At 42.8% G+C, this 72,089-nt stretch overlaps 1 pseudogene; it reads right to left on the bottom strand.

The window, feature by feature from the left end:
• Positions 1-12,880: 12,880 nt before the first annotated feature.
• LOC147724114 (uncharacterized) lies at positions 12,881-36,261 on the bottom strand (annotated as a pseudogene).
• Positions 36,262-72,089: the final 35,828 nt, after the last annotated feature.

Here is a 72,089-nt window from a genome sequence, read left to right as displayed (position 1 = left end):
GGAAGGTGAAGAAGAGGGAGGTATTTCTAGCCCTGTCCCTAGTAGTGTAGTGGTACAGGTGGAATGGTGTGGCTCACAGGTTAGAGGCGGCAGACCCGGAAGCAGAGGACGGCCCGGGACCAGGGTTCAGTTCCCGATGCGGCAGGGTCATGGACCAGGGTCAGCGGACTCGATAATTCTCGTATCGATGCCTACTCTAACCAGGGATCACACTCGGAAACTCTGGGCATTAGCTTGCCTCATCTCCACAACGGCCCCCCACATATGCCGGGGATGCCTGGTTTCACCTTGCAGATACCCAATAGGGACCATCTCACAGGGAAAGCCAGGACGGGTTCCCCAGTGGTCTACAGCGCGGAGATACCCCATGTAGGGTGATTCATGCGCTTTACAAGACACCATTACATTACATTACATTACATCCTCCTCAGCAATATCTGAGTGGCACCGCAGTAAGAGCCATACTCACAGTCAGGCTGAGACACCAAGGCGACCGAGTACTGTAATGAGACAAACTGCATCGTTGAGCCTAAGTGGGTTAATGAAAACAACAGCACCACAAAGGAAAGTAATCCATCCTACCATTGAGAGCATGCTTCGGTTGGAGGGGCAGTTCCAACGCAACCACCCAATGGCACGGTTGTACAATGCAAAGCTGGCTAAAATGTTAGCACTGGACCTTCTCCCTTTTTCATTTGTGGAAGGGGTGGGTTTCCTTGAATTTGTGTCAGCCATCTACCCTAAATGGAAGGTTCCCAGCCGTTCCTATTTCGCAAGAATTGCTGTTCCGGCACTACATCATGATGTGCTGGAATTGGTTGGACAAGCTTTGCAGCAAAGTGCTGTTCACAATATCCACCTGACAACAGACATGTGCACCAGTTGCCAAGACACAGATTACATGTGCATCACTGCACACTGGGTCTCTTTTGTGGGAGTTAGAGATAAGCTATCAGAAAGAGGCGCTGTTGATACAGCTGAGATTTTAAAACTACTCGGAAATATGCAACTGTAGCCATGTTCGCCAAATCTCATACTGCTATAAACATTTTGGAAGAGTTTCGCAGCAAGATTTTTGAATGGCTGCGCCAAAGAAGTCTTAGTATTGTTTTTTTGCCACATATAATGGCAGTAATGTACTTAAGGCCATGGAGCTTGGATCCTATTTCTGGGTTCCGTAGTTGGCGCACTGCATAAACATTATATTTCCATACTTTCTGAAAAAAGAACCCATAGTCAGCAACTTACTGACCACCTTCCGAAGAATATGAATTCATTTCAGCCATTCTTTTAAAGCTCGGAAGCAGCTGAGGATCATTCAACGTGACTATAACATTCCAGTCAAAGCACTCATCCAGGAGGTGGCAACACATTGGAACTCAATGTATTACCTGCTTGATTGTCTGTTTGAGCAGTACAGGCCACTCAATGAATATGTCATGCAAAGACTGGATGCTACTGTGAAAGGCATGACCCTTCAGATGGACCAATGGTGCCTAGTTAAATGCCTGACTGACATGCTTCGACCTTTTGAGGTCTTCACGCGGGAAGTCAGCAAGGAGGACTGTACAATGGGCCAAGCTATCCCATTATTGCAAATGCTAGAGCATCATCTGAAGAAGGTGTCTGAATCATACAAAGGTGTAGAGGAAAAAAAAGAAGCCTATGACTTGGTGGAGAGCTTAGCCCGTCGCTTAGCTGAAAATACAAGGGTGCAAAATAAGATTTTGTCACAAGAACATTACATTTCTGCCACAATTCTGGATTCATGGGAAAAATTGGCACTGAAGACATTAATTCCTTTTTCAGAGATGGATGTTGCCTACTACAAAATTTGGATCGCTGAGGCAGCGAGGAAGTTGGAAAATGAGCAGCTGTTAATTAAAAGACAGCTAGATCTACCCACAAGAAGTTCTGCAGCAGGGCATCTGGCATCAAGTGCAACTTCGGAGGCTGAAGGCAGTGCTTTTAGCTCACAACACTCACCATCACTATCGACAACAGCAACAATAACTGGATCATTAGGCCCAGTAGAATTGTTACACGATTGGTATTTAAAGTTAGGCATTGGTATTAAACACAGTGCTGATGTACAGAGTAAAGAGGCCAAAAAAAGGTTAACAGCAGCACCCCTGAACATTGAGCGGATGGTCCAGGCCTACCTGGACGACCCAACAGAGGTGTACATTGATCAAAACCCATTGCAGTATTGGTATAAGAAAAGAGCCGAATGGCCACAGCTCAGCAGGCTTGCGATAAGCTACCTGGCTTGCCCTGTCACAAGTGTCTCTTCCGAACGTGTTTTCAGTGCTGCTGGTTCCATTGTAACAGTGACAAGGACCAGTTTCTCACCCAAAACTGTGGAGAGGTTAACAATGATCAAAATGAATCAGCACTTCATTTTTTTTGTTTGAATATTTTTATTAACATTTTTAACATTTTGCAGTTTTTGATACAAGGTTGCATTGATGCAGCATGCAGGATTAAACACAACAGCAATTGGTCTAGTGCATATACCACTTGTTATACATGTTATTTAGGTCTAGGTAATTGAAGAATGCAATAAGACATGCACATCTGGTAATTGTTTGTCTTGGCATCTGTACACAACAACAGGTCGGTGCTGCAGTCAGTGGCAACGCATACGTCCCATGAGCTCAATAAACTTAAGTGAAACATACCACTCTGAAACCATATAGTAAAGGCACTTGATAAGGGCTATGCTAGCCAATATGCGCATCCCCAGCCAGGTAGTGTTGATTGTACGCCCATAACATGTAATGTTTCGAGTAATTGATACACTAGGGCCTATGCAGTGCAGAACATTGCGTGCGCTCTCCAGTGTCAAGGCTTAGCTATCCTATTGGGATATCCCTGTTCATGTAATCCTGCCAGCCGTTTCTCGATCAGATAATACACTCTCGCTTCTGGGGATCCTGAAGTATCGGTGCGACACAATCCGCTCCGGCGGTCTCTACATATAGCCCAGGGAGGAGTAATTTCTGGTGCAACTGTCAACATCCCAATCTGGGAATGTTCGGACTAATCCAAACTCAAGAAGTAAGAACTGAAAAAAATGCTCATCAAAACAGGGCAAAGGGGTAACTGCGTGTGGGGTGCGTGTTTTTTCCAATTGTTACACAAACAGTTCATTGTGAGCGTGGGCCACTACCCATAGGGGGATCGGGGGTGGGGGGGAGAAGAAGGCGGGGAAGGCAATGGAGCTCTAGTGATGCAGCAACATCCAATATTGTGTGTCTGTTACCCTGTGACCGTGACGATGTGCCATCCGCCGCTGTCGGAAGGACTCGCGCGTGGGGGTGTCGTCTGGGCGGGTCTCTTGCGTCAATGCTATCCCGGAGGTCTGGGGAGTGATGGAGGATGTGTGCCTAAGTAATGCCTCTCTGTATACACACCTGATGAAAGGCGGCCAGGATATCATTCCAGGTCTGGGCTATCGGGTATTTGCGAAGGGCTGCAGTCTCCTCCCTATGTAAAGCGACGCTTTCTGCTTTCGCCCAGTTATCAAATGACGTGCACAAGTGTATGGCCTGCGGAGGTTCTTCATTTTTCCAGCGTTTGGTAATGAGTCTTTTTGCAGTTATGAGCCCAAGGTCCCAGAATCTAGCTGGGGCCTTCGACAGATTTGTCCTTCTGTATAGGCCCAATAAACAGGCTTCCCATGTGTGTGGCAATCCACCTCCCACTCCTAACGCCAGTGCAGTTGAGCCCAGAGCATATGCAGAAAGTCTGCATCTAGTAATCCGCACCTAGGACAGGATGCCGTTGTCAGCCCGAAATAGCGGTTTATTTTATCAGGGGAAAGGTATGTGTAGAGATGTCTCTGTTAGAATGTTCATATGTATCAAGGTAACATAGAATGTTATCATTGGAAAGACTGAGGCAGTACAGTGTGAAGCTGGTGGATAGAGGAGCTGGAGTTTCCTGTGCCATATCTTCAAATAAAGTCATATATCTACAATCCTTCAAACCTGCAATTTCCTTTATTTCATCTTTACAATGGCGACGAGGATGGGATGATTGTGGATATTTCTGAACAAGGGACAGATATTGGATTCTCCACCCTTGGATTATCATTGATTAATCGATAGAAAAAAGCCTCATCCACGTTGTGTGTACAATTTTGCCTCTTGAAATTAAAAAAGGAAATGTTATTGGGTTCAGAAGGACTATTCTGAATTTAATTGGATTAGGTGCATTCCGCTATTGTTGAATGCCATTTGGCCTAGCTTCGGCCTCAGCAGTTTTTCAAAGAGTCATGCAAAAAGTGTTACAAGGATTGAAAGATGTGCTCTGTTTTCAGGACGATGTAATCATTGTAGGCAGGGATTATGAACGTCATGATATAGTAATGGAAGATGTTCTATGTCACATGCGAGAAAATGGTTTGACAATCAAGAGGGAAAAATGTCAGTTAAGAAGGGATGTAGTGTGTTATTTGGGTCATGAAATCTCTAAGCACGGAATCAAACCTAAAAAAAACATTGTGTTAGCTATCAAAGATGCTGCTACTCCAACAAACAAAGAACAATTTAGACGTTTCTTGGGATTAGCAGAATACTGTTCGAAATTTGTAAAAGGATTTACGAACATTGTTGAACCTTTACGATTACTAATGAAAACGGGGGTAGAGTTTGTTTGGAGTGAGGTTTGTGAAGAAGCGTTCAAAGAAGTCAAGGAAGGGATTTTGTCTGCTCCTTGTTTAGGACATTTTGATGTAAAAGCACAAACTGATGCTAGTGCTGTGGGTATCGGGGCAGTCTTGTCACAGGTAAAAGATGGTGAAGAAAGGGTAATAGGATTTGCATCCAGAAGATTACAAAATGCTGAAACCTCGTACTCTGTGATAGAAAAAGAGGCTTTAGCATGCTGTCCGGGTATTAAACACTTCAAGTATTTTGTTTGGGGTATTCCCTTTAAACTTCAAACTGATCATAAACCCCTCGTGCACTTGTTTAAAGGTGGGAAAGGATTAGAAGGGAGTGTAACTCCGAGGATTTCAAGGTGGATTCTTTCTGTATTGGATTATAATTTTGAAATTGAGTATTTGAAAGGTTTAAAAAACGTTGTGGCTGATTGCTTATTGAGGATGCCTATTAAAATAAGTGAGGAGGAGGAAATTGTTGAAGAATTGATATGTTATACTGAAGAACAATCTTTTGATAAGGAAGAATGGGAAGCAGCGATGATGGAAGATCTTTTATTAAAAGAGGTCATTCTGGGAGTGTCTAATGTTTGGAAGGATGATTCTAGTCATGATTTGTCTTTCAAGGGTTAGAAGAATGTGGAGGAAGAGTTGAGCGTAAGAGATGGAAAGTTGTGGAGAAGAGATAAACTTGTACCTCCTCAAGGTCTTAAAGCCAAGATCCTGAATATTGCACACGAGGGTCATATGGGAAGGAGTATGACTAAAAGACGCATACGTCAGTCATTCTGGTGGCCAAAAATAGATAAGGATGTTGAAGATACTGTCAAGGATTGTTATGCTTGTGCTGCTAGTGATAAAACCAAGGTTGTTCATCAACCACCACTTTCTTGTGTTAAGTTTCCTGATCGTCCTTGGGAAAGAGTAGCAATAGATTTCCTTTTAGTGGATTACAACTCCAAATGGTTTGTTGTGGAAACAGCTGACAGTATTGTATCTGAGAAAGTCATAACATTTTTGGAGAAGGTCTGTATGAATGAAGGAATTCCCAAGATTCTTGTGTCGGATAATGGTCCACAGCTGGTTTCTAGGGCTATGCAAGATTTTCTTCATGGGAAAGCTGTGAAACATGAGAAAGTTGCTATGTTCAGACCTCAAGCAAATGGTTTAGTGGAGAGAATCAATCGGTTAATAATGGATAATATTCAGCTTTCCTTGTGTAATGGGTTGTCATGGTCAGATGAGTTAAGGAAACTAATTTGGTCTTATAGAGTGACGCCTCATTCAGTGACTGGTGTCTCACCTTTGGTACCCTCAAAGGAAGAGAGCCGGGGGTTAAGGAAATACCTGGGTGGTTAAAAGACAAGGAATGTGTGTTGGTGGACCGGGGGAGTATTGGTAGAAATGTTAGGTGTCAACAATTAGCTGCTGCTTCTCGATATAATCAAATGAGAGGTGTCAGGGTTCCTACTATTGAAGTGGGTGACTGGGTGGTTGTGAAACATAGTGGTGTTGTTGTCAAAGGCGATAGTAAATTTTCTAAACCTTTTCTAGTCAAAGAAGTGAAGAAAAGTGTGGTGGTCTTAAGTGTTGGTTCCACTTGGAGTTATGGAAACATTTTGTTCTGACCGACTTTTTCGGCCCTCCTTTGAGGGAAGATGATTGGAGGTGACTCCAGTCTATTATCATTCTGGTGCAAGGATTAGACTCATAGACAGGGCCTATTCACATGGTATAGTAATGTATTTCCGTACCCTTTTCCTTAGATCAGGGCTTATAAATTTATGTTAGGGGATAGATTCATTAGTACTAGTGATAATCCGTCCTTTTGCAAGAGTATTAGTATACCTTCTATGGAGTTATGCTTATTTCGGGCCTTGTAGGCCTCAAACGGGAGAGACTCCATCTTGCTTTCTGCCCCGGCAGCTTGAGATGCTTTTATGTCAAATGTAATGTTTTAGTTACGAGGTGTTGTTCGCTTGGAGAGAACCGGCTCAGGCTGGCCCTTATCGAAAGACTGTATTTTTCTCCACTCCGAAGACACAACATCAGGCCGGCCGGCTGGGAACGTGTCCTTGGTACGGGGAGGTACAAGAATTTGGTGGGCGGCAGGTTACTGGCCGTAACTTTCCATGAAGGAACAAGCTTTCATATTAGTGAAAGCATGAGGCAGTGAATCAGTCAGTCCTTAGGCGGCAGCTAGCCGTTAGCATCAATGCCATTAATTATTTTCAGGCAGACAGTCGCCATTTTGAAGTCCGAGAAAGACCAAGAAGCTGATACTCTCTTAAAAAGATTGAAGTTATTTTATTTGGAGCAGCTGGCGAGCTTTGACCTATAAGATCAGAGCATTCCGAATGAAGCAGTTAGTCAAGAGAACGAATACCAGAGTGGCTGAAACTGAGTTATAGATCGAAGCCGAGAAGTGAAGATGGTCCGTGATTGAGAGGAGAGAGGAGTAGCGCAGAACAGCCAGAGAGAAAGCAGCTAATGAAAGGAAGGTTCCAGTGACTTGGAGGGAAGCAGAGAAGACAGAGCATAGCGGTGCAGACGTGTACCCGTGACTGCAGAAGTGTGACTTTAAGACGAGCCAAGGCACAGACGAGAAGGGAACCTAGATGACTGCTGAATCCAGACTTCACATTACTCAGGTGACGTCAGTCTTTGTCTGATAGTGTGCACATTCTAACCTTTCACTTTCCTTTGCAGGATATATGTTATAGTATAGTATTGTGTTTTTATGATCATTGTAATAAAGTACCCCAGTTCTTAGTGAACCAGCATGTGCCTCGTATTCTTGTTCAATCAGGGTAACCTGTTCTTCTAGTCAGGCATTGTTTTCATAAAAACGGATGTAATTCCCAGTCAGGTAAGGAGTGACTGAGCAATGAGGGAGAGAGGGGCCCCTGAAGTGGAGAATAGATTGTACATCATCTAATTCGGTAAACTGTTGTGTGATCTATAATATTGTAGTATCATATCCCTAGTAGCCAATGAAAGATTCCTTCCAAGGGTATTCATAGGAAAGTGATCGTCGTTGGTAAGCGGCGTTAATGAGAACACCAGGCGGGAAACTGGTGCCGATACCCGCAGGATTGCGGCTTGGGATGTAAGTAATGAGAACACCAGGGAGGATACTGGTGTCTAGATCCGCAGGATTGCGGCTCGGGATGTAAGTGAGAGAACACCAGGGAGGAGACTGGTGTCTAGACCCGCAGGATTGCGGCTTGTCGGGCGGGCACTGACTGTGATCAGTGTGTAATGGTAGCTAATCAGAACTGCCCTAGGGTAGACTAGTCTGGGCCCAAGTTGCCGCGAGACTAACTGGTGTGAGTGTGATATTGTAGAAAACCTATGCATGTATATTGCTGATTTCCCCATCCTTAGGTACAAGGCATAGATACCTATTGTAAATACGTCCTGAGGAGGGAGGTGATTACGTTCCGGCTGGGTTGGTGGTGCTCTGAGGAGCTGATCCTATCTGGTCCGAGAATCCGGCCGTTACACATTTCTAAATGTTCATCACCTTCATTGTCGCCATGCAATTGATTACTTTAATTTGGGTGTATATATATATAAGTGTATGTATAAGCTATTCAAATATTCAAATGTTTGGTTACATTTTTGTAGGGGGAAGATGTGTAGAGATGTCTCCGTTAGAATGTTCATATGTATCTAGGTAACATAGAATTATATCATTGGAAAGACTGAGGCAGTACAGTGAGGAGCTGGAGTTTCCTGTGCCATATCTTCAAATAAAGTCATATATCTACAATCCTTCAAACCTGCAATTTCCTTTATTTCGTCTTTACAGTATGCCCGATGTATAATATAATATTGGATGATTTTAAATCGGGAATTACGTGGGATATCTATTGTTCTGGCTAGTGCCTTACCCCATTCTTTATCGGTCCAGTCCCATCCCCTGTTTCTAGCCCACTTGTCTCGCAGGCGCTGGGAGGAGTATTGTGTATGCATGTGTAAGGCTTGTGCTAGCCAGTGTACCAGGTGAGACCCATTCCCCATCACGTGTAGGTATTGTATCAGTAAATGAGGTGGTGGTTCTACTGAAAGGTCACCCCAAGCATCTGTGAGTATGCGCGTTAGTGTTGCGTGCATGAGGAACTGGCCCGCTGGAATCCCCGCGTCAGCGAATAGCGACTCAAACGAGAGCAGCGAGCCATCCTCGTACAGGGCACCCACTGTGTACAGATCCGCCTGTAGACAACTGCTCAGCGCCATTTCCGTGAGCGTCCCAGTACCCCAGGGCGTCCCCAACAATGGCAGATTAGGCGCATAGGGCTTAATACTGTTTGTGAGCTTTAAGTTGCGTGTATAACATTTTCGCGCCACCGCTAAGTGTATCTGTGTTGGGCATCGGGACTTGGAGAGCGGATGAAAAAGCTTGTGTGCCTGAGTGACAGTTAAAACTGTCACTTCCGTGGCAGTATCGGCCAAATTTTTCCCGCTTAGCCAGTAGGCCACCCACTGCAGCTGTGCTGCTAAATAATATAATTAATGGTTCGGTACAGCTAGTCCGCCTGCTTTCAATGATGCATATAGGGTGTGCAGAGCTACCCTGGGTCGCCCTTTGTTCCAAATCAGTCGTCTGCTCAGAGTCCCTAGCTCGCAGAATATGCGAACCGGGACATAGACTAGCATATTAGCGTAAAAGTACAGTAATCTTGGCAATACCACCATTTTCGTCAGGGTGATACGAGCCGGAACATTTAGCGGGAGAGGGCTCCAGAATGTCACCTGTGCAGTGAGTGAAGAGATTGCTCGTGTCAGGTTCCCCTCCAGTACATCAGCAGGGTCCCGGTAAATGTACAACCCCAGATATCGAAACGTGGTGGGATACCACACAAGCCGTTCTCCCATGGTGGCAATATCACACTCTTGTGTTGCGGCATTAAAGGGGTAAACGCCCAATTTGGTCCAATTGACCCGGAGTCCTGACATTTCACCAAATTCCCGGAAAATGTCAGTGAGTTCCTGTGGGAAGCTAGTCAAGTCACAGATGTAAAGTTATAGGTCATCCGCATATAATGACACTGCATGTATCCCGTCCGCCAGCTGTATTCCCCAATCTTCACCTGAAGCATGCAGTCGAACCGCCAATGGTTCCATCATGAGGGCGAATATAAGAGGGGAGAGGGGACACCCCTGCCTGGTGCCTCTACATACCCTAATCTGGTCAGAGATGAGCCTGCCGGTCCGGACACGTACCACTGGCCTTTGATATAGAAGCTCCACCAGTTGTAGAAAGCCCTCTCCCAAGTCACATTTTCTTAGCACCGACATGAGATAAGGCCACTCTACAGAATCAAATGCTTTTTCCAGATCAAGCACTAGGCAACCCGAGTTAGGCTATTGGTGTAGGGCCAGGCTTTACACACGAAATAGCCATCTGATGTTGTAGGATGTGCTGCGCGCAGGTACAAAACCATTTTGATCATTGTGGACATGGGTGGGCACCAACGGTGCCAGCCTCTGTGCCAATGTAGAAGCCAGGATTTTATAGTCTGTGTTGAGAAGTGCTAGGGAACGGTACAACCTGCCTGGCATCAAAAGTGATATGAGATTCGCCTCATTTAGTGTGGGAGGAAGGGCAGAGTCCTGAACTGCCGCCGCGAACAGACACAATAGTTCAGGGATCAATATGATAGAGTAGGCCTTGTAGAACTCTGCGGGAAGTCCGTCGGGTCCCGGAAATTTGCCATTCGACAGAGAAAATATGGCAGATCTAAGCTCTTCCGATGCCAGGGGAGCCCCAAGGTCTTCCCGTTGCGCATCAGTAACAGCCGGTAAGGGCAGGGTAGTTAGATATGTCGAGATCTGTTCTGCAGTAACCTGTATGCGAGAGCGGTAGAGGCCCTCATAATGTGTCGTGAAGACATTATGTATTGCTTGTTGTGTGTATACTATGCTATTCTGTGCTGTTGTTATTGACATCACCAGGGTAGTTTGGGTTTCCCGCCTGATCAGCCAAGACAGCAGCTTGCCTGGTTTATCCCCGGAAGCGTGCGTGCGCGCTGAGCCTGCAGCGTAATTTAGATGCTTCAACCTGTCTAATAACTCCGCATGTCGTTCTCTGCGTGCCAGCAAGTTTGTTTTGTCGCCCTCAATCGCCTCACGTTCCCCATCCAGCAGCGCGGCCTCGACTCGAATAAGTTCTCCTTCAATTTGCCTACGCATCCCTGCCTGCGTTCCCAGACAGTGTCCCCTGACCACCACCTTGAAAGCATCCCCTTCCAGCTGCGGAGAGTAGGCGGTGTCAGAGTTCTCCTCAAAATATTGCAGGAGGCGGGTTTCAAGCGCTCCCCTGAACGGGCAGTCCAGGAGAAGATCTGGTTGCAGGCGCCAGGTTGGCACTGGTGGATGTGGGCGCACCCAGGCAAAATCTAAAGTGTGGGGGTTATGGTCAGAGTGGGTGCGTCCTAGATAGCAGGAGTCAACCACTTGGGGAAGTAGATCACTGGTCAACATGTATCTGTCTAACCTAACGTGGAGTGTGTGTGCACCAGAGTAATATGAGTTTGTCTTAGTATGGGGGTTGCGTACTCTCCAGGTGTCATGCAGATCCCATTTTGTAGCCCAATCCCTGAGCGCCCTCATAGCCCCGCTCACCGGTTCACAGACCAAGGAGGGGAGCGATTGATCCAGAGCGACATCCAATACACAAGAACAATAAAGGCATTCCGAGCCATGGCGCCAGTACTGCCGACAGCCGCTCAACAAAATGGGGTTGATCAGTGTTAGGGGCATAAATGGAAGCCAATACTACAGACCGACCATCTAAGGATCCCTGCAGCACTACATATCAGCCATCTGTGTCTATCATGCAATGGGAAAGCGCAAAGGGAACTCCAGGTCGTACCCAAATCAGTGCTCCTCTCGCATAAGCCGAATAGCCAGTAGCGTGAATTTGCCCCCTCCATCTGCGGCGGATCGCCAATGCCTCCGCAGCGGTCAGATGGGTCTCCTGTAACAGTGCTATTTGGATGTGCTGTCTTTTAAGATAAGAATAAACCTGGTAACGGCGTGATGGCGTGTGCATTCCCCGCACGTTCCAGGTGCAGAATTTAACCATAGTCATAATTGTCCGTCAATCTCAGCGTGACCATCACCCACCCCCCTCCACCACCGCAAAGTCACCTAAACAGGCATGAAAATCTGCCGTGGATCCCCACTCGCACCCATTTCGCAATGATAGCAGGGAAACAAAACTACATAACAGTAAACAATCCTGTGAACATTAAGAGCAACAATACAATACCAAAAGGTCGACAGCAGAACATGTTATCGTCCAAACGCTCTAGAGAGCTTAATAACAAAATTAACTTGAGTTCAGGGGGAGGTCGTTAAGCACTCGGCTCCGAAGGTAAGAGCGTAGCAAGAAGAGGCAAACAGTACTGAAAAGACATTAATGAATGAAGTCTTCTGTTTGAGGCGTGACGTCAGGTAGGTCTGCTGATGCCTGCGAGTACGGCAGTCCATATATGCGTTCATCATCACTGGGGAGGTGACGGGGACTAGTCACCAGGAGCAGGTCCTCTTCCTGTGAGCCGCTGATCTCCGCCACCTTCCGCAGAGCTTCCCGTTGCTCGCTGTGCATGAGTTCGGTTGGAGGGCCTCAGTTTCCATCCGAGTTCTTCCTGAGGGTGAGAGCCTCCACTTGTGGCGACGTCGGGGACCTCTGTTGCATCGCGTAGTTGACCCGGTGGCCGCAGCGCCGGGTTCTACATCAGTTCCCGAGTCCAGCCAGGCTTCCACCGCCTCCGGGGTGTCAAAGAAATGGGTTTTGTCGTGGGCAACCACGCGCAGCCGCGCTGGGAAAAGCAAAGAGTATTTTAGTGCCAAGTCTCGGAGTCGCCGTTTCACCGCCAGGTGTCGTTGATGCTGTACCTGTATTGTGTAATCAGGAAAGAGCATTATCTTTGCGTTTTCAACCCTGACTTCAGATAGCTTCCTTGTCTCCCGCAGCACCGCATCGCGGTCTCGGTAGTTCAGTTTTCGGATGAGCATGGGCCTCGGGTTGGAGCCCTCTGGGGGGGGGGGGGGCCTCGCTGGCACTCTATGAGCTCGCTCAACTACAAAGTGGGGAGAAAGGGAACCCTCAGGAAGGAGTTCCATGAGCCACTTCTCCATTCGGATTTCCGGTTCTCTGCCCTCCCATCTTTCTGGCAGTCCTACGATACGGACGTTATTTCTTCACGCCCTTCCTTCTGCATCCTTGGTGCGGTCTTCGAGGAACTCCACACGGTTGAGGAGGTCCTGTAGGTGTTTGTCCGTTCGTGATACTTTGGGTGTGATGTTCGCCATGGTGGCCTCCAGGGCAGCTGTGCGTTCAGACAATTTCTTATGATCCGCTCTGAGATGCGTCAGGTCAATGGCTACGCTGTCAATCTTGGTCTCCAGTGATGTGCGAGTGAGTTGTAGGGATTCCTCTAAGCGCTCCATAGCCGTCAGCATAGTGTCCAGCTTGGAGGCGGTTTGATCCTGAACTGCCTGTTTCACCATCCATCCCTTTATCAGTGCGCCACCAGTACTGGCCCTCGTCCTAGGCCCTCCAGACATGGGCAATTTGATACCGGTCTATGCGCAACCGCCCTCAAAGAAAGTACTCTGTGTCGCAGGGAATGTTCAGGTGTCTGTTGCCACAGATGGGCACTGTCTGAAAAGGTGCAACAGTGCCACCACGCCCTCCAGGTGCGCCGGCGGCCTTTTTGTGCGACAGTGGAGAGATTCGCCGCTCGGTGAATGCAATGAGACATGCATTCACCTTCGTAGGTTCAGGTCCTCCAAGCGATAGATAATCCACCGCAAGGGTCGGCACAGCACAGTTGATGGGAAGCGCACTTAGTTCGCAACAGGGTAACCCACCCGGGCGTTCGGACGCTCAGTCGGGACTGGTCTTTCCCGCATCTGTTTGTTATGGGCGCTGAGCTGCCACACAGTCAGTCAAAGGCCTCAGCGACCGCTGCCATCTCCCCAGTTCGGGCAATGCTTTCAGTCGCGGGGTGGGCCGATCCAAGTCCCTATTCCAGTCAATGATAACACCCCCTTCTTTCTTAGATGTGGGGTGGGCGGCAGGTCTTCACCGGTCAGTGTTCCGTGTGTCCACAGCCAGTATGGGTAGGACCCTGGCCAACAATCGGCAGCAGTTATAGGTAGGGTCAGGAGGCGATGAAGCGCTTCGAATAAATGCCACAAGTACTGTCACTCCACATGTACGCCGCTCCTCAGCCATGCCCGCTTCTCCGCTCGGGGAGGTCCCAGCATCGCTACCCGCAGGGCGGTGCCCCCATGCACCAGCCGGTCTCGTTTGCGGGCCAGAACTCTCCGTCAGCAGGGGGGGGGAGGCCAGGCGGACCAGGCTCCCCCGGGTAGATCCGCGATGCTGTTAGTTTAGTGCCAACATCATGAGGGTCTGGGCGCTCCGCAGTCCATCAGTGTCTGTGTGGGTTGTGTTCACTCAGCGTCGCCTCCGGTAGTCGCCTCGGATACGGCATGGGATCCTGTGGGTGCGCCGCTCCGAGTATGGGGTTGAAAAGGCCCACCAAGATGGCTGCTCTGGTTGCCCGGTTTGAGAGCAGGGGCCCAGGGGGTTCAGTTCGCTTTGCAGCAACCCTTCGCCTCCACCCCAGTACAGGAGGGGGCACAGATGCGGTGTTCTGGGGGTCGCGCCCTGCCCGGTCGCCGCCGGGGCTGCCTCGCTGTGCACTCACTTGGGTCCTCCCGGGCCCGGCCTGAACCAGCCCGTTAATATGGCCACCATCGTCCGTCGCCTCCAAGACTGAGGCCCCCACCTCGATCGGGTACCGCCAGCAGGGGGTCTCCCTCCTCGTCCGGCCGATCTCCGCAGACAGCAGGAGGAAAACGGGCAGGATTTTGATGCCCACCGGGTCCTGAGACCGACTGGCTATCTCACCCGGCCTGCTTCACAGCGCCCGACCTCGTGCTTGGGTAGGTGTAGGCGTCGACTCAGAGGATCCGCAGCAGGGGCCGGTGCTTCCCGCCCCCGTAGAAGTGGCCACGGGCCGCCTCCCAGCTCCAGACTTCGTCAGTATATGGGGATCAGTCACCCACACCCTCGCTGTCGACGGGGGCCGTGTACAGGGAAAATTGCCAGAGAAAATGCCTGTGTGAGGGGAGCTCAGCACGGCGCTCTACCCAGGCACGTCTGCAGCCATTGCGTGCTTAGCCACGCCCCCCATGAATCAGCATTTCATACCACTGAATTACACAATACGTGAATCAAGGGAGGAAGATGAGGACAGCGGCGCAGGTGACGGAAGTAGTGTGTTACATGATTAGCTACTACTGGTTGAACCCCCAGAGTTTGAGGATGAGCTATACTTCCCTGACAATTAGGCTTGCACTTACTGTCTTCCTCCCTTATTTTCCTTCATTTGTGTGACTGTCTTTCGGTTTACAAACTTTGAATCACAACAAATCCATCACCACCGTCTTCTACTCTTCTTATTTCAATATACGAGTTTCAGATGTCTGCATTTCACAGTACAGACCTCCGAATCCAGCTCCTCTGCTCCATCCTCCTGAATCTCCCTAAATCCATTGCCCTCAAGACAGATGATGTTTGGATGATGCTTAATAGAAGAAAAAATAAAATCTTTCCTAGTCCCGCCAAAAGAAGTGGAACATGATGACTACTATAGCTATCCTCCTTTCTGAGCAGAGAGAGACTGTCCATTAATTGAAGAGTGAAAATGAGATGGAACAGGTAATGAACATACATTGGACGCAGACTGAGTGATTTTGTTGTGGTTTGTTGTGCATGAAGTTATTTCATTGTGCATTAATCATCATTCCACACACTAAACGTAACTCAAGGCAATTTTCCCCTTCTTGCAACTATTTTTAATAAGAAATTTGTACTTCTACTGTAGCTTGATACATTGCCTTTGATTGAATACAAGAAGAGGACTCAATCTGTACACTGCACACTGAGTATGACAACAGCACCGTCCATGATGATGATGGCAAAAAAGACGGCCTGTTAACTTAAGATGAGAAGGAACAGGTAAATGGTAATGAAAATGAATGGCATGCATTGGACACCTGACTCTGAGTGATTGGTGTTTGTGTTTTTGTTGTTTGTTGTGCATGAAGTGAAGTCAAAGTGTACTAGTAGTCTTACTGTACACACTAAAGAGTGACTCAAGTCAATAATATTTCTACTCTTGTTGTGTAATAACAAAATTGCACTTCTAGTGCAGGCCGATCTTCACAGTCAGTCAGTGGCATAAAAGGTAAACAAGCCAACAACAACCACAGCAGACCTAAATGTCTGTGTAGAAGTGGAGTCGAGTGTAGCGGTGGGATGACTGCGGTGCATTGATTTAGCCACTTAAATTGTAAAATGCTATGTTGCTGAATATGTGCTTTGTCCAACTCTTTTAAAAAATGTACTCTAAACGGAGGATGTGCTAAGCGTCATGCCGTCACTGTGGGCCTGGTCTGTCCTGTTGTTGTTGAAGGTTAATGCTGGAAACACACTAGAGTGAAGATGATGCATACATGCCACCTCCAAAAGTGTTCCTGCTTGCACTACACCATAACTTGTGCATTTTTTTCAACTTTGTTTCTCAATATCCCTTTTGTTTTTCCATCTACAATTACAGGCCGGGCCTTGCGCTATACTTGGGAAAACATTACAATGCACACTTACCTTACCAATAAATCTACATTTGCCAGGCAGGCAGTGGCGACTGGCGACACCCAAGATTGATCGACGAGAGGACCAAGAGGAATGCCGAGATGCAAGTCCACATTTTTGACCAGGATAACAAAGTAACAGTATCAACTTTCATCATCTTTTAAATAGTTTGATTAATTATTTTGTCTACAATCTTTACAACAGTGTGCTATTCTTGTTGTTATTATCATTAGGTTTGCTCTCTGTTTAGGAATCATCCCTACCAATATTTAAAAATGTAATTTACTATCTGTAAAAGTAAGCCCGGAACAACTGAACAAGAACTGTATGTAATCCGGTTTTCCTTATCAATCATCATCATGCGTACATTTCCTTTTTCTCCCTTAACATATTGATATGGCTATGGTAGTCTACAGAGATTGTGTTTTGTTGTTTGTCCATCGGTACTGTTTTTCATTTTCAAACCTTTCCCCAAACCACCCTTCCCATCCATTCAACAAACCATAACCCTCTTCCTCCAGGCTGTGTGACTTATTGAGGTGTGACTAAATTAAATGTACACCAATAATGTATCACCTGCTTGCTGGGGCCGATGTGGCGAAATCAACAGTACTTCAATTTCAAGGCAGAGCGAGGATATTATTCTGCTTGGCCACCCATAAGCAGTATATTTTAGAGGTGATTTTAATTTACCAAAGGAACATAAACATCCACATTAATTGCCAGCATTGATAGGATTTGTTGTCATCCTCATACACAGCACTAACTGTTACGCTTGTGTTGAGTGTACTCTAGGCCAAGTCATGTAGTGTATTTCCTATATTCCCAATAGGCTCTGCGCATTGGAATAACATAAACGGTAGTTTAGACGTAGGACTGAGGTCATCTAGGTCTCTACTGAATATGTTAGACTTAATTAGGTATGCCAGCTAGCTCAGAGGTCACTAGAAACTTTCTCGAGTGAACAGGAAGGAGTTAACTTTCCTGAATATACAAGAAGGGACTAGTTTCTGACAACCGCTTAAACATGACAACTTTGCTCCCCCTAGAATAAGGAGTATATCTCCAGAGTCGTGTGAAAATAATAGACAGCTATTTCACTCAGTCAATCGTGCATGCTTAGTTTCACCAGGAGTGCAGAGAAATAGAGAGACGGGCGTTTTCAATAAAAGTTGTTATTTATTGAGCAGTCCTCTTTCTCATGCAAGAGAAATGAATTGCCACAATTGCAATACTTATCATGAAGTAAAGTGCGTCCAGTAAAAGGAGTATTATGAAATAATACTGTAGAAGCATTTGTATGGTTTCTGAGCCATAAGATACTTAAAATGGATAAAATATATACATACTTAAAATCATTGACTAAACGTGCTCAACTGGTGCTTCTAAGATACGACTACCCCGGTGTACCTTACCTAAGCCTAGTACGTGGGCAGGAGTAAGTGAGCTGCAGTTTAAGTTAAGTTAGTTTTTGCCAAGAATCTGAATCAAGAATTCTCTGAGGATCTAATCAGCTCCGTACCTTGGTTATAGAATGAAGGAGGTCTTGTATCTCTTTCTCAGGACTCGATCTCCTAGCAACCCACAAGGGTGACTGGAAACACTGGAGCTGGATTTCTCGGCAGGAGAAAAGACAGCGTCTCTCTCAGTGCGTCAATGGGAGGGTCGGCTTCCTTCGGCACTCGCATCAGCTGGGCTTCGGATAAGTAGATAACCGATCTGCTCCAAACCACCGTGTGTTTGCTTAAGGCAGATGCTGGTATATTTATACCAGGAAGGTGCCAAGTTTGAGGTAAGGTTGGACATAAGACATCACTAAGAACTTGCAGTTCTTTCAGGACTCTCAGGAGTTCTAAGACAAATCAAAACAAAAGCAGGGGGAATTCCCGGGCTGCTGGAGGCTTGGTTTGTTTAACCCCTTCTATGCTCATGACGAGCTCAGCTCGTTATGAGTTACGCCTCTCGTACACTCATGACGAGCTCAGCTCGTCATGTAATGCGGGTTTTTCAAAAACCCTGCGCACAGCGGGAAAACCTCTAGCGCGCAAGGTGTTAAGAACGCGTTGTACTTTCTAGGAGTCTATGGGAGTAGCCTTGCCATATTTGGACTGCATTGGCTAAGACTAAATATGGATATGATTCTTATACCTTTATAAGGACATGATTTGTTATAACCGCATAAGGGCATGAATCGGGAATATTTAAATAGGTTCCTAGATCCGATTACAACAGTCAAGTGACTCAACACAACTATAGTTTGTAACTCTGTTTAGTAGGCTATCCCCACCACCGTTATGTTTTGTTGGAAAATATTTTTGCATAATATTTTTTCGCTGTAAGTTCTGTACTGTACTTCATTCTACTACTCCTCGAACAGTCTCTCTCAGGCGACTGACTGTCTCATATTCTTTTTTTGCAAATGATGCTGCCCTGCCAGTGTCTATCACTACTAGCACCACCACAACCATGGCATGTTAGGAAAGGAAACCATCATCACCATGCAGCCATCGCTGTGCCTAAGTTAAACATCGAGCAAAGGTAAGAGAAGTTTGGGGAGGCATAATTAATAATGGACATGTTTTCAATCATTTCACACACCCCTTTGAGTCCAGTTAAAGAATGCATAGACTAAAAGAGATAGACTGACAGTACTAGTAGGACAACTCAATCAGTGAGAGGTGCCGCATCTATCTTTTTGTGTCTCACAAAGTTAGCCAATTATTTAAATTAAACACTGGCTATGGGCGGCCCTGCACCAGCAAGGAAACAGTGTGATGTAAAACAGTAACCCCACCCATTAGCAACATTGTATGTAAATTAGAAATATTGATTTAATAATAACCCTAACAAAAATAAACTTTGTAAAAAAAAACACATAACCTGACCCACCCCTCTCCCTAACCCCAACCAATGTCAATAAAGAAGTCCAACCAAATGACCAAAACCCCAACGCCCAATCCCACCCACCAAAACAATAAATAAAAAAGGGGCAATAAACAGGGTCTCCTAGGTTCGTTGGGATTATCTTTGGAGGACAAGCACTGCCTCCTCAAACAGGGCGACTCAGCGCTTTAGAGCGCAGCAGTTGCAGCCACAGTGGGGGGGAACCAGTGATGGAAAAGCGGTCGTGGGCGGCCAGCAGACGGTGGCACCATACCGTTGGAGGGCGGTGGCTGGGCCCGGGGCATTGGAGGAGTGTTCAGCTGCTGCCACCTCCTCCTCTTCCAGGACCACCAGCCGTCGATATTCCACTTGTATAGCCTCCAGCTCCGGCGCCGTGCCTTGGCGGCCAACTCCTTCTGATCTGGTTTGGAAGGAGTAGCTGTATATCAAAAAGAGAAAACAAGACTGTTGTAAAATATACTCTTAGAAAAACAGTAAGACAAGTTAATTATACACATAGTGGCATGTTAGCACTATAATGTACAGTACATAACATTTGTGGTATGCATCTATCCTCCCACTTGCTTGGTCTTTAACATTTGCCGGATTTTTTAGGCATTCAACCAACCATGCTTTAGACTCCTATCAGCCACCTTTGCAATTTGCATGCTTGCATCACACTTATCCTTCTCTCTGTGAGTCATAAATATTAAATCTTGCCCGTCCTTCTTCCTTCTACCCATCTTTCCCTTTTAGTTCAACACCAGGTGATCTGATCTGGCTTTTAGTCTTCTCCATAAAACCTTCAAAGCGGAGTTGAAATCAGATAGAAGAGGCCATTGGTTACTCAATCCTCCCGCCCCTAATGCCAATGAAAGTGTGTCTTGACTCTTCAAACGTTCATAACAACTCTTACTTACTTAGGGCATCTGCAGTACCTGCCACGTTGTGCTTTGATAGGCAGGGGGGTACCATAGGCACCCCCATGTGCAACACCATCTCCCCGGAGTCCATGGGGGACCGCAACGGGCCTCCCAAGCATACTCTGCATGCCTTTCCGTGGCATGGCATCCCAAAATGCACATTCTAATATGGCTGGCTGTGGCTTTCAGACACCGCACCATATTGAACCCTTTTCCACATGGTCGACATGTCGACCGAGCGGAAAAGCAGCAGACGGTCTTTCCATCTGCCGTGGACCCCCCCAGCCATTGTAATATGGCGGGGGGTCTTTTCTACAGGGATGGGGGGCAGTTTGCCACCACCCGCCATCCTAATGGGGCCCTAAGTCTCAACAGTACAGCATACATACAGTACACCCTTGCATTGAGTGTAATGTCAATAGTTAAGGATTATGAATCTAACTTTTCCACCGCCCGCTACTGGTGCTGGCTCGCCCCCTGCAGCTCCATCTGCAACAGCCACGTCCTCGCCAGCCACGTCGCCTTCGCCGCTGGCCCCCGCACTGGTGGTCGGCAGTGCGCCTAGAAAAAACATTACACATTTTTTAGGTGTTATATACACCTCCCCCTATTGGTCAGTAGCAAGATTGAAAAATGAGGTAATAGTATACAATACAGCACTAGTATAAATCAGGTAGTACTAGAGTAGACACAGTAGTGATATGGTCCCTAGGGTCATTCTAGTCTTTGCTTAGTTAGCCTGAGCCATGCAACCATTTTACCTTTGTGTCTTTTATTTTTGCACATGTGACGTTACCTCGCAGCTTGTTATATAAAACACCTTTGAGCCCACATGACCTCATACTGCTGCTGTCTAAGCGCTGCATACAAGTTCAACCAAAACATTAAAAAGCCGCTTTTTATGAAGTTGTGGTGTTAGTCCATATTGCTTATCCATAAAAATGCTACACATTTTGGCACGGCTGAGAAATACTTGCAATATACTAACACGCACCATTTTTCTCATTACAGACAGAAGATTCCCTTCTACGAACCAGAGCTTTGCAGAACTTCTGATGTAACAACTACCAGTACTAGGTTCTTCGAAGGTGAGGGGTCTCCAGAATTTGCACAGAGATCTTCATTCAAAATTTTATATAAACTATATTCCCAATAAGGGGATGGTGGTGCTTCCAACATTGTTCAGTTCTCATGATTTCCCTTTTTTTCCCTATGGACTTCTAGTTGTTGTAACTGTAAGTGTAACAATGTTTATTGTTCTAATGTTATGCATTTTCGTGTTGGTGCTGCATTATAGAACAACGTAGATAGCTTGTCAATTCAAAATAAAACTTTTGAACTTATGTGGTGTGGACTTACATGATTGAGCGAGCAAAAGGAAGGGTGTGCATATGCATTACTTCCACGACTGAGAGGTCGGGTGTGTTATGTTCTGGGTTGTCTAATTGTTGGGTATCTTGGGGGAAGGGTTCGGAGTGCTAATAGTTAAGACGTTAAGACGAGACACTACTAGAACTAGTCGGGCAGGAGATTGTGGTGGGTTCTGAACTTCTGATTGAGGTGTGAGGAAGGTCCAACCTCCCATCACCAACATCCTATTTTCTTGTGCAAAGTTCTGTTTGTGCAAAATCCCTACAACAGTACTAGTATGTCCTATCCTATCAAAATAGTAATAAACCTGGTTGGGTATTTGTTGGTGCGAATTGTGGAAAAGCCTCAAGATTAACAAAGACTCAAGATCAATAAGACTAGAAGTAGTACAAGAGGACAAGCTAAAGGACTGGACTCAATGGCTAGAGCTACTGTGAATCTGAGTTTTATTTAAAACCTTTTAAATAAAGAGTGGCCAACTGGGCAAGCTTAGCTACTACAGACAGACTAATAGTAGTAGTACAGAGAGTCATCATAGCAGAGGCAGGGATAACAAGAATTTCAGTTTGTACAGATCGGAGGATAATTGTTGGTAAAAAATAGCATTAGGAAACGGAAACAATAGTTCGGAAAAAATATGGTGCGATAAAAGTTATGGAATTAGAATTATTAATATTAAAAACAAGAAGACTTACTAGGGCCAGCAGAAGAGCCCTCGTTGGTGTCCTCCTGTTGCTGGTGTTGTGCTCCTCCCGCCGACTGCGACCCTGTCTGCCTGCCCCTGGGTGCTGAACAGGAAAGATATAAGAAAGAGACAAACATTGATGATTGGTGTTAAACAAATAAAATATTTTTTTAAAAAGGTCAAAAAAACATTTATGTAAACAACAATTGCAATAACTAAATGGACCAATCTCATCTGGTCAACAAGTAGTATCGGGGGATTCGCGGATCGACTACTTACTATTTATCAACACTAATCCAGTATTCCATTCTGATTCCAGAATATTAACTAAGCCTAAGTACGACGTACCACCTGACCTAGCCCACCTATTCCAGGCATGCCAATTGTACATTAAGTATGCATTTCCACTTCTTTTAGTCGTCAACAACGCATATGGTCAAATGGAGGACACATGACTACATTTTTGTATACACCAAATTTTTGGTTGATTGATTGATGCTGATGTTCTGCTAGTGCTAACCCTTTTACCATTGAACAAAGTAGAAAAGGTTCTACTAAAGACTGGGGTACTAGCAGCATGTGACGTAACAGAGGGGGCATCACACATACCACTAAAAAATTACAAACTCATACAAAGTAACTAAACCTAAGTATCAATCCACCCCTACTTCTTATTGACAGGACAAAGTAAGGAATAGAGTCACTATAGCATTACCTAACTTAATTTCTCTAAAATAAACTCTTACATAATCACGCCAAGCGAGCATAAACTCAAAGTTGCAAACAAGTAAGATTAGTAGCACAGAAGAGCACCTGTGTCATAACAATCACAGAAGACTTTTAAACATAATTTACCTGTAATGTAAGCAGCAGCATTCTAGCTGGTTGGAAAGAAAAATATATATTCGCAATATATAACACAGAGCAGAAGAACAAACACAAAGTAGTAATAATTAAATGGTTACTCACCAAGACCCGGACCTCCACTCCTAGCAGGTCCAGAAGGTCCTGCTCCCGGTCCAGGATATCGGACCACCGGTGCGTCAACTGGTTCTGGGTGCGCCAGACCCCAGAGCAGGGAAACACGTCCCGGGGCACCTTCCCCCACTGCTGCCGATGCTCCCGAACCCTGCACATGGGCCGACCTGTCACCTGCTGCCAGGGTTAAGGGGAGGTGGCGCTGCACAAAGAGAATGAGTGCAGCCAACTCCACCTCCCCAAATAAGGCCCGTTACGGCACCCCTTGTGGGTGCCGCCTTCCGCAAGGAAGGCGGTCGCGGCTATGGCTGTGATGAGCCCTGTGGCCCTTTGCCATGGTTCTGGTAGGCGGGGGCGGAAAAGAAAAGGTAAAAATTAAAAAAGTAAGTAAAAGAAATGGAAAAAGCAGGTAATAGAAAAAGACTGAAAAAGTAGTTAAAAAACACACAAAAAATAGACAAAAACAAAAAATATAGAAGCAGGAAAATAGTGATAGAGAGATAATGAATAAAATAGATTTAAAAAAAGTGTCTAGAAACAAAGAATTGAAAAGATAGAGGGAGGATTCAAAAGCAGGCCCAGAACCATGCAATAGAGTGAAAAACAAGATGGCGGCGCCCATTGCGACTGCATGGGCAAGTTTGTGCGATATTTTCTCCCCGAGCACGTAAAAAGCATTGTGAACACGTAAAAGCATTCCCGAACAGGAAATACGTATCGCGAACGGGCGTGAGCATGCATTGCACGACCCAGAACAGGAAATAGCATCCCAAGCGGGCGGGACAAGTGAAAACAAGATGGCCTCGCACATGAGCGACCGCATGGGTAAGTTGGCGAGACATTTTCAATGCGATCACGCAGAAAATATCGCAAACAGGCGGGAAGAAAACTTCTACATCTTCGCAATATTTCTGTGAGTTTGCAGAGATTTTTGACATTTTCGCGATAGTTTGCGAAAGTGAATTTCGCAAATTCCGCCCACCCCTAGTATTGGCACTGATCCAGCGCTCCTATTGAAAAACTGTCTCATAAACACTATCTAACACCTCAATACTCACCATTAATCATGAAACATTATATACAGGCCCATAACACCAATGAGACCATTTCTGAGCAACTGAATCAGGTGATCTGATTAATCAAACTACTCTTAAAATATTTACATTATTATGTACAACTGCAGTTTATCTTTCTTTACCATAGTTTTAAACATTTATTATTTATTAATCGGATCACTAAGGCGATTGGATCAACTGATGGAAACTAGACCATGAATAAACAAGACCAGCTTTTCTTTTTAAATCTAATTTTATTAACTTTATTCTTCAGAAAGAATAAGCATTTACGTTTTAAAATCTTTATTTTATAAGCAAATAGGAAAGCAGCATTTTAATATGGAAATTAATTAATAAACTGACATTTTAAAAAGCAAGTTCAGAAACATGAAACATTAGCAGAATAACTGTTTCCATTCCCTAAATCTAATTCCCTAACTAATTCTCACTTCACCTAAAAAGGAAAATATCATTTAAAGTCTGCTGTCCTTACGTGCGCAAAAAGTCCAACAGCATGTCACGTCAATCAGGAATCGGAAAGCAAGAGTTTTTTCCCTGCTCATAGTGTCAGGTTTTATACCTTTCTTTCTAGCTAAACTTTCTACATTTTACATTATTCCAAGTAAATCCAAGTTTTTCATTGGCTGTCCTGTGTCAGTCCACGATAAAATTTGTTAGGTCATCTCCAACTCTTGACCATGTCCAGGTTTCACATAAGCCCTATTGTCTTTTACCTCCACACTTTTCAGCATCCTCAAGAAAGTAACTTTTCCTCGAGTTTCGTACATTCACTTCTTAATCTTGGCAGACTTTTTATTTCCTTTCCTTGAGCTTTTTCTTTATGAGCACGTTCAACTCAACCAAAGAACTGCTTTTCAAACGACAATAACAATGCAGCAAATATCTTCACAGCTGCGCATGTGCCACGACTTCACTCGGGACAAGATTTTACGTCTGCAGCTCTGTCAGCCATGTTTTCTGAACCATCTTTTAGGCCTCACTTTGGAAACTGTCATTAAACAAACACAAGACATCAATTAATTAAAGAATTGAGACCCATTCTGATACCCACCCCCTTTACTAATTAACCCTGTTAATTATGTTACCTAGCAAAAGCACAAGTAGGCAGCATTATAATTACTCTTCCTCCAGGAACTGCACGATCTCCATGAGCTTTTGTCACAGAAAAGACAACATAAGCACACGAAATAAGCACATGCTATTAGTTAATACTGACAAAGACAATAGACAAAGTTAGTTTATTATTTTTTTTCCTTTGCGTTTGCAACATAAAGCACATTAGTTAATCCAGCGTGTATTGATGAATAAATTCTTAAACTAAGTTGATTAGTAATTTCACCACAAGCTTATTAATTTGATTACAATTATGGGAAGTTAACTTCACAAGTTTGAACAAAATTTTGTTCTTCACCTTGCTTCATCAACTCCCTCATCTGGTGATTTATAAATCACCAAACAATACCCAAAACTTTATAAATTTTCAACCCTTGAACATGTTTTGGACTTTCTTAATATTAGTATTTCTAAATTTTAGACTCATCTGTTTTTCTGCATTTTTCATATTGAGTTCTCCGAAACTCTTCTAATTTTATTTCTTTTTCTTTCCTTAGTTTGCAAATTCTTTTCTTTTCTACTACATGCTTTCTTCTCTTGTGTATCATGCAACTAATTTTTAACAAAAGTATCACTATAGCTATAACTATTAAAGGAAAAACTATTTTACCTAGAATTGAACTACCAATCTCTTGAAACCAGTGTTTAATTGTTGCAAATCTTTTACTTAAACGTTCTGAAAAACTTTCATCTTCTAAAGGTTCAACCTCAGCATGTAATTTGGTTATATTTTTTAGATAGATTTCTATATTCTGACTCTTATCAGGTATGTAAGTACAACAATGTTGAACATGCAAAATTCCACAGACTCCACCCTCTTTTGCTAGCAAAATGTCTAATGCTAGACGATTTTGCATCACCATGGTTCTCATAGCAATAAGCTCTGTATCTACTAATTGGAATCCACTTGCAGTATCTGTTGACATTCTATCAACAATTGTAGACATTTTTCTGATTTTGTTTGCATTCAGGGTTATTCTTACCATAGGTATTAATGCACCAAATGTGTCACCCAAAATTTCTGTAAAGCTTTCTCTTCTAAATCTATTCAGGTGATTGCCAATTTCAAATGAACCTTTTGCATTTCTATCTACATGAAAAAATTTGGGGAAAACTAAACCTATATAACAGTGGTCTGGGAGACTGTAATCAGCTTTATCCCCACAAACAAAATAAATTCCAGGGAAAATTGGACCTTTGCCTCCTTTAAATCCCCAAACCCCCATAATACGATAAGTATCTTCACATTGACTTGCACCAGCAAAATAATTATCAAACAAAGTATTATCTCTTCTTATACAAAATTTTCCACTAACAGGTTTATCTATATGAATTGCAACATTTTCATTTCTGCCATTAAGCTTTTCATCTTTCTTCTGCCAACATTTTGACTTAGTTTGTTTCGACATTTCATTTCGCTTATAAATTGCCCTTCTCTCTTCCACCATATTTAAGAACATCTTCTCTTCTCTTCTCAATTTACATGTTAGATTATTTCTAAAAGCATACTCATAAGTAAGATCACTAGTCACTAGGAAAAATTCCCTCATCTTTTTAGCATATTTCACTTTATTCAGGCTATCTACAACTTTTAAATTTGCAAAAATCTCATCAAAATCTGAATAGTAATATTCCAAGCGTCTAGTTTGATAAAACAAACTAGCTATTACACTACACTTTATACCATAAGTAAGAGGAAGCATATTATATGTAACACCTTCAGACACAGAAGTAGGTAATTTCACACAAATGTAGCAATCGTTTGCGTCCATCACCTTAACATATTCAGATAAAAGTCTTGAAAAGGTATTTCTAAAAAAATCTCCTACAGATCTATCTTGATGAATCTCTGGTTTATGTACAATAATTTTATCAGGGTTAACAACTTTATCATGATTGACCACAACATTACTAGTCATGTTAGCTTTATACATCTCTTTATCTATTCCTCACTCTTTATCTATTCCTCTTTATCTATTCCAAAAGGAAAAATGACAGCTAAAATTAACCAAACTAAAACTATCAAAATTACACATATTAAAGACAATTTGCAACATCTTTTGAAAATTGAGCATCTCAAATTATTATTATAAGAAGGCATCTTTACTTAAAAAAAAAATTGAAAAATTACTAAATATCCTCCCTTTTTTTTAACAGATAACTTTGTTTTCTAACAGCTTTTCTTCGACCTTATGTCATACATCAATGTGTTTTCCAGGTAACACAAATTCTTCGACCTTGCGTCACCTAACACAATTTTTTCAACCTTATGTCACTTAATGAACAAAATTAATCATGATCATTTGCATCATCTAAATTTCTTTGACTACTGTTTACTTCTACTACTGTTGGAATAATTATATAGGTCCACTCAGATGACTTGTACTTTTGATTTGGTTTTATCACTCTTTTTGCTCTGCTGTTTATCACTTCTATTTTCTTTCCCGCTTGTTTTCTCTTAAATGAGTTTTCCTCTTCTTGGCTTGTGACCCCATTCACCTGCTCTTTTGCTTTATTCACTAATTTAAATTTCAGGCCTTCATTTTCATTTGGCCAATTATTTCCTTTTTTTGATAATTTCTTTTTCGGTTCCTCTAAATTGTACTCCACTCTCCAAGCTCTTTTTCTTGAACGTTTCACTTTTGATTCATCTCCACTATCATCTGTTTCACTTTCTGTGTTGTCAGCTGATTCATTAATATCGGTTTTATTGTATCAGATTCTTCTCTAGATCCAGGAAGTTCTTTACTCTGCAATTTCACTCTGTTAGGAACAGCATCCTTATAGCTGGTACTTGGAAATTCCTCCTCTTCCTCTTCTTCAATTACTTCCAAATCACCAGTTTCAGAATTTTCGTTCCTTCTTCCAGAGCTTCCAATCTGCTTTTCAATACTCTCCTGATCTTGATCTTGAATCACTTCTTGTTCAGTTTCTGCTTCTTGATGTAGCAGATCTCCATAATTTTCATTTTCCTCAGAATTTTGGATTACAATTTCTTCATTTTCTTCATTCAATGCTTCATTCGCATTTGAATTTTCCAGATGTCGACTTTCTTGTCGATCTTCAGGATCTGGATTTCTTTCAAGTTCTTCTTCTGAATCTGAATCAGCTGTTGTATCACCTTTGTCTGGATTCTCAGGTGCTGGCACACGTATGGTATGGCTAGCATGAATCCATCTATTCAATCCCTTACACTTTACTGCGTTTGTTGTGACTAGTATCACCTGTCTTGCCTTCTGCCACCTTGGTACTAGGCAATTTCTTCTTCGATGTACCTTTGTTCTCACCCAGTCTCCTGGTAATAGATCATGAGCTTGTTCTTTCTCTTTTGTAATTACTTCAGTTCCCACCTGATGGAACACAGAAGTCACCATATCAGATAGATTCTTGCAGTAATCCATAATGATGCTATCATTATTGCTCAACAGTTTATCAACTGGAACAAATGCTTGCCTCATGACCCTGCCCATTAGAATTTCATGAGGGCTCAATCCTGTTTTTCTATGTGGAATGCTTCTCAAAGACATCAAAACAAGTGGAAGTGCATCAGTCCACTTCATTTCTGTTGCTAAACACATCTTGGCTATTCTGTTTTTTATTGTACCATTCACTTGCTCAACAACACCTGATGCTTCTGGTCTGTATGCACAATGTAATTTTTGTTTTATATCCAGTGCTTCACAAATCAATTTTAGCAATCTGTTTTCAAAATGTGTGCCACGATCTGTCTCAATCGTCACTGGAAAACCATACCTTGATATGATTTCTCTCAAAAGCAATTTTGCCACAGTTACTGAATCATTGTGACGTGTTGGAAATGCTTCCACCCATCACGAAAAAAAAACAGATTATCACCAAGACATATCTGAGTTTGTTGTGAGGTGGCATGTCAATGAAATCAAGCTGTATTCTTGTACATGGACCACCCTCCCGTCCTATGGTTCCCATGCTCACAACAGTTTTTCTGATTTGGATTTATCTGTTGGCAAATAAGACACCGCTGGCAAAAAGATTCTGCAATTATGGACCATGATACATGCGTGCCATGTCAGAAATCATACTATCTGGTATTATTGGTCTGTCATCTTTGTAAACCCAAACCTCTTCTTCTTCTCTTTGTCTGCATCCTGCTTTTAACCATGTGTTTTTCTCCTCATCATTTGCCTCATCTTGTAACTGTTTTACTCCCTGCCAAGTCTCAACTACAGATGTTAGCATACGTGAGTTCAAAACATGTTCATTTTCTTTTTCCCGATTAATGGACACATTTTTTGTTTTGCACAGAATTTTGCTATTGTGTCAGCATATGCGTTTACTTTTGTTATGTAATCTTCCCCTTTTTTGTGTGCTGTGCACTTTACTACTGCAATTGTTTCTGGTAGCTGAATTCCATCAATCAGTCTTTTGATTAACTGAGCATTTCTTATTGGCGATCCCGCAGAAGTTAAATAACCTCTTTGGGACCAGAGCTGGCCATAGTCATGGACTACACCATAACCATACTGACTATCCGTCACTATGGTAATTTTCAGCTCTTTTCCCAATTCACAAGCAGGAATCAAAGAAATTAATTCCGCTACTTGAGCTGAACGAATTCCTTTGAGACAGGAAGCCTCAATCACATCTGCAACTGTGCACACTGAATATGCTGCACTCAGAATGTAAATGTAAATGTAAAGGCATTTATATAGCGCACTACTTACCCGGAGGGTCCCAAGGCGCTTCGACCGCTGCGAAACCCTTCCTGGCTTCCCTGAGAGATGGTCCCTTAATGGGTATCTCCAGGGTGAGACCAGGCATCCCCGGCGGTCTGGTGGGGCCGTTAGTGAAGATGAGGCAAGCTAATGCCCAGAGTTGCCGAGTGTGATCGCTGATCAGAGTGGGCACCGAGGCGAGAGAATTATCGAGTCCGCTGACCCTGGTCCAGAAACCTGCCGCACCGGGAATCGAACCCTGGTCCCGGGCCGTCCTCTGCTCTCGGGTCTGCCGCCTCTAACCTTCTTAAGCATGAACCATGAACAAATAAAACATAATCTGATTCAGCTAATGGGACATGTTTTAAGTCCTGCCTTGGTTTAGTGCAATACTCTAATACATCCAGGCATTCATGATCAACCTCATCTCTGATTTCTGTTACAGTTGTGTCAGGTAATAATGTGGAAGGATTTAAATTCACACATCTCGAAATTGAAACATTGTCCGAACCAAGAATAACCTTTTCATATTTTGTTAGCCGATTATTTGTCAAATGTTGTGTTTTACTTCTAGTGAGGTGAATTCCAACTGAGTGTGGTACATATACTTTTACAGGAAATCCCATTATTATTCCTTCACTTTGTTCCAAACTTACACTTGTTGCAGCTACTGCTTTTAAGCAACCTGGTAATGCTTTTGCAACAGGGTCAAGAACAGCTGAGAAATATGCTATTGGCTTTCTCAGTTTTCCATGTCTTTGAATCAGAACTGATAATGCACATCCTTCTCTTTCACTGCAATACAGCTCAAATTATTTTTCATAATCACGCATTCCCAATGCTGGAGCTTCACACAAACTTTTCTTTAACTGTTCAAAAGCTTCTAATTCAATTTTTGTTAAGCTAATCGGGTCTTTTATGTCTGCTTTTGTCAGTCTCTGCAGTGGTTTTGCAATTACTGAAAATCCACTAATCCATTGGTGACAATAACCTACTATTCCTAGAAACATTCTAACCTGTCTCTGTGTTTTTGGGGGTTGCATTGCTTGAATCATTTTTATTCTTTCTGTTGTCACTTGTCTGATTCCCTTTGCAATTCTGTGACCAAGATATTTCACTTCTTGTTTGCAAAACTGTAATTTTGCAGGAGATACTTTATGTCCTTCATCTGTCAGATGATTTAAAAGAGTAATAGTATCTGTTACACAATTATCTCTTGTTTTTGCTGCCACAAGGAGATCATCAATATACTGCATTAACGTAGATTTTCCAGGTAAATCTAAATTTTCCAAGGATTTCTTTAGCAACTGATTAAAAATAGATGGACTTTCGGTGTACCCTTGAGGGATTCGACACCATGCTAATATACGCTCTTTGAACCGGAACGCAAAAATTTGTTGGCTTTCTGGATGCAATGGAACAGTAAAGAATGCGTTATATAAATCAATAACTGTATACCATTCGGCATCATGTGGAACCTGATATAAAATTACCGCTGGGTTTGGTACAACTGGGCAACATGGAACAACAATCTTATTATCCTTTCCCAGGTCCTGAACTATTCTGAAAGTTCCATTTGGCTTTTTAATTCCCATAATCGGTGAATTACATGGGCTACTCTCAATTTCTTTTAGAACACCTTGTTTTATGAATTTGTCTATTACAGGAGTTACTCCTTCAATCACTTCTGCTTTCATTTTATATTCAGGAATGTTTGGATAATCTACTCCTTGTTTTACTGTTATTTTTACTGGGTCTACGTTTTTCATCAAACCCATTTCATCTCCAGTGAAATCCCAAATTTTTACATTCACTCTGTCTTTTAATTCTTCAGGAAGATTATTCTTGTCAAACACAGGAAATAATTTACTTTCTTCTGCCTCAACCATTGACATTGTTAATTTGTAAAGTCCATCTTCTTCTGGAGTTTGAAGCTTAATACCATCCGGTGAGCAATATATTGCACAGTTAATTTTACAGAGAATATCCCTACCTAATAGATTTACAGGACTGCTATCACAAACTACAAATCTATGCATGTCTTTAAATTTACCTATTTCGACTTCAACTGGTTCAATTAAATCTGTTTTAATTTGCTGATTAGCTACACCTACAACTTGGATCTTTTCACCAGAGAGAGGAAGGTTTTCTATTTCTACTGATCTAACAGTAGAACGGGTAGCACCTGTATCCACTAGGAAAGTAAATTCTACATCATTCACTTTACCATTTACAAATGGACCAGATTGATCTACCTCAAGAGTGGCTCCAAGCACACACTCTTCCTCCTCTCTCAGGCACTGTCAGAAGTAATCTTCAGATTCACTCCCACCATCTTCTTTCAACCAATATTGTTGAGACACATTCGACACATTCACTCTTGGTGATCTGTTTACCTGTTCACCTCTGATGAATCCTGTTTCTGCACTGTATCTATGCACATTTACACAGTTTGGAAGTGGCGGGTGTGGTAACTGACTTTGCTGAATCACTACCTGTTGCTGTAGCTGTTGCTGCTGATTTATCTCATTCTGCATCTGTGGATTCAATGATGCATTTTTTGAATGAATTCTGGGCAGATTCTTACATTCACGCTTCCAGTGTCCAATTTCACCACAATTAAAACATGGGAGTTTCTGTTTTAACTCTTCTATATTTCCCATCAATTTTGGTTTATTATAATTACCTTTCAATTTCCCTTGATTCTGATTAACATTTTTATTTCCCAAAGTTGCTATTTGTTGTTCAGCCACTTTTACCTGAGCCCACATAGCTTTTTCTTTTAACTTCTTTTGTTTAGCATCTATTTCATCGCTACAGTATTTTGCTTTTCTCAGGATATCACCTACTGTGAGTGATTGCCAACCAACTATTCCAGTTCTTACCATTTCACTAATTTCAGGTCTTAAGCCATATACAAATCTGTGTATGAAATGGCTCATATCTTTTTCACTTAAATGTTCATAACCACTGTATTGTTTAAATACCAGCAGTAATTTTACATAAAATGAATGTACTGATTCCTTTGGCTCTTGGATTGTTCTATCTATTTTAACCCAATCTACCTCTTTTGGGGGAATCTTGTTTTTCAAAAACACAATTACCTGTTCATATTTTCTCATTACTTCTCCTGAAGGAGCACCTGTTACCTTATCTCGAGGAAATTCTTCTCTAGGCCAATTTATATAAATTTTACATTCTGTCCATAGATCTGATGGGGCAACTATGTCAAAGAATCCATAAAGATCAACCCATAAAATATTTGAAACTTTCACAAATCTGTCTACTTGTTGATACAATTCTACAGGTTTTTCTCTTAATCGAGGAAAATTATTTGTATACATTAAAATGTCCTGTCTTGTCCATGGGACATGCACATATCCACCTCCTGCTATTTCTCTCATTGGAAACTCATTTACTACTTTTTCCTTTTTTCTGATAGGAAAAGCTAAGTTTGTTGTGTCTTCATCTTTTTTCTTTGCCCATTTTGCTCTCCATTTACTTAATTCACCCCATTTTCTTAAAATCACAATTAAGTATTTTATCTTGGTCGACCGTGTCGCAGCCCTTGGGATTAACCATCTGGCAAAAGAACTCATAGTTTCTTTCTTAGCTGACCGTAAGCAGGCAGTCAAACTGGGTAATCATTACTCACCGACGTCTGAACTGCCTTGCGGGGTCCCTCAAGGATCCTCGTTAAGTCCGACGCTTTTCAACATTTATGTCGCGGACTTGGCGAGGGTCATCAAATCTTATGGGATGCGTTTAACCACCTACGCAGATGACACCCAGCTTGTGCTGGCGGTGCATAAGAACGGCCCAGTGGTAGCAGCTAAGCTTCAGGAGGGGTTACTGGACATACAATCATGGATGCACAGGAACTGTTTGAAGCTTAATGCGGAGAAAACGGAGGTGATGACCTTTGGTAATATCTCTCCAGAGTGGTCCCCGACATGGTGGCCCAGTCAGATGGGCCCTCCTCCGGTTCCAGCCGCCAAGGTTAGGAATTTAGGAGTGATTTTTGATAGCAAGTTATCCTTTGGATATCATGTTAACAAGGTGGTCTCTGCGGCGTTCTTCATGCTGAAAAAGATAAAAAAACTTCTGCAGTATTTACCAGCATCAGCAGGAAAAACACTGATTACTACCTTAGTGTTTTCCAAGCTTGATTATGGAAATGCTCTCTTTTTCAACACGCATAAATGCATCCTGAACAAGCTTCAATCTGTCCAAAATATGGCAGCACGGATACTGCTCAACATACCCAGACGCCACTCCACTTCGGCAGCCATACGTCAGCTCCATTGGCTAAGAGTGGAGAGCAGGATCAAATTCAAAGCTTTGTGCATTGCCTATAAGGCCATCCATCAGACTGGACCGAAGTTCCTAAAGGAGGCATTTCAGGTGTACATTCCTAAAAAGAACCTACGATCAGCAGCAAGCTATCAACTGCCTGTACCCCGCACAAGAACGGCAACATGGGGTGACAGACGATTTTTGGTAGCAACTCCAATATTGTGGAACTCACTCCCCTTAGACATTAAAACTGCGCCAACCCTGATTAGCTTCCGCAAGGCTCTGAAGACCTGGCTCTTCAATCAATAATATTATTAATATTAACCATCTGGCAAAAAGAGCTTATAGCCTCTTTCTTATAATATCGTGTCCTGACCTCTGTATCTTGGAGTATCTCATTGCGCCTAGACACCTCAGGGTAGTAGTGCGCATTAAAAATTCCATAAATAAATAAATAAATAAATAAATATGAGTAATTCCTCCTGTGGTATTCATATTTTCAATGTCTTTTTCAGAGAAATCCACTCTATAATTTTTCTGCAAATTCTTCTGCTTACTTAAATCTATTTCTAATTCAAAAGCCATATCTTCTAATTGATAATATTTGTTTTTCGTTTTCCATGTTATGCTTTTGCAAATAAATAATAATTCATCATCCTGATATGCCTTTAATCTGTCAGTTCCAATCGTTCCAATTATTAATTCCTCCAAATCTACTTTCAATTTTGCAACATCAAGCAATTTGCATTCTGGGGTTTGCGTTAAATCTAATTTACTCAGACTCCTTTCCGGAGTTCCAGAGTCAGAATCTGCACCAGATGGAGTTTTACATGACAAACTTTGATTAAAAGATAAGTCAGGCATCATTATTTTCTCTCGATGTATTTCAGACAAATCTGAATAACATTTTTCAGTCACTTTCAGTATTTCTGTTTTTAATGGAAAAGTTAAAGCTGAATGTCCAATTTCCTTTTAATCAAATACTGGAAGAACAGGTCCAATCGTTACAGGTACTGTTACTGCTTCCATGCTTTTAGTTAACTGCTGTATTAATTCATTCGTAGAACGAATATATTCTGAGGTATTTGGTAATTCCTCATATCTTTCTGTTCTTTTTTCGTTTCTTGGGGTTTCATTTCTCTGAACTGGAGTTCCACTATAATTACTTTTTTCTCCAGATATATTTGAATTACATCTTGTTTCTACTCTTTTGGGTGTTTTTCTACAATTCGGGTTTGATTTAGGAGATGTATCATCAATAATTTCTCTTGGAGGGGCACTTGGAGAAGTCCATGTACACACTGGTTGATAAGGTGGCAGTTTTCTAGTATAAATTTTTTCTAATACCGCATCTTCTGAATCACTTCCTTCACTAATATGATTTTTCTTTTTGGTACACTTTTTTCCAGTTACCTCATCAATTTGTCTCAATGGGTACAAGCCATCACACATGTCTGCACTTCTCCATCGACGCATTCTATCCTGATGTGTTTCTCTATCAAGACCTAATCCTGTACCCCTTGATATTCCTCTATTCTCTCGTTCTAATTCAAACATTTCATCTTCCCATTCAACTAAAGCTTCAAATTGAGTAGGTCTAGGCTTTGGTTCAAGTTTCATCATTCTTTCTCTTAAATTTCTCAAAACCGCTATGTTAAATGATCCATCTTCTGGCCATGCTAGTATACCATCATTTTCAGTATACTTCATCCAATTCTCAATCCAAAGACAAGTATGATATCCATATTCACCCAATATATAAGCTGCAGGTGTTTTGTACTTATGAATTAATCTTCCACCTCGCGTTGCAATTTTCTTATTAGGTTTAATTTTATTTTTTAATTTCTGAAACCATGAAAGTTTCTTTTTCTCTTTCATGTAATAATAATCCATGTCTTTTAAACACATTTTCCTTGTTTCTAAAAAAGATCGTAACAACTTCCTTGTTATTCCGCAACACCAACCAATCCGTGCGCGAAACTCACCAACAAACCAATCAAGTTTAGCTACGTCTCTATTCTGCTCAACCAATAGAATTACTGTTTTTCTGGATGAGCCAATCAGCTGTAAGCTTGCCTTAGTCACATGCACGAACACCGTGATGTATGTTAGCCAATCACAGCGCGACACTTGTGACGTATGCTACTGCTGCTGCTTCTCTGTCTCTCACTCCGCTCCTTAAACTGACCCTCCTTTACAAACATTTTTCACAGCGCCATATTTACAAATCTTTCGATTGAATTCAGTTAGTAACACCGCAAAAATAAACCATTTGTCTGTTTCGCTAAATAAAGTGATAGCTTTCTCAAACATTCAAGTATTCTTTCACGTGAAATAGACGATGCAATTTTCACAGAATATTTAAATTCGTCGATAAAGTAAGGCTACTTTACCCTTCTAACAGGTAATAACGAACTTGTTTCTCTCTAAATGCACATACAGAGATATATTATACCTCCTTAGAGACAATTTAGAGTTTCACTCGATCGTACATTACAAATACATTTACGCACAATCATACAGAAAAATTCCTATCCATGCATTCAAAAATCTTTTAGTAGGACTTTAACCCACAAATAGAAATCCTCACTCGCCCGTAAGATAGACAACGCTTCCTTACCCTTCACTCAAGCTTAGATAAATTCTACTACTCTTTTCACAGTAAGTTTTAAAACAGGACAAAAGTCCCTATACTCGAAAGCTACAATTCCATAGACCATCCTCACTATGCATTCTACCTTACACACCTAAAATCCCTAAACTTGTGCTGTACGTCCACAACACTTGTGATATGCGACGATACAACTATTTTGAAACAGAACAAATGCACTGTGTAACTTCACCTGTCACACTTTTCTTGCCGGCACAAACTAGGAATTTTCACACTGCTGGAAAAAACCTTTTGACTACATATAACAACTGAATAAACTTAGCATGTTTTAGACATTAATCCTATGTATTACCATGTAACATGCTAGTTACCATAGAAACCATAACTCTGCTACCAAGTAATTGATCCAGCGCTCCTATTGAAAAACTGTCTCATAAACACTAACACCTCAATACTCACCATTAATCATGAAACATTATATGCAGGCCCATAACACCAATGAGACAATTTTTGAGCAACTGAATCAGGTGATCTGATTAATCAAACTACTATTAAAATATTTACATTATTATGTACAACTGCGGTTTTTCTTTCTTTACCATGGTTTTAAACATTTTTCATGTATTAATCGGATCACTAAGGCAATTGGATCAACTGATGGAAACTAGACCATGAAAAAACAAGACCAGCTTGTCTTTTCAAATCTAATTTTATTAACTTTATTCTTCATAAAGAATAAGCATTTACGTTTTAAAATCTTTATTTTATAAGCAAATAGGAAAGCAGCATTTTAATAAGGAAATTAATTAATAAACTGACATTTTAAAAAGCAAGTTCAGAAACATGAAACATTAGCAGAATAACTGTTTCCATTCCCTAAATCTAATTCCCTAACTAATTCTCACTTCACCTAAAAAGGAAAATATCATTTAAAGTCTGCTGTCCTTACGTGCGCAAAAAGTCCAACAGCATGTCATGTCAATCAGGAATCGGAAAGCAAGTGTTTTTTCCCTAGTCATAATGTCAGGTTTTACACCTTTCTTTCTAGCTAAACTTTCTACATTTTACATTATTCCAAGTAAATCCAAGCTTTCATTGGCTGTCCTGTGTCAGTCCACGATAAAATTTGTTAGGTCATCTCCGACTCTTGACCATGTTAAGGCTTCACATAAGCCCTATTGTCTTTTACCTCCACGCTTTTCAGCTTCCTCAAGAAAGTAACTTTTCCTCGAGTTTCGTACATTCACTTCCTAATCTTGGCAGACTTTTTATTTCCTGTCCTTGAGCTTTTTCTTCATGAGCACGTTCAACTCAAACAAAGAACTGTTTTTCAAACGACAATAACAATGCAGCAAATATCTTCACAGCTGCGCATGTGCCACGACTTCACTCTGGACAAGATTTTACATCTGCAGCTCTGTCAGCCATGTTTTCTGAACCATCTTTTAGGCCTCACTTTGGAAACTGTCATTAAACAAACACAATACATCAATTAATTAAAGAATTGAGACCCATTCTGTTACCCACCCCCATCACTAATTAACCCTGTTAATTATGTTACCTAGCAAAAGCACAAGTAGGCAGCATTATAATTACTCTTCCTCCAGGAACTGCACGATCTCCATGAGTTTTTGTCACAGAAAAGACATAACATAAGCACACGAAATAAGCACATGCTATTAGTTAAACAGCCGCATTTAGGGGCTGATTATGATGGAGGATGCGGAAAATCCGCTGCGGACCCACCAAAGACCCACCGCCACATTAGGATGGCTGGTGGGTCCTGGTTTCAGTCCGCCGCTTTTCCGCCGCGGTTGACTTACAACCCCAGCGGAAAAGCTGTAACATGGCTGGCGGTGTCTATCAGACACCGCCAGCCATATTGGAAAGGGAAGACCACTCGGTCCCCCCGAACGTATGGATGGGTAGCCGGAGCACGCCCCTCCCGCCCAGAAGAGGTTGGCCCAGACACCCGCCCAGAAGTCCGTGCACGGATGGGCGTACCTGAGGCGGGCCCCCGCCCTCCCGCAGATGGATAAATAGAGCGGGAATCCAACGAAGCTTCCTCTTGTTCCTGTGCTCTGAAGGCTGCACCACTCGTCGCTCGTGAGCCCTCTAGGGAACAAGCTGCACTTTTTTAAAACTTGTAATCTTTGTTTTTCTCTTTCACTATCAGGCGTGTGGAAGATCAAGTCACCCTTGCGGGTCAAGTCAGACGGAGTGATCGAAGTCATGCCTGGCAAGAAATCGGGAAAGAGCTCCGATATGGAAAGGATGCTGTGCACCTTGGTGAACCAAGTGGCGGTGATGGACCGAAAGTTTGGCTGAAGCCGGTAAGAGAGCGTTGCCATTGGTGGGGAGATAAGTATATTAACATGTTTTCACTTTTGACTGACCATCGTGAGTTAGAATATGCAAAGACCCAGAAAGATCTATGGCACCCCAGCGTATGGCGGGCCAAGATGGCGGAATTCAGGGTCGATAAGACCATGGTGAACTGGGTCAGGGCCTTTTCTATTTTTACTGCAATTATTGGGGAGCGTAAACCAGAAGTGTTGACTGACTTAGCATGTTATCAGAACAGGATCATGAATTTCCATGCGATGTACGGGGGAAATGAATGGAAGGGTTACGATGTTACCTTTAGAAAAGCGAAGGAGTTTAACGAAGCCTTGACATGGGATTGTTTGGATACAGTGTCATGGCATGCTCAGCTCTTGCCGGGACTGGCGGGTACTTCGGTACCAAGCACGAGTGGCTCTGGGGCATTCCATCAGAAGCCGTCGCAGCCCTTTCGGGCGAGCGCCGGGGGGATCCCCATCCCAGGTCTGACGGGAATGGAGGCAAGCGGGGGGTTTGTTGGGGATTCAACGAAGGAACCTGTACTAGGCCTCAAGGAACGTGTAGGCTCCGGCACGCTTGTTCGGGCTGTGGGAATTCCTCACACCCGGAAACCAGTTGCCGATCTAAAACCAATGGTGCGGGAGGAAAGGGGGTATCCAAGCAGGATTGATGCGGTGCCTCGGAAGCAAACATCTTCGCCCGTTGATATCTTGGCTTTGACCCCTTGGCTGAACCGATACCCTGATCATGCGTCCTCCGGGACTTTGAGGAACGGCTTTCTATATGGCTTCAAGATCCCGGTGGGCAATTTTCGGGGGAGCCCCTCCTGTAAGAACCAGCTGTCTATTCAGCACAACCCGGCGGTGGCCGCCAGAAAGATAGCGAAAGAAGTTAGCTTGGGGCGAGTGGCAGGTCCATTTGTCGGCCCGCCAGTTGCGGAATTTGTGTGTTCTCCTTTAGGAGTGGTTCCGAAGAAAGACCCGGGGGAGTATAGACTCATCCACAATCTATCGGCCCCTAGGGGGGCCTCGGTAAATGAGGCTATTGACCCCGAGGTATGCTCAGTGAGGTATGCATTGTTCGATGACGCAGTCGTTCTGTTGAATCGCCTGGGCCCCGGTGCATTGTTAGCGAAATCAGACATTGAATCTGCATTCAGGTTACTCCCAGTACACCCTCAGGACCAGCGCCTGCTGAGATTCACGTTTCAAGGGAAATAAAATACTACATGGATAAATGCATGCCCATGGGTTGTTCAATTTCATGTGCCTATTTTGAAATGTTTAGCTCCTTTTTGGAATGGGTGTTCACCGAGGCCACAGGACATAGACAGGTGATGCACTATTTGAATGATTTCCTTTTCCTGGGCCCGGCGGGCACTCTGGACTGTGCCAAGCGCTGCAGGACTTCTGCACACTCATGCGGGGTTTTTGGGTCCCATTGGCGCCAGGTAAGACAGTGGGGCCATCTACCTCACTAGAGTTTCTGGGGATTGAACTAGACTCGGTGGAGGGGTGTTTCCGTCTGCCGGTTGAGAAGGTGGCCAAGTTCAGGGCTTCCTTGGTACAATGTCTCCAAAAAGAAAAGGTGACCCTACACCAGTTGCAACAGACAGTGGGTCAGCTTAATTTTGCCTTAAGAGTGATGCCAATGGCTCCCCTTTCTCGCGTTCCATAGCACAGGCTATGGTGGGCCTTAAAGAAGGACACGCACTAGACTGTCGGCAGAGGTTCGCCAGGACATGCGCATTTGGTTGGCATTCGAGGCGGATTTCAATGGTCGAGTGGTGTGGAACAAACCCCCAGGCTTGTCGGACGAACTGGGATTGAGGACCGACTCGGCGGGGAGCGCGGGATTTGGCACAATCTTTGGAAACCGGTGGTCGGCACAAACGTGGCCGGCGTGGTGGCACTCAAGCGGCCTAACAGGTAACATTGGATTCTTGGAGCTATTCCCCATTTGGGTGGCTCTGATGGCATGGCCGGAAGACTTTAAGGACCGCTCAGCGGTGTTTTGGTCAGATAACATGACAGTGGTCGAGTGTATTAATCACCAGGCTGCACGCTGCAAGTGGATCTTAAGACTGTTGAAAGAAATTGTATTGCGATGCATGAGATTGAATGTACAATTCAGGGCAAGGCATGTGCCAGGTGTACTGAATAATGCAGCTGATGCACTCTCTCGTTCACACATGCAGGCTTTCAGGGGTTATCTACCCACAGCGGAACTAGTGGTGGCACCTTTCCCCAAAGCACTATGGCAGATCGGTGCCCCGGACTACAAGACCTTGTGGCAGCAAGTTTAGCGCCCAGGACGAAGAAAGCTTATGAAGGAGCATTCTGTTCATACTGCGCCTTTTTAGGGCCGGTAGGGGGGCATAGCTGGGGGCGGGAAGAGTCCTTGCTCCAATTTCTGGTGGCACTTCATAAGGAAGGCCGATCGGCGGCAACCGCCAACAGGTATAGGGCTGCCATATCATTCATTTTGCTCAGTTGCCTAAGGCCCTGATGAGAATCTCCGAAGAATTAAAAGTGGATTCGAAACGCGTAGGCCCATCTTCTTACTGGTCTGCCCTTGTGTTTAAGAGTCACGTCTATCTATAGACTCTTTGCTATTTGCTGTACATGACCTATTTACATTTATTTGCAATGACTGTTTGAAATTGTAAAATCCTTTTGGTTTTGTACTATTTTTCAACCAAGCACTCTGAATGTTTTGTTTAACTAAGGCAGTTCCAGTTATATACTTTTCTCTTGTAGATAATGTATATATGGTATGTTTGAGTTGAGTCTGTATGTGTTGAAAGTGTGGCGAATGTGATATGATTGTAGTTTTGAATGGTGGATTGTTTTAAGTGACTATATTCTTAAGTGTCCGTTCTCACCCTGATTTTTTCCTATTGTTTTTTCCTTAAATGTAAAAATGAATTTTATGAAATATTGTTGATTTTCTATGAATAAAATTGCGATTAATAAGCATTCCCTTTCTGGAATTCAATTTTCTGTTTGTGGAGTAATCATAGTCCTAAGTTATGTTCATCAGTACTGGCACCTTCTTTTGTTCTTTTTTGCCATATCATTCATGGCACAGCTCCACGGGATACGGGACCCGACGGACTCCTTCTTAGTCAGGAAGGCTCTCCGCGGCTGGCAGCGCCTGGAGTGTCGCAGACAGGATAAAAGGCACCCGATTGGGTTAGACAGATTGTCCTTGCTACTAGCGAAACTGGACGAGACATGCTCCTCGCCCAGTGAGGTAATACTGTTCCGAGTGGCTTTCGCATTGGCATTCCATGGGGCCATGCGGGTAAGTGAACTCGTGGCGAGGAATAAGAAGGATGTGGGGGGAGGTCTATGCATGGATCACGTCCAAGTAAGGGGCGATTCTCTGCTGATCTCGATAGCCAGGTCAAAAACAGACCAGGAGGCTTTGGGGAGTAGTGTGGTGCTTTAGCGCGCCCGGGGGAACCCCGGTTGTCCGGTAAGGTATTTGGAGGCCTACATGGAACAGAGGTTGACAACATGGGGGGGGACCCTGCTTAGACACAAGGACGGCACCCCGTTGACAAGATTTCAATTTCGGAGGGTGCTGGCAATTACGATTGCAGCGGCGGGCTTGAACCCGTGTGATTCTGGGACCCACTCATTCAGAATAGGGGCTGCTACGGAGGCTACGGCTCGGGGTCTGCGTACAGAGGAGGTGAAACAGTTAGGCCGTTGGTCCTCGAACTGTTTCAAGAGGTATGTGCGACTGCACATGTTGTAAAAGACTGATGAAATGCACTCACACTTGTTGTCTTTTGTTTGAATTACAGTTTCGCAAGCCTGTAACACGGGGCGAAAATTGGGATCGGCCCAAAACCAGTGGACCAGCGGGAAAGGATCACCGACTGGAGATCAAGTGGTATGGGTCGTGGGCCACTCATACGTGAGGCGTGCCGGGGACATATTCAAGGCAGGTGACGCGAATCACGCATCTGAGGAATATGGGTTCAGAGTGACCTTCCATGGGAAGGGAGGCCTCTGTTTTGACCAATTTCAGAGCTTTGTGGAGGAACTCTTAGGGCGGCACAGGTCACCGCCATCTGTAATCATAGTGCATGTGGGAGGCAATGACTTTGTAAGACTGGGAAGACGGGTGTTAGTAGAGCACATATTGTCAGCAGTCAGTTGGTTGGCCAAGAGGCTCCCTGGGTGTACGATTGCCTGGTCCCACATGATTCCCAGAAGAATTTGGCGAGGGGTTTGTCTGTGTCAGCGTTGAACCACTCGGTAAAGAGGGTCAACAACAAGATTGAGAAACTGTTTCGCTCCACTCATCTCCAAAGCATTCCCCATGGGTGTATTCGGGGGGATCACTATTATTTGAATGATGGGGTGCACCTGTCCAGGGCTGGGAATGACTTACTCATAGGAGACTTCGTAGCCTGGCTAGTGGGATTGAGGAGACATGACCTTTAGGAGGTGTGGGGGGGGCCGGATAATCGGTCAACTATCCGGCCTGTGGCGGTAAGGTCATGATCGGTGAGCAGTGATTTCAAGGTCCCTAGGGGGGGCGCCACCCATTATGGATGGGAGCGCCCGGGGGAGGCGGCCATTGGCCCTTCCCAAGGGGGGGGCGGCACCCACTACGGATGGGTCGCCCAGGGGGAGACGGCCATAGGCCCCTCCCAGGGGGAGACGGCTATATGCCCCTCCGACGAATTTCCCGGGGGCCGGATATCCGCTCCAGCGGAAGAGAGTGTGGGGAAGGGGGGGAGTCCACCCTGTCCTTCTTACGGATACCTCGCACGGGAACTCGGACGACCTTAAGATGGCGTCGAGTGAAAGGGGGCCCCCACGACAAGGGAAGTTACAGTTGGCTGCGAGGGTAAAGTCCTCTGCGCATGCGCCACTCACACCGTGAGGGCGGGAGTTTGGTAGTAGGGATCTGACACCGGTTAAGACCTTGCCGTTGGCCCTTAATGCTAGGTTGTACAATTTCAGAATGTTATGCATTTTCAGGATGCTAGACTCGGCTAGGAAACCTTTGTATTAGTGATTTGTTAAGGTTAGCCAAAAACTTGTCTTCATCAAAATGTAATTGAAGTTGAAATTGTACATGATTCATGAAACGTTTTAATTTAAACTTTTAAATTTTGTTTCATATTTTAATAAATATGGCCGGGGGCTGAGGCCCCCCCGCCTTCCAAAAGTTCAAACCTGTGTCTGTCTCCTCCCATGGGGAATTGGTGTTGGGAGGGGTGGCGGGCATCCCGGCCCATATGGAAAGGGAAGACCACTCGGTCCCCCCGAACGTATGGATGGGTGCCCCGATCCCCCGGGAGACCATTGTGGGCGGGGGCGTGTCCCGGCTGGTATGCCCGAAGCGGCGTAGCCGGAGCACGCCCCTCCCGCCCAGAAGAGGTTGGCCCAGACACCCGCCGGAAGTCCGTGCACGGATGGGCGTACCTGAGGCGGGCCCCCGCCCTCCCGCAGATGGATAAATAGAGCGGGAATCCAACGAAGCTTCCTCTTGTTCCTGTGCTCTGAAGGCTGCACCACTCGTCGCTCGTGAGCCCTCTAGGGAACAAGCTGCACTTTTTTGACCCACCCACCAGCCCCTGGTTGCAAATTTTGTGGAATAAAGTAATTCTCTCGTTGAGTATTTGAATGTAATAAAATGATACAGTCAATTTTGCAGCATGAATGTATGACATTGATAGAATATTTGCTTCTAGGCCTTTTCTCCTTTGTAGAAGCGTAGAGGAATGGATTAAAGAAAGATTGTTTTGTGCTTTAGGACTGTTTCCCTTTGTAGCAATGTCAAAGTTGGTGAATTGTCAAGCTGTTACAGATTTAGGCATCATTTTCTTTCCTTAGTAGGTAAAACAACTGTCGTATTTATTTGGGTCGGGCGGTAAGGTCATGATTGGTGAGCAGTGATTTCAAGGTCCCTAGGGGGAGACGGCTATATGCCCCTCCGACGAATTTCCCGGGGGCCGGATATCCGCTCCGGCGGAAGAGAGTGTGGGGAAGGGGGGGAGTCCACGCTGTCCTTCTTACGGATACCTCGCACGGGAACTCGGACGACCTTAAGATGGCGTCGAGTGAAAGGGGGCCCCCACGACAAGGGAAGTTACAGTTGGCTGCGAGGGTAAAGTCCTCTGCGCATGCGCCACTCACACCGTGAGGGCGGGAATTTGGTAGTAGGGATCTGACACTGGTTAAGACCTTGCCGTTGGCCCTTAATGCTAGGTTGTACAATTTCAGAATGTTATGTATTTTCAGGATGCTAGACTCGGCTAGGAAACCTTTGTATTAGTGATTTGTTAAGGTTAGCCAAAAACTTGTCTTCATCAAAATGTAATTGAAGTTGAAATTGTACATGATTCATGAAACGTTTTAATTTAAAGTTTTAAATTTTGTTTCATATTTTAATAGATACAGCCGAGGGGGTGAGGCCCCCCCGCCTTCCAAAAGTTCAAACCTGTGTCTGTCTCCTCCTATGGGGAATTGGTGTTGGGAGGGGTGACGGGCATCCCGGCCCATATAGGATAGTGTAAAAGAGATGCTTTTCCACGGCGGCTTTTCTGCCGTGGAAAAGCATACGGACTTTGACTTCGGGGGCCCGTTGCGGGCCCCCTGGGTGAAGGGGGGTGGGGGGTGCACATGGGGGGTACCCATGGTACCCCCCTGCATTTGTATGTAGAAATCGGCAGGCACCGCGCGGTGCCTGCCGCTTTCTGCATACAAATGCAATGTATGCATTTTTAACATTGCGGCGGGTGCAGATTGAAGCTGCACCCGCCGCAATGTTAAAGATAGAGGATGTGACCGCCACCCTGGCGGTCACATCCTAATCTGCACGGAGGGAACGCCGCTGCCCATGCGGACGTTCCCTCGTACTCTGAGGTCGCAGACTGACTCAAATCCGTCTGCGATCCTAATGAGCCCCTAAATACTGACAAAGACAATAGACAAAGTTAGTTTATTAATTTTTTTTCCTTTGCGTTTGCAACATAAAGCACATTAGTTAATCCCGCGTGTATTGATGAATAAATTCTTAAACTAAGTTGATTAGTGATTTCACCACAAGCTTATTAATTTGATTACAATTATGGGAAGTTAACTTCACAAGTTTGAACAAAATTTTGTTCTTCACCTCGCTTCATCAGCACCCTTTAGTGTCAATTTAATGCGCGCTTGTTTCTGCCTGCTCGCAAACTCTAACCCCTCCTGTGCGGAGGTTCCAGATGCCTCCTGTTTTGAAAAGCTGATGTGCTTCAGAAGTGGCCTCAAGGGATTTTTCAGAACTCCGGAATTAAACCTGATGTATTTCAAGGTCAGTGCGTGGTACGCAGCTATTGCCTGGTTTCAGTCCCAGCTATTGTTGCAGATGAGCTACTTCAGCCCACATCCCTCCAGCGGCATCCCTCCCAGAAAACTGCACCCACCTCGGTGGGTCCGCGTGTGCGTTCATGCTGGCCCCAGAATACGCCCTCAGGTCCGGGCTTACCTCTGGTACGCTGCTTTGGGCTCGAACATCAGCTTGATCTTCCTTTCATTCCTTGTTCGGTGTGGTATGTTTAAATTTTTTCAAATTGAATTTAGTTCTTATATTTGTTAAAATATATATATTAAATCCACATCATTTTTTTAAAGTTAATTTTATTTTTTAATATATTTAATATTTTTTTTACATATATAAAAAATCAATATTTTGTACATAGATATTTTTACATAGATATATTTTTTATCGATATTTTTATACTTACCATTATAAATATTGGATGTCGATATTTTTGACATTGATATTTATGACTTGATATCTTTGTGTAGGGATATTTTGGGCATCGATATTCTATCTGTGAACCAGCAGTGGCGGTCTTCTCGCCATCCTAATGAGACTGTAGGTCCTAACTATAACTACCTACTGGCAATCGCCAGTAGGTATTATAGTTTGGACCTAGTTTCCGTAAGGGCAGAAAACATGCATTTCCCATGTTCATTTTCATACATATTTTAGGCACGCACTGCCCAAACCGCTGAACAGAATTTCACCCACTTTGGCAGACAGCAAGATTTGGTCCACAAAGCGATCTTTTTGTTACTTGGTGTAAATCCATTAAGTAGTTTTGGAGTTATTAAAAGATAATCAAATTTAACTATCAAGTGACATGCAGAGATATGATTGGCTGATAATACTTCAACTAGGAAGTGTTGGAAGCCATCTTGGGACTTCAACTTAGCCGAGTCCCAAGAAAAACATGAAAGATAAAGACAAGGGGCAGTGTAGGAGTACCCTGACCCCCTCGGCCTGGAGCAGGGGCCCTATAGGGAGACCACCAGGGCCAAAAAGCATTTTTGCAGTAAAAATCACGACAGATTTGCAAATTTGTTGCAAAAATAAAAAAAATGTAAACAAGCACGATCTCCCGCACTTGATTATAATATAGCTTCCAGGTGAACCAGGTCCCGGGGGCATGTGGGCATGCAAATGAAAAGCAGGTGGATGGACAGACACCCCTCCTAAGGCTCTTTTGAGCCCTGGGGACCACCACCTCCCTGGGGCTTTTTAATATATTGGAGGATGGCCCTGCGGATCCCCCTCCATGGGCTCCTTTGAGCCCCTTGGACCACCACCTCCCTGGGATTGGAAATGTAACACAGAGGGGGGCAGCACAGAACCCCCTCCTGTGACTCTTTCGAATCCCGGAGAACACCACCTCCCTGGGCCTAAATTAAGAAATTAAGGTGGGGCTATGCTGCCCACCACCTCCCAGCAGCCAGAAATCAAAATAGAAGTGAAAGGGGGCATGTAGCGCCCCTTCCTGGCTATATGTGTTCCTGGGAACCACCAATTCCCTTGGGTCAGCCCATGAAAAGCAAAGGAGAAGGGACACAGTGCCAAAAATGGCCCTGGGGACCGCCATCCCCCTGGGATGTGAGCTAGCAGTTTACATTCACTAGGCTGGAGCATTGACAGCTCCTGCCAAGCAAGAGCATACAGTAACTCTGCTCCCAGTAGGTGGTAGCAGGAAAACTGCCCCCCCTTGCTGGGAGAGGAGTTTTCATCTGTTTTCTTGCCTGCTGTCAAGTGTTTAGGAAGACAGATGAAGTAATTACTCCTACATGCAGGGAGCAGATTTTTTTGCTGCTTCCTACATGTGGAAACAATGCTAGCTCTGACTGGAGGTGGGGAGGCAGCATGGACCACAGGGGCATTGTGCCTCCACCATGTCCCCAATGTTGCACACTGGGTGCCCTGGTTGGGCTCTAGGGAACCGAGTATGTAAAGGCAGGGTCCCGGGGGAGGGGGTCCCAGGGCTGAAATCGGCCCAGGAAGGGGTCCACACAGCCCCTCATTGAATTTTGGCCAGGCCCTGGGGAAGGGGTCCCCGGGGTTGAACTCGGTCCAGGGAATGAGGCCATGTGACCCCCCGACCCCATTACATTTTGGCGGGAGACATCATGGCCCTGATACTCATTTAACAGAAATTAAAACCTCAATGGGACGCAGTTACATATATAAGCATAGCAGGTGCCCCAAATGAAGCTAAACTTTGGTAAAAGACAAGTGATCCTGACCTCCCTGGACTTGACGAAGGCAAAGCAAGTGTGTTTCTTGACAATTCCACATTGAAAGACGATCTGAATGCTTTGTGGAGGTGAATGTATAATTGATATACTGGAACGCAATCTGTAGTGGGCTCTTTCTTGTCATTACCTGGTGAGAGCAGAGTCTATGGTTCTCCCTTTAAATGACTACAAGTATACAAATGTTAAAATTCACCTGAAGATCCACTTATGCCATGTTAATCTTAGTAATGCAATCATCTTCCTGTTTTTGCCACAATGATGGGCACCTTACCAAATGCCCCCCAGCTTGTTTTCCACAGAGTTTCCCAATGTGTTCTTGATTCCGGGGAATATGAGGAAATCTTCACAAAACAAAGAATCACTTACTTCATATAGTTAAGAGGAAGGACCATTGTTGGGTGGAGATTTACCTCTTTGAAGTCTTTTTGTCTTCTCTATAGAAGGATTCATGTTATCACAGTTTCTGGATTAAGAAATTGCATAGGAAACAGTCACATTGCCAAAACATTCACATGTCACTGGAGACATTTCCCCATTGTCCATTACATAGCTGTAGTGTAGAATATGCAGTAGATATTTACCCAATGAGGTAGCACTTACTAATTAACCAGTAGAAAGTACTCCAGTTGGGTAGACATTTTGTGCAAAGCTGTTGGCTCTTCTTGGATAAAGGGGCAGATGAGTTCCGTTATGGCGCAGTCACTCATACAGCTACTGATACACCTACACAGATACCACTCCCACACCCATTCTGCCAATATCACATATAATCACAGACCCAAACAGTTACTCACACACTCACTCATCGACCCATACAGCCACTCACACAGCCACCCATACAGACACTCAGTCACTGATTGAATCCCTCGGACACCCACTCACCCACCCATAGATACACCCATAGTACCACTCATCCACCTATAGAGTCACTCACACACCCACACACACCCACACACTCACCAATACAGCCACTTTCACAGCCACTCACATACCCATACAGCTACTCACACACCCACGTATTCACCCATACAGCTACTCACACACCCACTTAAACAACCATACAGCTACTCACTTGTTCACCAATACTGGCACTCACACACCCACTCGTATACCAATACAGCTACTGTCACACCGATACAGCCACACAACCACTCACATAATATATGTTAGAATTAATATCACTCATTTGTAGTATCCAAAGCATACTAATTTTACTTTTGTGTTACCTTTGGAATTATATTTTTAAAACTCAAAGTATCAAAAACACTCACTGTCACTGGATGATGTCATCAGTGATGTCACTGACCATGTCATCAGTGATGTAATATGTGCGGTCATAAGCAGTGCATTACAAGGGCATAAGTTATAGTTAGCTCATATACCTATAACTGCTGAATTTAACTGATTTTGTACGAGTGCAATCGGAGATTAACTGTAAAGTTTTCTGTTCAATACCAAAGGACTTGTTTCAGCAGACACATTCCTGCCTAAAGAGCAAATATACATCAGGTTTTTTGGTCTTATAAGAGGGACAGTTGTACCAAACAGTTCATTAGTCTTTATTGAGTTAGGTGTGATTCTCCTTCACTATTGTGAATGATGTAAGGTTAGCCCTATAGCAGGTGACATAGCATAAAATGCACTTAAGATACAGTGGATGTTCCATGATGTAAGGTTAGCCCTATAGCAGGTGACATAGCAGAAAATGCACTTAAGATACAGTGGATGTTCCAAACGTCGCATTGGTAACTTGGTTTTGTACACAAACAAGAGTGAACAAGTGGGCCAAAATGTCTAGTAAGATCAGATTAAATGTCTACATTTTAGATTAAAAACATACCTCGAATGTCTTTTGATTACAAAATACTATTTATGTCATGTTAAAAGTGAAAGATTTGCACAATGCCTTACACCTTCACAGATGTGCATGTAAGCCAGTCTGTTTTTTGGGAAATATATGTGATAAGCATACCATTTTAGGAAAAATACTGACAGGATTGTGTACACATTGATGACATACCCAAACCCTTTTTCAATTTCCCTTGTTATGTCCAGATGGTAAATAAATGATGGAGAAAATTAGGGTACTTCAAGGGACTTTTGCAGAAGGAATGTTCCTTCACATATATGTTGGAGTATCCCATCAGAAAAACGCAAAATCAGGCCAACTCATGACTCATTAGGAAAATTTAGAAATACATCAAGGTGTAATGTGTTGCATATTGTGAATTGCATATGAATCTTTGATGAAAAAATTATATATGAATCAGTGTTTGTAATATTTACTGTGATTCTGTACCAATTTTTGCCTAAATTGAATGGTAGCATATTTTGTACAACATTTTCACAATGGTAAAACAAACTTGAAATTACTTGACATATTTAGGAGTCAAATGTGAAAATGTTTTACTCTTACCAAAAGCAAATTTGAAATGTATCAAACCCTTTGTATTAACTTATGCTGTAGAAGTCATATATCAATCCACAAAAAAATATTAATTAATTTCTTCTACAGCATAGATATGGAAATGTGTAAATGTAGTAGTACTTGTACAGCGCAGGAATCGACCCCTGAGGGTATCTCGGTGCTTTTACGCATACCGCTCTGGAACCCTTCCTGCCTTTTCCCTGGGAAGTGCCCACTCCTGGGCACCCCCAAGGCGAATCCAGGCATCCTAGTGTTGTTGGGGCCGTTGTGGAGATTAAGCAAGCTATTGCCCAGAGTTGCAGAGTGGGACCCATGATTAGAATAGGCACCAAGGCGAGAATTATCAGGTCCAAGAAAATTGAGCCCAAGACCCGCCGAGGTGGGAATTGAACCCTGATCCCGGGCTAGACCTCAGCATCAGGGTCTGCCGCTCTAGCCATTGAACCACACTTCTCCACTTACACATAGCACGTGAGGCATCCATAATCTACTTCTTTACGAATCCATAAAACATTTATTACATTTGAAATATACTGTATTTTCTTGAAGTAAGTGTTACCATTGTGAAATGCCCAAACAGAGGAAACAGGCTTACAGTTTATACAAATATTAATACATCATTGCAGTATTTGTTGGCACACATAGATTCATATGTGACTTTTTGTGAATGAAAATAATGCAGCATTTTTGGCCTTGTACACACACTGTGCAAAGGTAGTTATTGTTGATATCATTTTTGGTGATATAAGTTCACTTTTCTAAACAACAAAGCCCAGAGGTTTTAAACAGTTCCTGGAGAGAATTAAACACGGATAAGAGACAAGATCATAAATGATATGAGTTATCATGAGAAATTTCAAAACTGTGACCAAATGGTTTCTGAAGGTGTTTCCTACATGCATGACATATTGATAATAAAGAACCAAAGTTTGAGAGCCTTGAAGCAGATGAAACCTGAAAGCCTGGAAAATGTTTTGAGATCACAGTTCATGATCAGTTCTATTTACACAGATATAATAAAACAATTTTCTATATCTTGTCAGCATCATCAGAAGCAGGCGAAGGAGAAATTGGCCATGTAGGCGGGGAAGCAGCTGGTCACTGTATTTCGATTGGTGAGACTACTTACACCAATGGAATCAGTGGTATGAAGGGTGAGGGTACTGGCAGGGAGGGCACCAGCTCTACATCAACTTCAGAGGACTCCACAAGTGACCAGTCTCTAGTGGTGGCGAACATTACAGCAACTGTTCCACCCGCATCCTTGCCTGCCACACAGAGAGCCAACTCCACTCTCTCTCCTGCTCCCCAGTTGACTAAACCTGCCTCCTAAAAGGGCTGGGGTCTCAATACCCTGCCCCTGCCGCCCCTGCTGTGATGCACAAGGATTCAATAGACCTCCTATGCAGGATCTTTATTGTTAGGACTGCACTCCTGTATGCTCTCCAGGACCTTAGTTCCCATATGCAACACATGGTTGCATACCTAGAAGACAGTCATAGTGCTATGTCTGGCCTGCAGAGATCATTTATAGGACTAATCTCCTCACTGACCGCAGCCTACCAAGCAGGCCAAACTTGTGCCCCAACTCAGGCCCCTTACCCATTCTGAATCCCAACCTTGTCTCAAGCACACACACTCCTTTGCATGCATCCACTCCAATACATATAAGCAGCACATCCACACAGACACAAATACACCAAGAAACACAAGTACATACCAAAACAACATACAGACACCACCCCCACCATACCCACCACCACACCCACAACCACCACACCCACCACCACAATCTCCACCACACCCAAAACCAGCACCACAACAAGCACACTCACCACCACCCCTACCCCTACAACCACCAGCACACCCATAACCACCAATACCCAGCACACCCACCCCTGCTACAACTGCCAGCACCCCCACAACCACTAGCATACCCCCAAACACCAGTGCCCCCACATGCACCAGCCTACCCACAAGCACCAGCAATCTCACAAACACCACCATAACCCAGACCCACATGCACACCCACAAGCACCACAGCCATACCAACCACCTCGACAGCATACTCATCAAAACAACACCACACCTACACCCAAAAGCAACAGCAACCAAAATCAATTGCACACTCACCAGAACACCTCACACCTGCCAAAAAACACACAACCAAACATACAAAACATACAGCAGACCTACATGCAACTGCACAACAGACAGACACACACACAACACAACACACACCAGCTCCCTCTACTTCCAAAACCAAGTCCTCTCCCACCCTTCCTACCCTTTATACTCATTCTCCTTTTAATTCTGCTCTGATATTCACCCTTACCAAACTCAAAACCAGCCCTCCCAAACACAAAGCCACCCATACAAAACCCAAACCCACCCCAACCACCCATACAAAACCCACCCCTCTCTTTGAGGATCCTCGAGGTGCCTGCCCACTCCCCATTAGACACTCCTTCCTGAGGAGCTTCCCATTTAGCAGTCTGTTTAGGAGGAAAGTTAGGCGCAACACTGCAACGTCTATGGAACCTTTTTTTATGTTTGCAAATAAAATATATCTTGATTTGAGAGAAGTATTTTATTTGTTGATAGAAAATATTTTAATTTCACCAAGATTGCCCTGAGATTATTTTTCATTTAATATTCTTTGATTCCTAGAACTGTTAATGATTAAAATGTGATTTACATATTTCGTTTTAAAATGATGACAGAAAATGCAACTGTTTTTCTAACTTGTCTACTTTGTAAACTCCATACTCTAATAATAAAAGTATGTTTAGTACATTGAAAATTTGGAGCATGCATTCATTATGATGATGAATAGTTACACCAACAAATGGATTAGTCTTATTTTCATTTTAAGTGTTAATACAGATGTGTTTATTTGTACTTCTTAAGTGATGAAGATGAAAAAACATATGCATTGCACCTTAAAATATTGATAGCACAAATTATATTTCATCAAATTCAGGAAATGAACTAGACAAGGGGAAATGTTAAACTGATGAATAGAGTATTTGATAAAACTTTGGTACTGGAATTGCTTTCACAGTTATTTTAAAACAAACGTTCCACCTTGAAAAGTGCAATTTCAACATTATATTACATTGTAATTATCCTAATAGAGTGTAATGCATATGTTTATTATTTTGTAGTTTTAGAAAATTAAGTTAACACACCTGTATGGTCAGTTTTTGTTTTTTGAAGTGATGTCCATTTTTGCATAAGCATCCATTATTATGAAGGCACCAAATTTAAAATTACAATAACATTATTCAGTTTTATTTCTCTACATTTCTTAAACAGCAACATGTCACACATATGCATTACACATTGGTATGTTATTGCTTGTGAGAAATTTCAACATTTATGAGTCCTGATCATTTGTAAACTGACAAGTCCAAAGGTGACAAGTTATAAGAGAAGCTTGCCTTTAATTTCGTCAACAACGGTGTAGATCTGTTTCCTGGTCAAGTAGCAGCAGCAAAGGTAGGTCTTGGACCATCAATACCATGACGGGGAAGGAAGTGTGAAACAGAATGAAGGTAGGTTTTGGCCTTCTATCTGTTCCAATCCACCAACTAAGGTGTGGAGAATTCCCCGTCATAATGATGTCAGAGGAAAAGCACTTTTAGATTGACCTGGCTGACAAGCTCACTGTACATCCTTGGGCAGTAGCTTTTGTCTATGGCACCGTTGTTGCAAGTGAACATACGTAGCGGGGCCAGTAGCACACCGACAGTCTTTCGTTCATGGACCCACCAGCATCTAAATAGAGGAGACAGGCCACATAGTAGGCGGACTGGGAATCTGCCAGAAATGCAAAGGCAGAACCATTATCGTCAAGATCTAAATAAAGCCCTTAATTCATTGCTGACACATGACATTACACATGACATTATTGAACACTCCACTGGTCGAACACCATGGATTTCTCCCATTGTAATGGTGCCTAAAAGTAACAGTGAAGGAACTGTATGCGTATGCATTGACATGCGTTAGGCCAACAAGGCAATTGAGCAAGAGAGACATCATGGTCCGCACATTGGTGATATGATAACGCCATTGAATGATGCTAAATTCTTCTCTCAGCTCAATTCAAATAAAGGATATCACCAATTGGAGCTTGAAGAAAAATCTACGTACAGAACAACCTTTTATATGCATTCAACATATCATACAGAATGTAGTAAATGCATATAACTATAAGGGTGACATATTGGTTTTCGGAGCTACCCCGAAAGAGCATGACAAAGCTCTCATGCAAGTATGTCTTGTGCCGAATGATGCAGGCTTAACTCTGAATGCTGACAAATGTGAATTCCACAAAAAAGCCTGAAATTCTTTGGCCATGTGTTTCTACCGGGGGTTTGAAACCTGATTTAGCTAAAGTACAAGTGTTGTGTACTGCGAATTCCCCACAAGTCATTTCTATGTTACAATCATTTCTTGGAATGGCCAGTTATAGATACATGCAAGGCTTTGCTGTGGTCAGTGCACCTTTACAAGAACTAACAAAAAGAATGTGTCTTTTCATTGGTCACGTGAATGTGAGGAGAGCTTTCAAAAAATCAAGCAAGCTATTGAGAGTTCCACTAAAATGGCATACTTTGATCCCAAACTTAGGTGCCAATTACGATGGAGTAACGATCACCACCGCCGGGCCGGCGATGGCGACCGTTACGCCATTGTAACGTTAATTACCCACCGCCATATTACGATGGCGGTGGATATCGCGGTGGACGGGAAGTCTGTCAGCCATTTTTCCGCTAGTCAGATGTAGAGATTTTAAGGCCTTATCAAGGCTGCCAGGGATTTGTTTTAGGGGCCTGTTTGCAATCCTTCATATCACACTCTCAATTCGATTCTTTTTTAAATCTAGATGTTCAAACTCACCTTTTCTCATCTTTTTTAAATTTTTTACTCTTTATCTCATCTTTTGTTCCTATTTGCAAATGTTCTTATTATGTTCTCATGGTTTCAATGTTATCTCTTATTCTACTTCTTCTATTGTTCACATAATACACCAGGTTTTGCTTTTCTGGAATATAGTAATGTTATTATATTCCTGTTTTTTGATAAATGACTTTAAGAATTATTTCATGGAATGTCAAAGGTTTAGGTTTTCCTATAAAACTACAAAGGGTCAAGAAATACATATTGTTGATAACGAAATTGCTAAATTCCCCAGGGTTAGGAAAACGTAATGGGGTGGCTATTTTATGTCATAAACATCTTAATGTACAATTGCTTACCCAGGATGTGGACTGTGATGACAGATGGATTTCTGTTTCTTTATCTGTTGATAAAATTGCTGTAACTATTGTTAATTTGTATGCTCCTACCACACCTGATAAGTTGTTTTGGCCTGGAGTTTTATCTAAGTTGATGACCTACTCTGATGAATATTTAATTGTGGGTGGGGATTGCTATATGGTTTTTGACCCTATCCGAGATAGGAAATCTAAGACTAAATTGAGAATGTATATGAGAATACATTCTCAATTTACATCAACCTTTTCCCAAAGATCTCTTGTTGACGCATGGAGATTGTGTAATCCCACCCTCCAATAATATACTTTCTTATCCTCTCCCCATCTCTCACAATCTAGGTTGGATTATATTTTTATTTTCAAGAATCTTGCCCAGAGAGTCATAAAGTCTGATATAGGTACTATATTGATTTCAGACCACTCTCCAGTAACTTTAAATTTAAAACTCCTCCCCCCTCTCCAAGGTCCTCAACGATGGAGGTTTAATAAATCTCTCCTGTCAGATCCACAATTTACTCATTCATTTGAACAGTTTTTTCAAACATTTTTCAAGGAAAATGAAACCCCTGGAATTACTCCTCAAATTGTTTGGGACTCTTTTGAAGCCGCTGCTAGGGACTTTATTATTAATTTTGTCTCTCAAAAGCGAATGTCTGCTGTTAGTAAGTTAAAAATCCTTACTTCACAGATTAAGAAACGTCCTTTACAATTCCCATTCTTCAAGCGTTTTAAATGATTTCCTAAAAGCCAAGTTTGAATTTAATTGGCAGAGAACTATGTGGGTTTGTTAAAGGTAGACTTCTGACAGATAATATTTGTCTATTTTTTAATGTTATTAGTAAGTCCAAATCCTATAAATCTTCTCTTGCAGCGATTGCCTTGGATGCAGAAAAGGCGATCGATAGTGTTAATTGGTCCTTTATTTTTGCTACTCTTTCTTGGTTCGGGTTTGGTCCCAAATTCATCCAACATGTGTCTTTACTTTATCCCTCTCCCAAATCTCCTATTTTTGCCTATGGTCTCAAGTTTCCCTTCTTTCCTTAAGGCAGATGTGTAGGTCGTGGATGCCCTTTGTCCCCTTTACTATCTATTCTTGCCTTGGAACCTTATCTAATTAAAATGTGTTCTAATCCCCAAATTACTGGAATTTCTTACGGGAATTCTCAACTTAAAGTCTCAGCTTATGCTGATGATATTTTGCTTTTTATGTCCCATCCTCAATCTTCTTTACCTGCTTTTTTTTTAAGTAGATAGTTTGCAAAGGTTTCGGGGTACAAGCTGAACACAGATAAATGCTAAATTCTTCCTTTAAATAAGTTTTGTTTTTACGCTGATTTCATGGCGTCTTCCTTTCATTGGAATTCAAATCACATTAAATAGCTTGGTTTATTATTTTCTGATTCTGTTAAAAAATCCATCACTCTGAATTTGAATTCCCTGTCAACAACCTTGTGTGACCTCACTTCTTGATGGAATCTCCTGTTCATATCCTGGTGGGGTCGTCTTGATTCCATTAAGATGATGCTTGTTCTTATTGTGCTATTTTATATCTCTAACATGCCTAACAACATACCAAAACATTATTTAAAAAATAATTACTCCATTTTATCTAAATTTTTATGGAATTGGAAAAAATCTAGGATGTCTTTAAATAAACTTAAAAAAACAAAGTCTCAGGGAGGTGTTAATTTTCCATGCTTCATTAAATACCATTATGCTTTCTGCCTTCTGCCATAATGAAAATACTCCTATTCCCTTATGGGCTGATCTAGAGAAATCTCTCTTCCGCTCCTGCTCTTTCCTAAAATGTTTATCTTTTTCTTCTAAACCATATTTCTTATCTCCTCCAATTTTCAAGAACACATGCAGGATTTTTTCTCTCGTTTTTATGTCATTCAAATCATCTAGAGAGAAATGTTTTGCCTCCTCTGTCTGGTATAATGTTCCGATCAAAATAAAAAATAAAGTCATTTTTTGGAAAGACTGGTATTCTAAGTGTTCAAAACACGCATCTCATTTATACCAAGATGGTTCCAATCTCTCCTTTTCAGATGCTCAATCGATCTTTTCATTTCCGGCCTCATATGAAAATAATTATAACCTACTCATTCTAGCGATACAGCAGTCTTATCACAACCTTTTTTTCTGAACAAATCTCCACCTTTTCTCTTTATCCTCTTCTCAATTTATTAGACACTTTGCCCTCTCCATCTCAAATTAATAAGCATATAACTCTAGTACCAGTAGAAAGAGACAAATCCGATGTGGAAATTTGCTGGGAAATTGATCTTTAATCTACCTTTCCTACTTCCCTGTGGAATATGTTATGGTCTAAAATAAGAAGGTCCTCTAGGGTGGCTAACACAACTCAAACATTATTTTTCATATATAATAGATTATTTTTTACACCTGTTAAGCTTCATATATTAAACCCGACACTCTCTCCCAAATGCTAGTCTTGTGCCCATCCTTATGCAGACCTTAAACATATGCTATTTGAATGCGCCTTTATTCATGACTTTTGGTTAAAAGTCTGGAAACAAATTAATTTAATTTTTAACTCTCATTCCCCTTTTAATTTTAATAATATTTTTCTGGGTAGTGCTTCCGAATATTGGTCATCTCAATCTGATAATTTTTACATAATTGATTTACTTCTAGCAGTAGCTTTTCAGCAGATCACCTAATCCTGGAAGATCAGGCATGGTGGTATAGTTTATGGCTCCCAATCACCTCCTTTTTAGACAATTATGTTCTTTCTACGAATTTCCATAACCCACAAATTGAAGAAGTGCCTAAACCTCCTTGATGTAATGTTTTGTTAGAATATTAATTTCTTTTTCAGTATGTTATGTTTCTTTTTATCTGAATTTTTTCATTGCTTGTTATCTTATTAGTGCTCATTTAGGTCCTCTTGCTGGTAATTATCATGTTTCTATTTTCAAAATGTATGAATTTTATTTTTTCAATGTTTTCTTGTTGTTCTTTTAACCTGTTATCATTGCAAATTATTTTTTAATAAACTTTAAAAAAAAAGCATCAAAAAAGCACTCCTCTTTGGCTCCAGGCCAATGGTTTGGTAGAACGGTTCATGAGTACTCTAAAGAAAGCGGTTCAGCATGCTGCATTGGAGAAGCTCGATCTCAAAGTTGTTTTGAACACTACTCTTTGAGCTTACAGTTTGACACATCACTCAATAACTCTTATTTGAAGAGTTGTTATTGCCTACATAGCTATGATTAGCTGTGTATTTATTCATGTATTTATTTTTTGTATTAGCTGTGTGGTAATTGGACAAAATATAAGATCCAAAATATTGAGTCGCACAAATATTGATTTTTAAATATCACACCTTTAATCAAATATCAATTCTTTAAGGTAAGTAATATTCTTTTAAAAAATACTAGTGTTATTAATATTGTTTGCAAAAATATCTGTTTTGTTAATATTGTTTGCAATGATATAGTTGTAAGAAATATAGTGTTTTAGTTATCTTTAGGTGTTTTAGTGAATATTTTAATTGCATATGTTATATATTGTTTGTATAATGGTTGTTAATATTTTTAAATATAGTTTGCAATTTTAAGTTATTTATAATTTTTTATTTTATTGATAAAAGTGATTTATTGTGTCATAGTAGGTTATGAGATTTGAGGGCGGATAGGGTTGGAAGTTAATTAGGTATAAGGAATTTTTATTTCATATTATTTAATATAAAATATTTAATTGATAATTATTTAAAAAGTGCAAAAAATATGGATTTAAAAATATATTTTAAGTGTGGGTTGCTATGTTTGTAGGGCTATAGGGTGGGAAGTTAATTAGGTATAATTTATTTTTAATTAATGTAAATTATTTAATTCACACATATTTATTTTAAATGTGTAATTAATATTGTTTTAAATATATTTTAGGTGCTGGTTGTTAGGTTTGCAGGTGTATAGTGTGGGAAGATATTTCAATATAATTAATTTATAATACATTTTTAATGAATGCTAATTATTTAATTTCCACTTAATTATTTAAATTGTGTAATTAATATATGTTTTTAATATATTGCCGGTGTGGGTTGTTGGGATTATAGGGGTATAGGGTGGAAAGGTAATTAAGTAACAATTCATTTTTACTGAATTGTAATTATTTAATTGCTAATGACTTAAATTGTATAATATAATTATTTTTTTAAGTTATCTTTCAGGTGTGTACTATGTTTGTAGGGGTATACTGTGGGAAGTGGAAGTTAATTAAGTATAATGAATTATGTTTTAATTAATTGTAATCATTTGGTTGATAATAATTTTTTTAAATGGTGTAATTATTTATTTTTAAATAATATTTTAGGTGCAGGTTCTTCTGTTTGCAGGGGCATATGGAAGGAAGTTGATTAAGTAGTAAATAATTATCAATCAGTTATTATTTTTTATTAATATATTTAATTGATTTATAAATGTAAATTATGTAAATGTTTAATAATTATTTTTTAATGTTATATATTAGGTACAGGTTTTTGTATGTGTAGTAGAATATGGTGGGAATTTAGGCTCTAATTACGATCCGACCGGCATCGTTGCGGTGAAGGGACTGATCGACAGCTAGTCGGCAGTCCCGACTGCCCAATAAGGATCCGGCTGCCATGGAGGAGGTCATAAACATGCCTTTTGGCATTGAGGCCTGTGCTGTGGACTGTGAAAGGGCCGCAGCACAAGACCCAATGCAACAATACAAACAACGCTCCACATTTGGCATGGATGCCTGTGAGGGGCCCTGTGGTGCCCCCCTGGTCTCATAGTGGAGGCAGCGGAAGGCCTGAGGCCCTGCTAGGGACCTCCAAAGTCTGTTTCCTACAGCCTTTCAATGGCGGTTGGACCTCAATTAAAAGGCCGTCGGAAAGGGCCATTGAAATCCCGACGGCGGTGCATGAACAGGTACCACCTGCATTGTAGAGATTACAATCCGACCACAGGGCCGACAGGCTCTTTGAACCCATAGGAACCTACACCGATGTGCTGTCGGTGTCGGTCTCACTGACATCCTAATGGGCCCCTTAGTTAAGTAATAATTAATTAACAATTAATTATTCAGTTATCAATAATATTTTTTATTTATAATTTAATATGTTAATAGTTTTTGAGTTTTTATTTTAATTATATTTAGAATTTGTTGTGCTTGGTTTGTTGAAGTATAGTATAGTAATTTAAGTAAATAATCAATTAATAATTATTTTGTATTTGATAATAATTAATAAAATCATTAATAAGTACGTAAAATGTATATATATATATTTTGTATACTAACAGTTATATATTTTAGGTAAATTAATGTAGTTAGTAAGATATGTTATGTGTTTGATTTGAACTAATTTCTTCAGTGTTGTACAGACTGGAGTGGGAATAGTAAATTTCCCCCTCCGGAGTCCCATGTTTTACCTACAGTTGTGTAGATTTGAGTGGGAATAGTAGTATATTTTTCCTCTCCATGGGTCAACGCTTTCCCTACTGTTGCGCAGACTGCAGTGGGAATAGTATATTTTCTCCCTTTGAAGTCCAAAAGTTTCCCTACTGTTGTACAGACTGCAGTGGGACGAGTTAATTTTCCCCCTCTGAAGTCCTATGCTATGCTTTTCGTACTGTTGCGTAGACTGGAGTGGGAATAGTAAATAGTAATTTTAATATATATATATATAGATATATTTATTTTTTATAGTAGTAAATAAAAAAAAGTAATGTATTGTAAAATATGTATTTAATAGTAGTGGTATGTTATATATATATATATATATATATATATATATATATATATACAAATATATAAATATATATATATATATATATATATATATATATATATATATATATATATATATATATATATATATATATATATACATAAATATATATATATATATATATATATATATACATATATATATACATAAATATATATTTGTGTGTATTTGTACGCAAGTATATATTATGAACCCAACATCCAGCTCCCACAGAAATTCCAAAGAAGAAGGCACGGACTCGAGGTGGTTAAGATTCGGCATCTATTTAATCAGTTATGTTGCCCTCAATCCCAAAGACACGAAGAGACGCGTGTTGGCTTTCTAGAAGTCTTTGTCAATCTGGTTTGGCACCATTATGCAAGAAAGATATATAGCCCTTCCCTCTGGACTGATTTGATGGACATAGTAAGCATACTGACTAGTATTGCATCAACTCAAAGCCCAAATGCATCAAATCAATGTTTTTTTACAGCTGAAATCAGTGTTGTATAAGGTAAGATATAACATAAAATACATTGCACAGTGCAAATATTTAGTTAGTAGTAAATACCAGTATACAAACAAAACAGGCATTTGAATATAATTGTGACTTCTCAGTACCTTCCACCATAGTGGGAATAATGTGGGTATATAACATATGTATTAATAAACGTTACTTTAATGTATTTAATTTAGATTCTAATAATGTTATATATTAAAATATTTCATATTTACTATGCTATATATATATATATCAAGATTTTTGCATTATCTTTCGTTAGTGTGAAACTATTTTTTTTCTCGATAATTTTGTACTTACCTTTATAAGTATACAAAAACAATATTTTTGTGTCTGAAAATTTTTTACACAATATTTTTGTGTCTCGATATTTGTGCTCCCGATTCTATGTGAGAGATCCAGTTGTGTGTCAGTTGTGTACTGGCACAAACTAAGAAAGATGAAAGCTTGAACAAAAATATTTGAACATTTTTATTGCTTCCAGGAAATGGAAACAGTAGATAGGAACTACGAAGACCTCCAGGAAGCAATCAAGGCCACATTAAATTTAATTAAATAAGTTGAATAAATCCCCTTTGAAAAGTTCCACAGCAATGGAAACCTTCAGAGCCTTGGTTTACTGAAACCCTCAAAGAAGGTAGAAGTAAATGTAGGAATATAGAAAGACAATGGTGGGGAACCTGCCAAGAAAATGATAAGATGCAATTAAAAAATGCAATGAATAAATATAAGAATGGAATTAGAAAAGCCAAAGAAAACTACTACACAAAACTAATAATTGAAGCCTCAAATGAATCTAAAAACTATTCAGACTGGTAAAGGATTTAGCTAAGCCAGAATGCATAAAACCGACGAGGCCCTCACAAGAGCTATGTGACAGCCTGGCAGATTATTTTAAGAATACAATTGATTTAATTTTCAAAGATTTAAGCAATGCCCCATTGATTACTGACTTAATTGAGAGAAGGGGATGGCAATTTTTACATCAACAGAAGAAATCAGCACAAAACTCATTGAAATAGATCCTATGCTTTGAATCACACTATCTCCTCTGGCTCCTATTGGTCCATTACCTTGCTTTATTTGGAAAGAAAGAGAGGAGGAACTATTGATATGCCTTTTAAAAGTATGTAACCAATCTCTGAAGACAAGCAGCGTGCCAGAGGGTTGGAAGAAAATCTGGTCATCCCTCTACTGAAGAAGCCAGCGGATGAGGTCGGTGACCATAGTAACTATCATCCTACCTCTCAAATTCCCTATTTGGCTACCATAATTGAGAAGTATGACAGCAAAATGTTATCTAATTATATGGTGGATAAATATATTTTGGAGACCAAACAGAATGGCTTTAGACCAGTGCACGGAATAGAGTCAGCATTACTCTTGGACCATGGACGAATTGAGGATTACAGTTGACAGGGATCAGACTACAGTTTTGATATTATTAGATCTGTCAGCTGATTTTTTTTACACTATCAGCCACCAGATACTGCTACTCAGACTTAAAGAGATAGTAGTAGAGGATGCATTTTTGGATTGGATCAGATCATTCCTGTTGGAAATATTCCAGGAAATCTCTCTCCCCCCTTTCTGCTTAGAGTTTAAGTAAATGGAACATGGAGTACCCCAGGAATCAGCGCAGAGTCCAATTTTGTTTAATGTTAATTAACATCCTCTGCTGACCCTGATTTGATCCAATGGAATCTTCTTTGTAAATTATACTGATGATACTCAGCAAATTCTCTCCATGGATAAAATGAGTCACAACCCCGTTGAAAAACTCCATACCTGCCTACATGAAATGGCCAATTGGCTAAAGAAGAAATGTATAAAGTTCAGTGAAGAAAAGACAGAATTTCTATGCTGCCTGCCCTCTAAAGATCCCTATCTCCCCTTGATAACTTCTGGCCATGGACTAGCTCAGAGAAACTGAAGACCTCTCAGGCAGTTCAAACTTTCAGAGTCTACATAGATGATAAATTATCTCTGGAGACTCATATCAACAAAACAGCAGCCACATGTTTTAGTCTACTAGGAAATCTCAGGAAATGTGCTCCATTCATTCCTGCCTCTGCAAGAAGGCTAGGGGTCAAATGTAAAATTCTGAGCAGACTGGAATTCTGTAATGTTCTTCTTTTAGTTGCACCTGACTACCTGGTGAAGAGATTGTACAGGGTTCAAACAATGGCAGCAAAACTAACCTGTGATAATGTCAACATTGGAAGGAAGATGGCGGTGTGATGCCACGAATGTGCTGACGCTCTCCCTAGGTGAATCTCTGCTTGTGCCCCCCGCAGACAACATGTGTCATTCTTCAAGTGGATAAACAGTTAATATACTGGCCAAGATTTAAATATTCGGTGTGCTACTCAGGAACCGGAGCAGGGCGCCTTCTTTGAGGTGTGTTCCGACATTGCGGGCCTTATCACCTACATGTCTACCTGCCTGCCCGCTGATGTAGTGAAGCCACAGGAGCCGCTGAAGCTGTTAGAGCTGTGGGATGCAAGCCGCAGGATGTTGCTCGCCTCCAGTGCTGTGGTTCGGCTGCAGTGTGAAGTGGTGAAAGCAGCAAGTGTGGAGACATGGGCATTTTTGCTCAAGGACTGCTTTGCTTTGATTTTTGGATACTTACCTGCTGCTTAGACTTTGGGGCTTTGGGGGGCATTTTCGAGCATTTCCAAGCAGTAGAACTGCTTTTTGTCTGCTTTGTCTGTTTTTGCTGAGCTGGTCCGGTATCTGCCCAGCCTACCTTCACCAGACACTAGTTTTTTCACTCTCCATTCTCCACCATAAGATCAGCGGATGTGTTGCATCTCAACCTTAAACCAAAGGGTTTCCCAAAGCCACCGCGCACTGTGGTTCTCCTGGTCAGGGCCGCTCCGGCTCTCTTATTCACCTCAAATCCCCTCAAACCACTTTATAGTTCATCCTGTCTCCACTATATTCTCTGGGAAAGCATGTGCACACAAAATGGTCTCACCAAGCAATGTAAAAACCAGGTGCAATGAAATTTCCACACAGGCGGAAACAAGTGAAGCACTTTGTGTGGGGGGCAAAGATTAGGAGAAGGAGAAGGCTACTGGGCAACCAGAAGTAACGGGGTAAGCAATACTACCCCTTCTATAACTGGTGAGCAACATTCCACTGTACATACTTCACAAACAACTACTGGTAGCAATGGTAGGCTTAAAGCCAAGGCTCAGCTTGGGTCCGGGTACAGGTCTGGGTCACAAATAGAGGAGTCTATTTTGAACTTACTGCAATCTGGCCATGCAAACGAAATTGGTCGTACATGTGGCTCTATAAAACTCCATTCCAGGTCTTGTAACGGCCGAAGTGCTAAACACTGCAGTGCAGGGAAGCAGGAGCTGTGTCAGGATTGCAATTGACAGTAATAGCAGTAACAACAGCCTAATTAGCAGTATCTCTCCTACAAATATTCTACCCTCTGATGCTACTGACACCATAAGATCGCATTCAACCTATCAGATTGATGGAGCAGTCCTGTTTGTATTTTTTTAAGGGTCACAACTGCTGATCTACTGTTTTGTCCTGAGGAAGGTCTCATTGATTTATTCTACTGGAGACCGAAACGTCGACTACTGAGTCCCATTCCTGTGATTACGATTAAAACAAATAGATGATGCATTTATTATACTGTGATAATACTCATCTTTACTGTATTATAATGGACTGGACTCTTCTCATGAATGAAATGTAGGCTGATTTCACAATTCTTTATTTCATTTATTTTGTTTTGTCTATGACCTGAAATTGTTGATCTGTACCCTGTTTTTTAATAGAATAATCAAATATGTAAATCAACCATTTTTATCAAAAATTTCTCTTTCTCCGTGTCTCCTTCTAGTTGTATGACTATTTGATTTATGTTAGTTGATTAAGTCTGACTACTTTCTGATATTCATTTCCGATTGCAGTTTCTGATTAGTCAGCCAGGATTATTGAGAATTGCTTTTTCTCATCCTGAACTGGAAAGCAATTATCGAAAATAAATCCCTTGTTGGCATCATTACCTATCTTTGATATATACTAGGTCTGCTCACATAGTTGAACAATTTAGGTTATTTTAGGCTAGCTTATACAGTGGCTCAGGCAGTTCGGGTGAACAGATCATTTTGGAATACGTGCAGGAATGTCAGTTGTCAACCCTGTATCAGATGGTATCCGAGCCACTGGATGCAGACATTGATGCATGCGAAATTGTGGAAGCTATCAACGCTTTGCTGGCTGGCAAGGCAGTTGGCGAGGATAAGATTCCAGTGGAATTTTATAAAATCTTTAAAGATATACTGGTCCCTATCTTCCTTAAGGCATGCAACTCTATTTTGAGGGAGAAGAGGTTGCTCTCTCTTGGAACACATCTAATATCAATGTTTTCCCCAAAAAGGGGAAGCCTATTGAAAATATGAGTTCATATCGACCAATAGTGCTAATCAACGCCGACGCTAAGCTCTTTTCTAAAATTCTTGCGGCTCGCCTGGCTCCGGTAATTCACTTAATAGTCTCAGAGCAACAACACAGCTTTGTTCCCGGAAGAGACACTTCCGCTCATATCAACACCTCAATAGCTGCATTGAATATCTGTGGTCAGACAGGTCAGCAGATGGGAATGCTGATGCTAGACGTCGAGAAGGCCTTTGACAGGGTGACATGGGAAAAACTATGGATATTTTTGTCTTGTATGGGCTTCGGTCAAAGGTTTATCTCGGCGATACAGAAAATGTATAATCACCTAACAGCTACAATTAAACTCAATGGGCTTTCGTCCCTTTCCTTTTTCAGTTCAAAGGGGGACCCAGCAGGGTTGCCCTCTATCCCGTTTATTATTTGCTATTTAAATTGAGCCTTTTAACCAACATCTGTTGCTCAATGGCAATATCGATACAGTTATTCTGAACGGGATAAATCTAAAGCTAACCGCGGATGACATTGCGTTTTTTTCTGTCAACCCTGTTAAAGCTATAGCCGCAATCATGTATGAAGCACAGCAATATGGCTCTTTCTCCGGCTATAAGCTAAATTTGCGCAAAACACAGACGATTTTGAATTTTCAATTAGTCCCCTCCCCAATACCTCTTGGCGTTACAGACACAGCTATCTATCTGGGGTTCTGTCTTAGTAGCCAAGTCAACGAAATCTCTTCAAACAATTGATTCAGCTGTAACTTCTGTCAATTAACATTACAACAGCACAGAATTATTTTTATGCTTTATTACACTCCGAGCGAATTTCCAAATGGACTAATAATTCAACCGCTGCTAAGACCAACTGCCCTAAATGTCAGGAATACGCTGCTGATTTACATCATGTTTTTTACCTGCCCTCGGCTGAAGGATTTTTGGTCTAACATTGCTCTGGCTTTGTTAACTTGGGTTTGCTATAATAGCCCATCTCGGGTAAAGAGTTGTTGTTTAGACTATTTTCCAAATCTGGGTGTCTTACGAAACCCTTAGCCTCTATGATCGCTTCTTGTGCTCGTCTGTGAATAGCTCGCTTTTGGATACATGCCTCTCCTCCTAGTATTAATGAATTTTGATCTCTGATGAGGAAGATCTATGTAATGGAAACTGCATTGGCAAAACATAGATGCCCACTATCCCTGTTAAAACTGCGCAGGGTTTGGTCCTGTCTTCATTGGGAGTAATTGTATGTGTCCTCTTCTTTTTATATTCTTTTTTCCTCTCCATAAATGCTCCTTTTTGCTCTGCATATGCATACTGATGTATTCTTTTTTTAAATGCTGTTTTTTATTTACTATTCGTGCATCTTTTTTTGTGGCAATACAAATAAAAATAATTAAACAAAAGATAATCTCAACAGCTTCAGGAAAAACCTGAAAGCATATCTCTTACCCAAAATAGAGTAGGCTGAGTTGAAAAATCTGGAATAGTGGGGTAGATTTAGGACTGCATTTGGGTGGGGGATCAGGATTAGATACTTTAGCACCAAGATATCTGTAATGTGGATGTCACACTTTATAAATGTCTGTTATTATTATCATATATTTATTTATTCACTTGTTTATTTTGAAAAAGCTGTAACTTTCATTTTAACAAAGTGGAAGATGTAGTGTCTTCTAAATACACTATACATCATAGGCCTGTGACATGAGCATTGGGGGAATGACCTTTGTCCCTGCTGGCAGGGCCGGTCGCTCCACGCACCGCCCGGCTCCCCCCGTGAGTGCCAGGTCCCCTGACCCCCCCGCTGCTGCCTCGCTGCCTCGCGCCTGGATTGCTGAGCGCCTAGATTGCTGAGCGCCCGGACTGTTGTGGTAGTATCTTGTGCCAGTCTTTTTCGTTCTGTGTCTGTTTTGCCCCTGTTTTGCCAGTCTCCTGTTTCATTAGTCGTACCCCTGCTTTTGTTGCCCCCGTGTACCCGCGATTGTTTTTCCCGCTGCCTCTCCCCCTCCCCGCTACCCGCCGCTGCTCCCCTGTGGCCCTGCTCCCTTTTGTTTCTGTATCCCACCCATTGGCCACCCCGCTCCCGCCTCCCAGCTGATCCTTCTCCCACTTTGCCATTTATGGAGGTCGCCGCACGTACGCGCAGCGGACGCACGCAGCAGGCGCGCCGATTGTGCGCCGAAGGGGCGCCAAAGGCAAGCCCGTCTGCGCCCGTCTGCGCCTGGACCGCGCCCAGCGCCAGGTTCCCTGGTCCCCGAGGATGCCAGCACACACGACGGACTTACAATGCCGCAACCTTCCACGCACTCAAACCCGACAGGAACTCCGCCTGCTACCGCGCCACCCCGAAACGCACCCACGGACCCTTCACCTGCCGAGACTGCAAGTTCACCTGCCTACGGACCTGCACAGCACCCGCCAAGCAGAGCACCAGCAACAACCACCTCAAGTGCATCCTGCTCAACAACCGCTCCGCCCACAGACACGCAGTCGAACTCAGGAACCTGCTCGACACAACATCTCCAGATGTCGTCTTCCTCACAGAAACCTGTATGAACGCCTCCTAAGCACCCGACATCGCCATAGCCATCCCGGACGGATACAAGATCACCCGGAAGGACTGCACCAACCAGACTGGAGGAGGCATCGCCATCGTACACAAGAATAGCATCCGCATCTCGACCAACTCCTACGACACCTTCACCACCGCCTAACTCCTCCACTTCCGGATACTCTCCGACCCCAAGACGACCCTCAGAGGCACCCTCATCTACAGACCCCCTGGACCACGCACACAATTCAGCGAAGATATCGCAGACTTCATCAGCGCGCACGCCCTCGCCTCCTCTGACTACATCCTCCTAGGGGACCTCAACTTCCACATGGAGAACATCAAGGACAGCAACACCACCACCCTGCTGGACAACCTTGCCAACCTCGGACTCAAGCAACTGGTGAACACCCCCCACCCACTACGCCGGCCACACGCTCAACCCCGTCTTCTCCTCCAGCAAGCACATCTCCTTCAGCCACTCCACCGGACTGCATTGGACTGACCACAGCTGCGTCCACTTCAGCTTCAAAAGAACCACGACCCACCACCACCAGCAACAGGTTCCTCGACGGAGCTGGAGCAAGATCACCGCCGAGCAGCTCTCCACCTCCCTCAGCCAGAACTGCCCCCGCCAGCACAACGGACCCCAACGAAGCAGCCAGCAACCTCACACAGTGGCTGACCACCTGCGCCGATGACATTGCACCACTAAAGAACCCTCCCAGCAGGCCCGGCAGCAAGAAAACCCCCTGGTTCACCGACGAACTCAAGGACTCCAAGAAGAACTGCCGCACCCTCGAGAAAGCCTGGCCCCGCGACCCGACCACAGACAACATGACCGCCCTCAAACACGCCACCCGCAAGCACCACCAGCTGATCCGCACCACCAAGAAGACGGCATTCAGAGAACGACTGGATAACAATACCCACAACAGCAAGGAACTCTTCAGCATCGTCAAAGAGCTCTCCAACCCCAGCGCCGGAAACAACGAAATCACCCCTTCGCAAGACCTCTGCAACTCTCTCGCCTCGTTCTTCCACCGCAAGATCGCTGACATACACAACAGCTTTGGCGCACCTACCACGCACCCAACTACCGAACCAATGCCCCCCACCACCACCCTCTGCAACTGGACCCCGGTCAGCACCGAAGACACCACCCGCACGATGAACACCATCCACTCTGGATCACCAACCGACCCCTGCACCCACCACATCTTCAACAAGGCCGACACCCTCATCGCACCCCAACTCCGGGACATCATCAACACCTCCTTCCTCACCGCCACCTTCCCAGAGAGCTGGAAGCACGCCGAGATCAGAGCCCTCCTGAAGAAACCAACAGTGGACCCCACCGACCTCAAGAACTTCCGCCCCATCTCGCTCCTCCCTTTTCCTGCCAAAGTCATCGAGAAGACCGTCAACAGACAGCTTGCCGCCTTCCTCGAGACGAACGGATCCCTCGACCCCTCGCAGTCCGGTTTCCGAGCCAACCACAGCATCAAGACTGCCCTAATCGCAGCCACAGATGACATCAGATCCCTGCTCGACAACGGGGAAACGGCGGCCCTCATCCTCCTGGACCTCTCCGCAGTGTTCGACACAGTCTGCCACCGCACCCTAGTACAGCGCCTCAGCAACATAGGAATCCAAGGAAAGGCACTGGAGTGGATCAGCTCTAACCCAGAGAGTCCACCTCCCCCGTTCATATCCGAGGCCACCGAAGTCATATGCGGCGTACCACAAGGATCATCACTCAGCCCAACCCTCTTCAACGTCTACATGAGTCCCCTTGCAGCCATCGCACGCCAACACAACCTCAACATCATCTCCTACGCCGACGATACCCAGCTGATCCTATCCCTCACCAACGACCCCGCCACCGCCAGGACCAGCCTACACGAAGGAATGCAAGACGTCACCGAGTGGATGAAGAACAGCTGCCTGAAACTGAACTCAGACAAGACGGAGGTCCTCATCCTGGGATCATCGCCCTCCGCCTGGGATGACTCCTGGTGGCCCCCTGCCCTGGGCACCACTCCCAAGCCAACGGACCACGTACGCAACCTGGGCGCCATTCTGGACTCCTCCCTCTCGATGGCCAGACAAGTCAACGCCGTCTACTCATCATGCTTCAACATCTTGCGCATGCTACGTAAGATCTTCAGATGGATCCCACGAGACCAGTAGGACCGTCACCCAGGCACTCCT

This window comes from Lissotriton vulgaris, chromosome 4_1, assembly GCF_964263255.1.
Source record: "Lissotriton vulgaris chromosome 4_1, aLisVul1.2, whole genome shotgun sequence".
NCBI classification, from domain to species: domain Eukaryota; kingdom Metazoa; phylum Chordata; class Amphibia; order Caudata; family Salamandridae; genus Lissotriton; species Lissotriton vulgaris.
Note: the sequence above shows the minus strand (reverse complement) of the source record. Positions and strands in the feature narration are given on the sequence as shown.